This window comes from Arachis ipaensis, chromosome B5 (genome assembly GCF_059453495.1).
Source record: "Arachis ipaensis isolate K30076 ecotype BB chromosome B5, ASM5945349v1, whole genome shotgun sequence".
Taxonomy (NCBI): domain Eukaryota; kingdom Viridiplantae; phylum Streptophyta; class Magnoliopsida; order Fabales; family Fabaceae; genus Arachis; species Arachis ipaensis.
Genome location: NC_142440.1, coordinates 76142720 through 76214808, shown reverse-complemented (window position 1 = coordinate 76214808; position 72089 = coordinate 76142720). Strand labels below are relative to the sequence as shown.

At 36.9% G+C, this 72089-nt stretch overlaps 1 protein-coding gene, 1 non-coding gene and 1 pseudogene across 2 annotated transcripts; 1 reads left to right on the top strand and 2 right to left on the bottom strand.

Moving 5' to 3' along the window:
* Nucleotides 1–2590: 2590 nt before the first annotated feature.
* Nucleotides 2591–2698, bottom strand: LOC148564670 (small nucleolar RNA R71). Its single transcript, XR_015884090.1, has one exon. It is a non-coding gene; the product is annotated as a small nucleolar RNA R71 (small nucleolar RNA).
* Nucleotides 2699–33120: 30422 nt separating this feature from the next.
* LOC107643654 (uncharacterized) lies at nucleotides 33121–37633 on the top strand. Its single transcript, XM_016347361.3, has 3 exons — nucleotides 33121–34176; nucleotides 34328–36568; nucleotides 36902–37633. The coding sequence occupies exons 1-3, from the start codon at nucleotides 33516–33518 to the stop codon at nucleotides 37369–37371; spliced, it is 3372 nt and encodes a 1123-aa protein (XP_016202847.1). The 5' UTR covers nucleotides 33121–33515; the 3' UTR covers nucleotides 37372–37633.
* Nucleotides 37634–38018: 385 nt separating this feature from the next.
* On the bottom strand, nucleotides 38019–38807 carry LOC148564669 (heat shock protein 83-like; annotated as a pseudogene).
* Between the last annotated feature and the right edge of the window lie 33282 nt (nucleotides 38808–72089).

Below are 72089 nucleotides of genomic sequence, written 5' to 3'. Positions count from 1 at the left end.
GAATCTGCCTGACTGAGATTTACAAGATGATCATAGCTTGCTTTAAGCCGACAATCTCAGTGGGATCGACCCTTACTCACGTAAGGTTTATTACTTGGACGACCCAGTGCACTTGCTGGTTAGTTGTGCGGAGTTGTGAAAAGGAGTTGAGATTATAATCGTGCGCACCAAGTTTTTGGCGCCGTTGAGATCACAATTTCGTGCACCAAGTTTTTGACGCCGTTGCCGGGGATTGTTCGAGTTTGGACAACTGACGGTTCATCTTGTTGCTCAGATTAGGTAATTTTATTTTAATTTTAAGCTTTTTGCTTTTATTTTTATTTTCAAAAAAAAAAATTTCAAAAAATAAATTATTCTATGTTCTTCAGAATTTTTAAGAATGAATTCTAGAGTTTCATGAGATATGTTGAATCCTGGCTGGCTGTTATGCCATGTCTAATCTTTTGGACCGAGGTTTCAACTATCCTTAGAAGAGCTTCTTTGTCTTTCTCAGCAATTTAGCTGTTGTATGTAATGATCTGCTAAAGCTTGGCTGGCCATTGGCCATGTCTAGTGTTTTGGACCGAAGCTTTCACTGAGAGCTTGGCTGGCTAGTAAGCCATGTCTAATTCCTGGACCGGAGTTTTAGATTAACATTGCATGATTCCTGGAATTCTTATTAAAAATTTTGAAATCCTTATTTTTCTTTTTCCAAATAATTTTCGAAAAATCCAAAAAAAAATTATAAAATCATAAAACTAAAAATAATTTTGTGTTTCTTGTTTGAGTCTAGTGTCAATTTGTAAGTTTGGTGTCAATTGTATTTTTTTAATTTTTCATTAAAATTTTCGAAAACTCATGCATGGTCTTCTTCATGATCTTCGAGTTGTTCTTGATGATCTCCTTTGTTTGAGTTTTAGATTTTTCTTATTTTGTGTCTTTTCTTGTTTTTCATATGCATTTTTGAATCCTTAGTGGCTAAAGTTTGAAAATTTTTAAGTTTGATGTCTTGCATATGTGTCTTTTCTTAAACATTTTCAAAAATAAGTTCTTGATGTTCATCTTGATCTTCAAAGTGTTCTTGATGTTCATCTAGACATTCAAGATGTTCTTGCATGCATTGTGTGTTTTGATTCATAATTTTCATGTTTTGAGTCTTTTTATTATTTTTCTCTTTCCCCATTAAACATTCAAAAATCAAAAAAATATCTTTCCTTTATTCTTCTCATAAATTTCGAAAGTTTGAATTGATTTAGTTATAAAGTTTTAAAATTTAATTGTTTTTTATGAATCAAGTCAAAATTTCAATTAAAAAATTCTATCTTTTTCAAATTTTTTTCAAAAATCAAATCTTTTTCATTTTTCTTTCATAGTTTCAAAAATTTCAAATTGATTTTCAAAAATATTTTTCTTATTTTGTTTCATATTTTTTAATTCTTTGCTAGCATTTAATATTTTGATTTAAAAATTTCAAGTTGTTACTTGCCTATTAAGAAAGGATCAATCTTTAAATTTTAGAATCATATCTGTTAGTTTCTTGTTAGTCAAGTAATCAACTTTAATTTTCAAAATCAAATCCTTTCAATTTCCAATTCAAATATTTTTCAAAATTGATTTTCAAATCTTTTTCAATTAATTACTTGACTTTTTGTTTGTTTTACTATTTCTTATCTTTTTCAAAACCACCTAACTACTTTTCTCTCTCTTATTTTCGAAAATCACTAACCTCTTTTTCAAAAAATTTCTTTTCATTAACTAATTGTTTTAAATTTCAATTTAATTTTATTTTCCTCCTTAATTTTTGAATTCTAATTAACATTTAAAATAAAAATAAAAATATTTTTAGTTTATTTTATTTAATTTTCGAATTCTTCCCCCTCTCATCTCTTTCTATTTATTTATTTATCTACTAACACTTCTCTTCTACTCATAATTTGAACCCCCTCTTCTTCTCTGTGTTCAAATTTTTATCTTCTCCTTCTTCTATTCTTCTCTTCTTCTACTCACTTAAAGGAATCTCTATACTGTGACATAGAGGATTCCTCTTCTTTTCTGTTCTCTTCTTTTTCGTATGAGCAGGAATAGCGATAAAGACATTCTTATTGAAGCTGATCCTGAACCTAAAAGGACTCTTAAGAGGAAACTAAGAGAAGCTAAAGCACAACCCTCTGGAGAGGACCTAACAGAAATTTTCGAAAAAGAAGGAGACATGGCCGAACCCAACAACAATGGTGGAGATGCAAGGAAGATGCTTGGTAAATTTATTGCACCCTCTTCTAACTTCTATGGAAGAAGCATCTCACTTCCTGTAATTGGAGCAAACAACTTTGAGCTTAAGCCTCAATTAGTTTCTCTAATGCAGCAGAACTGCAAGTTTCATGGACTTCCAGTGGAAGATCCTCATCAGTTTTTAGCTAAATTCTTGCAAATCTGTGACATTGTCAAGACCAATGGAGTTGATCCCGAGGTCTACAGGCTTAGGCTTTTCCCTTTTGCTGTAAGAGACAGAGCTAGAACATGGTTGGATTCACAACCTAAGGATAGCCTTAACTCTTGGGATAAGCTGGTCAGTGCTTTCTTGGCCAAATTTTTTCCACCTCAAAAGATGAGCAAGCTTAGAGTGGAAATCTAAACCTTCAGACAGAAGGAAGGAGAATCCCTCTATGAAGCTTGGGAAAGATACAAGCAACTGATGAAAAGGTGTCCTACTGACATGCTTCCAGAATGGAGCATCATAAGTATATTCTATGATGGTCTGTCTGAGTTGTCAAAAATGTCATTGGACCATTCTGCAGGAGGATCTCTTCATCTGAAAACCCCTACAGAAGCTCAGGAACTCATTGAAATTGGTTGCAAATAACCAGTTCATGTACACCTCTGAGAGGAATCCTATGAACAATGGGACGCCTCAGAAGAAGGGAGTTCTTAAAATTGATACTCTGAATGCCATATTGGCTCAGAACAAAATATTGACTCAGTAAGTCAATATGATTTCTCAGAGTCTGAATGGATTGCAAGCTGCATCCAACAGTACTAAAGAGGCATCTTCTGAGGAAGACGCTTATGATCCTGAAAACCATGCAATAGCAGAGGTGAATTACATGGGAGAACCCTATGGAAACATCTATAATCCTTCATGGAGAAATCATCCAAATTTCTCATGGAAGGATCAACAGAAGCCTAATCAAGGCTTCAATAATAATAAAGGTGGAAGAAATAGGTTTAGCAATAGCAAGCCTTTTCCATCATCTTCTCATCAACAGATAGAGAATTTTGAACAGAGCCATTCTGGCCTGGCAACCATAGTCTCTGATCTATCCAAGACCACACTAAGTTTCATGAATGAAACAAGGTCCTCCATTAGAAATTTGGAGGCACAGGTAGGTCAGCTGAGTAAGAAGATTACTGAAACTCCTCCCAGTACTCTCCCAAGCAATACAGAAGAAAATCCCAAGAGAGAGTGCAAGGCCATAACCATGATCAACATGGCCGAACCTGGAGAGAGTAAGGAGGACGTGAGTCTCAGTAAGAAAAGCCTCATGGGACGCCCTCTGGACAGAAAGGAGTTTCCCTTTGAGGAACCAAAGGAATCTGAGGCTCATACTGAGACCATAGAGATTTCACTGAACTTTCTTCTGCCATTCATGAGCTCTGATGAATATTCTTCCTCTGAAGAGGATGAAGACATCACTGAAGAGCAAGTTGCTAAATATCTAGGAGAAATCATGAAGTTGAATGCCAAGTTATTTGGTACTGAGACTTGGGAGGATGAACCCCCTTGTTCACCAATGAACTGAGTGCATTACTGAGGCAGACATTACCTCAGAAGAAACCGGATCCCAGAAAATTCTTCATACCTTGTACCATAGGCACCATGACCTTTGAGAAGGCTCTCTGTGACCTGGGGTCAGGGATAAACCTCATGTCCCTCTCTGTAATGGAGAAATTGGGAATCTTTGAGGTACAAGCTACAAGAATCTCACTAGAAATGGCAGACAAATCAATGAAACAGGCTTATGGACTAGTAGAGGACGTGCTAGTAAAGGTGGAAGGCCTTTACATCCCTGCTGATTTCATAATCCTAAACACTGGGAAGGATGAGGATGAATCCATCATCCTTGGCAGACCCTTCCTAGCCACAGCAAAAGCTATGATTGATGTTGACAGAGGAGAGTTGATCCTTCAGTTGAAAGAGGACTACCTTGTATTCAAGACTCAAGGTTCTCCTTCTGTAACCATGGAGAGGAAGCATGAAAAGCTTCTCTCAATACAGAGTCAAACAAAACCCCCACATTCAAACGTTAAGTTTGGTGTTGGGAGGCCACAACCAAACTCTAAGTTTGGTGTTGAGAGGCCCCAACCCTGCTCTGATTATCTGTGAGGCTCCATGAGAGCTCACTGTCAAGCTATTGACATTAAAGAAGCGCTTATTGGGAGGCAACTCAATGTTATTTAATTATATCTATCTATTTTCCATTGTTATTTTATGTTCTCTTTAGGTTGATGATCATGTGAAGTCACAAAAATAATTGAAAAATCAAAAATAGAATGAAAAACAGCATTAAAAATAGCACACCCTGGAGGAAGAGCTTACTGGCGTCTAAACGCTAGTAAGAGTAGCAGAATGGGCGTTAAACGCCCAGTCTGGCACCATTCTGGGTGTTTAACGCCAGAAACAGGCACCAGACTGGCGTTTAACACCAGAACAGAGCATCTACTTGGCATTTAACGCCAAGAATGGGAGAAAAGCTGGCGTTAAACGCCAGAAACAAGCAGCAACCTGGCGTTTAACGCCAGAAGTGCACTCTAAGGTTGTTTTGCACGCCTAAATGGAGCAGGGATGCTAAGTCCTTGACCCCTCAAGATCTGTGGACCCTACAAGATCCCCACCTACCCCACCACTTCTTCTCTCCTCTTCACACCCTTTCATAACACTTTTCCCCAAATACCCTTCACCAATCACCTCCATATCTCTTCCCCAAATACTCTTCACCACTCACATCCATCCACTCTTCCCCAAAAACCCCACCTACCTCCAAATTCAAAGATTCCTTTCCCTCCTAAACCCAACCCCAATACACGAAACCTAACCCTCCCCCCACCCCTATATAAACCCCTCACCACTACTTTATTTTCACACATTACAAACACTTCTTCTCCCTTGGCCGAATGCACTCTTCCCCTCTATCTCCTCTATTTTCTTCTTCTTCTACTATTTTCCTTCTTCTTTTGCTCGAGGACGAGCAAACCCTTTAAGTTTGGTGTGGTAAAAGCATTGCTTTTTGTTTTTCCATAACCATTAATGGCACCTAAGGCCAGAGAAACCTCAAGAAAGAGGAAAGGGAAGGCAATTTCTTCCACCTCTGAGTCATGGAAGATGGAGAGATTCATCTCAAAGGTCCATCAAGACCACTTCTATGAAGTTGTGGCCAAGAAAAAGGTGATCCCTGAGGTCCCTTTTAAGCTCAAAAAGGGCGAATATCCGGAGATCCGACAAGAGATTAGAAAAGAGGATGGGAAGTACTCTCCAATCCTATTCAACAAGTCAAAATCTTAATGGTTCAAGAGTTCTATGCAAACGCATGGATCACTAGGAACCATGATCAAAGTATGAACCCAAATCCATAGAATTGGCTTACAATGGTTCGGGGAAATACTTAGATTTCAGTCCGGAAAATGTAAGGTTGGCGTTCAACTTGCCAATGATGCAAGAAAATGCACACCCCTACACTAGAAGGGTCAACTTTGATCAAAGGTTGGACCAAGTCCTCAAGGACATATGTGTGGAAGGAGCTCAATGGAAAGTTGACTCAAGAGGCAAGCCGGTTCAATTGAGAAGACCGGACCTTAAGCCTGTGGCTAGAGGATGGTTGGAGTTCATCTAACGCTCTATCATTCCTACTAGCAACCAATCTGAAGTAACTGTGGATCGGGCCATCATGATCCATAGTATCATGATTGGGGAGGAAGTGGAAGTTCATGAGATTATACCTCAAGAACTCTACAAGGTGGCTGACAAATCCTCCACTTTGGCAAGGTTAGTCTTTCCTCACCTCATTTGTCACCTCTGTAATTCAGCTGGAATTGACATATAGGAAGACATCTTCATTGTTGAGGATAAGCCCATCACTAAGAAAAGGATGGAGCAAACAAGAGAGCCCACTCATGGACCTCAACAAGAGCATGAGGAAATTCCCCATCATGAAATCCCTGAGATGCCTCAAGGATGCACTTTCCTCCATAAAACTATTGGGAGCAAATCAACACCTCCTTAGGAGAATTAAGTTCTAACATGGGACAACTAAGGATGGAGCATCAAGAGCACTCCATCATTCTCCATGAAATTAGAGAAGATCAAAGAGCTATGAGGGAGGAGCAACAAAGGCAAGGAAGAGACATAGAGGAGCTCAAGAGCACCATTGATTCTTCAAGAGGAAGAAGACGCCACCCTCACCAAGGTGGACCCATTCCTTAATCTCCTTGTCTATTTATTTTTTTTATGTTTCATTCTTTAAGCTTTATGTTTATTTATGTTTGTGTCTTTATTACATGATCATTAGTGTCTAGTGTCTATGTCTTAAAGCTATGAATGTCCTATGAATCCATCACCTTTCTTAAATGAAAAATGTTCTAAAAGAAAAAGAACAAGAAGTGCATGAATTTCGAATTCATCCTTGAGATTAGTCTAATTATTTTGATGTGGTGGCAATACTTTTTGTTTTTGGAATGAATGCTTGAACAGTGCATATTTTTGATATTGTTGTTCATGAATGTTAAAATTGTTGGCTCTTGAAAGAATAATGAAAAAAGAGAAATGTTATTAATAATCTGAAAAATCATAAAATTGATTCTTGAAGCAAGAAAAAGCAGTGAAGAACAAGGCTTGCGAAAAAAAAAGAGAAAATGGCAAAAATAAAAAAAAGAAAGAAAAAGAAAAAGCAAGCAGAAAAAGCCAAGAGCTCTTTAAACCAAAAGGCAAGAGCAGAAAGCCAGTAACCCTTTAAACCAAAAGGCAAGGGTAAAAAAAAAAGGGATCCAAGTTTTTGAGCATCAGTGGATAGGAGGGCCCAAAGGAATAAAATCCTGGCCTAAGCGGCTAAACCAAGCTGTCCCTAACCATGTGCTTGTGGCGTGAAGGTGTCAAGTGAAAAGCTTGAGATTGAGCGGTTAAAGTCGTGATCCAAAGCAAAAAGAGTGTGCTTAAGAACCCTGGACACCTCTAATTGGGGACTCTAGCAAAGCTGAGTCACAATTTGAAAAGGTTCACCCAATTATGTGTCTGTGGCATTTATGTATCCGGTGGTAATACTGGAAAACAAAGTGCTTAGGGCCACGGCCAAGACTCATAAAGTAGCTGTGTTCAAGAATCAACATACTGAACTAGGAGAATCAATAACACTATCTAAATTCTGAGTTCTTATAGATGCCAATCATTCTGAACTTCAAAGGATAAAGTGAGATGCCAAAACTGTTCAGAGGCAAAAAGCTACTAGTCCCGCTCATCTAATTGGAGGTAAGTTTCATTGATATTTTGGAATTTATAGTATATTCTCTTATTTTTATCCTATTTGATTTTTAGTTGCTTGGGGACAAGCAACAATTTAAGTTTGGTGTTGGGATGAGCGGATAATTTATACGCTTTTTGGCATTATTTTTTAGTAGTTTTTAGTATGATTTAGTTAGTTTATAGTATATTTTTATTAGTTTTTAAATAAAAATCACATTTCAGGACTTTACTATGAGTTTGTGTGTTTTTCTGTGATTTCAGGTATTTTCCGGCTGAAATTGAGGGACTTGAGCAAAAACCTGATTCAGAGGCTGAAGAAGGACTGCAGATGCTGTTGGATTCTGACCTCCCTGCACTCAAAGTAGATTTTCTGGAGCTACAGAAACCTAATTGGTGCGCTCTCAATTGCGTTGGAAAGTAGATATCCAGGGCTTTCCAGAAATATATAATAGTCCATACTTTGCTTGAGTTTTGACGATCCAAACTGGCATTCAAACGCCAACTTCCTGCCCTATTCTGAAGTTAAACGCCAAAAACAGGTTGCAAATCAGAGTTAAACGCCAGAAATAGGCTACAACCTGGAGTTTAACTCCAAGAAGAGTCTCTACACATAAAAGCTCAATGCTCAGCCCAAGCACACACCAAGTGGGCCCGGAAGTGGATTTCTGCATCATTTACTTATCTTATGTGACCCTAGCTACTAGTTTAGTATAAAAACTACTTTTAGTGATTTATTTCACATCTTTTGGATAATTTTATGTTCAGAGATCACATTTAGGGGGCCCATTCGGCCATGCCTTGACCACTTTCACTTATGTATTTTTCAACGGTAGAGTTTCTACACCCCATAGATTAAGGTGTGGAGCTCTGCTGTTCCTCATGAATTAATGCAAAGTACTATTATTTTTCTATTCAATTCAAGCTTATTCTTATTCCAAGATATTCACTCGTACTTCAACCTGATGAATGTGATGATCCGTGACACTCATCATCATTCTCGCATATGAACGCGTGCCTGACAACCACTTCCGTTCTATCCGCAATAGCTTGAGTGTTTATCTCTTGGGCTTTTAGTTCAGATCAGAGTCTTCGTGGTATAAGCTAGAATCAATTGGCAGTATTCTTGAGATTCGAAACGTCTAAACCTTGTCTGTGGTATTCTGAGTAGGATTTGGGATGGGATGACTGTGACGAGCTTCAAACTCACGAGTGCTGGGCGTAGTGACAGACACAAAAGGATCAACGGATCCTATTCCAGCATGAGTGAGAACCGACAGGTGATTAGCCGTGAGGTGACAGCATATTTGGACCATTTTCACTGAGAGGACAGATGGTAGCCATTGACAACGGTGATCCCCCAACATACAGCTTGCCATGGAAAGGAGTATGAAGGATTGAATGGAGGCAGTGGGAAAGCAGAGATTCAAAGGGAACAAAGCATCTCCATACGCTTATCTAAAATTCTTACCAATGAATTACATAAGTATCTCTATCTTATTTTAATTTTATTTATATTTTAATTATCAAAATCCCATAACCATTTGAATCTGTCTGACTGAGATTTACAAGATGACCATAGCTTGCTTTAAGCCGACAATCTCCGTGGGATCGACCCTTACTCACGTAAGGTTTATTACTTGGACGACCCAATGCACTTGCTGGTTAGTTGTGCGGAGTTGTGAAAAGGAGTTGAGATTATAATCGTGCGCACCAAGTTTTTGGCGCCGTTGAGATCACATCGTGCACCACCAACCCTAAGTTGGATCAAGTCCTAGAGGACATCTGCCTGCCTAGAACTCAATGGATTGAGGATGCAAAAGGCAAACCAAACCAGCTGAAAAGAATGAACCTCAAGCCAATTGCTAGAGCATGGCTAGACTTCATTGGGCGTTCTATACTCCCTACTAGTAACCGCGCTGAAGTCACCATTCAGAGAGCTGTGATGATTCCCTGCATCATGATGGGGAATGAGGTAGAAGTTCACCAAATAATCCCCATGAGATGTACAAGTTGGCAAACAGGATGTCTACTCATGCCACGCTGGCCTATCCAAACCTTATCTTTCACCAAGGCCAAGAGGCTAAGGTCTTGATCCACGTGAATACATTTATTCCAGTAGAAAGCCCAATCACCAAGCAAGTGATGGAAAGCTCCAAAGGACCAGATCATCATCCAAAAAGAAAGGCACTTGAGCCTCCCCAAGAGATCCCTCCAATTGAATATTGGGATCAATTGAAAGCATCTGTGATGTAGGATCAACTAAGAGAGGAGCAGAAAGATCAAACTAGCATGATTTGCAAAACTGGTCAAAGAGCAAGAGGAGCAGGGGTGTGAGATAGAGGAGTTGAAGCGCCAGAAGCTCTCCCCTGAAGAGCCCAGCGCCCCTCAAGCTTGAGGTTGTTGAGTTTCAGCCCTATGACCATTCCAATTCCTGTTTTTTTCATATTTCTGTTATTCTAATTCCTATGTCTCATATTTAGGTTTACATGATCACTAGTAGTATTTAAGTCTATATTTTATTTTTCTGTCTTTTAATTTAAGAACTGCATAAGAATTAGAAATTAAGTTTTATTTTCCAATTAGCTATAAAATATTCCTCTTATCATCATTAAACATGAATAAAATAGTGATTTTTTTAGAAGAATTAGAGATACATAAATTTTCGAGTTCTATAATAAGAATAATCAATTATTTTGATGTGGTGGCATTACTTTTGTTTTTCCAAATGTATGAATGAACAGTGCATATTTGAAATTGGAATTAAGAATGCTGGCTTTTGAAAGAATGAGGATGAAAGTGAAATATTATTGGTAATCTGAAAAATCCAAAAATTGATTCTTGAAGCAAGAAAAAGCAGCAAAAAAAACAGCAAAGCAAAAAAAGCCAATAACCCTTTAAACCAAAAGGCAAGGGTAAAAGGATCCAAGGATTTGAGCATCAATGGTTAGGAGGGCCTAAAAAAAACAAAATGTTCTTGGCCTAAGTGGCTCAACCAAGTTGTCCCTAACTATATGCTTGTGGTGTGAAGGTGTCAAGTGAAAAGCTTGAGACTGAGCAGTTAAAGTCGTGATCCAAAGCAAGAAGAGTGTGCTTAAGAACTCTAGACACCTCTATCTGGGGACTCTAGCAAAGTTGAATCACAATCCGAAAGGGTTCACCTAGTTAAATGTCTATGGCATTTATGTATCCGGTGGTAATACTGGAAAACAAAGTGCTTAGGGCCACGACCAAGACTCTAAAAGCTGTGTTCAAGAATCAAAAAGAACTAAACTAGGAGAGTCAATAATATCATTTGGATTCTAAGTTTCTAAAGAGACCAACATTTCTGAATTTCAATGGATAGTGAGATGCCAAAACTATTCAGAAGTAAAAAAGCTACTAAGTCCCGCTCATCTAATTGAAACTGAGCTTCATTGGAGACTCTAAGATTTATTGTATCTTACTCTTCTTTTTATCCCACTTTGTTTTTAGTTGCTCGAGGACAAGCAACAGTTTAAGTTTGGTGTTGTGATGAGCGGATATTTTATACACTTTTTGGCATCATTTTCATATAGTTTTTAGTATGTTTTATTTAAATTTTACTAAGTTTTCATAGGTTTTAGTACAAAATTCACATTTTTAGATTCTACTTTGAGTTTTTGTGTTTTTATGCAATCTCAAATATTTTCTGACTGAAATTGAGGAGCTGGAGCAAAAGTCTGATTCAGAGGCAGAGAAAGCACTGCAGATGCTGTCCATATCTGACCTCCTTGCACTCGAAAGAGCTTTTCTGGAGCTACAGACATCCAAATGGAGCGTTCGTAATGGCTATGGAAAGCTAAAATCCAGGACTTTCCAGAAATATATAATAGTCTAAGCTTTGCTTCAGCATTGAAGGCCCAAAACGGGCATTCAACACCAGCCATCTACCCCAGTCTAGGCATCCAACGCCCAAAGGAGAAGAGACCAGCATCCAACGCCCAAGAAGGACCCCCTAGCCAGTGTTCAACACTCTAGAGGCCTCCTAGCATGTGGATCTTAATCAAGCTTATCTGAAACACTCATCAAGTGGGCCCCAGAAGTAGATTTTAGCACTAAAAGACTGTTTTACCCTTTTTATGTAATCCTTAGTCATTAGTTTAGTATTTAAAGTAGAAGATCACTCTTTGTTAAGGATCTTCCACCACTTTACACATTTATCATTGTATTTTCTGTCAGTATGGGTTTCTAAACCTCCTAGGTTGAGGGGAGGAGCTCTGCTGAGTTTTATGGATTTATAAAGTACTACTGTTCTTTCTCAATACGTGTTTGATTCTCTATTCTAAGATGTATCTTCATTCTTCATCGTTATGAATGCGTTGAACCGGCACAAGGTTATCTTATTCTACATAGGTTCGGAGTGAGTCTTTCATCGGACAACAATGAACCACTAGCTTGATTATAGATCTCTTAGACAGCTAATCCACAACTTCGTTGGGGACTTCTCGATACACCAGTTCAGCCGAGGTATGAGGATATTAGAGTCTTTGTGGTAGAGGCTAGAACCAAAGGCACAGCATTCTCTGATCCGAAAGATTTGACCTTGTCTTTGGCGTTTTGAGTAGGATCACTAAGGAGAATGAATTGCAGGAGCTTCATCCTCAATTAGACTGGATCCACACTAACCCTGGGGTTCAGATCTGGAGGAGCATTGGCGACCTTTCAACCAGCGTTGATCACATACAGCCTGCCATAGAATAAATCACTCACAGTTGAAGAAGATAGTAAGACCGAAATTAATCCAGAAGAATAAAGCATTTCCAAGCCTTAACCATCTTCTTATCACTGGTTATAATCAAACATAGTAATTTCGTCTTATTTTCTTTTTATGCATTTAAACAAATCCAACAACTTTTCTATCCACCTGACTAAGATGTACAAGATAACCATAACTTGCTTCAAACCACAATCCTCGTGGGATCGACCCTGACTCACCTCAGGTATTACTTGGATGATCCAGTGCAGTTGCTGGTTCAGTTGTACGAAGTGTGGGAATTCGTGCACCAGACTCCTCCTGAGATTATTGAGATTTCTAATAATGAGAACGAGGATCCTGAGGAGTGTTCGGATGTGATTGAGATTTTCTCTAACGACGACAGTTGATGCTTGGGAGTTGAGGATGTGACTTTTAGGAGTTTTTTTCTGTTAGCCTAGCTTTTGTGTTTAGTCTCTCTCTTTTGATTAGACTCACTAAGAGAGTAGGATGTATAGAGTTGACTAGGTTAGTTTTGGGTGCCAGCTTAGGGGCTTCCTATAAAGACCAGGGCTCGGAGTGTTGATTATGTATATAGTAACAAGATGTGAAGGGTTGTATGCTAACTTGTGACCTGTATGATATATATTTCTGTCTTTGATGTTTGTGTTATTTTGTCGTACTCATTTAATTATTTCTTTAAAAAAAAGAAAAAGTTTTTTTTTCGAAAATTCAATCGTGTAGTAATACGATTACAGGCTTAGTAATAAATATTTAGTTAATTTTTAGGAAAGCAAGTTAGTGATACTTGATTTTCAGTATGATCATGACATACTGAAAATTGGATCATTACATTATGAAGGTTTTGGTAGAATGTTTGTGTTTTGTTGTGATTGTTTGACAATTGATACTTATGCAAATTTAATGAATTTGTTCACTAAGTTATGATTGAATTGTGATTAATTAGTTTGAGTTTATATATTCAATTGTCAATTCTTAATAATTTGCATTCTTGGTTGGCTGGTTCTGAATTTTGAGAATAGATTCTCGAAGAATTAGTTAATTTTAACTTGTAGGGTTGTAAGTTAATTTTTACTTTGATGAAGATAGTATTATGTGTTATTTTTTATTGTGCCTTTTATTGTCATATTTTCAGGAGTACAAAATTAATGGCAACATCCTAGACTTTATATTGACTAAAATATACTAGAAGAGTCAAATATTACAAATCCTACATGATACAAATTTTATGTTAGAAAAAGTTGTATTTAGCTGAATGTGTAGAACTTATTTTATTGTAAAATGAATCTTAGTTATATGTAAGATATTTTAATTATCTATAAGATTATATATTATATAAATATTGAGTTAGTGTGTTTATAAAATTAATTGATATATCAATTATTTAAATAAATGTCACAAAATGAACCTTCTATTTTGTAACTAAGAATAAGAAATGTTACAAAAGCAAGTAGTAATTTATAACAAACTATTATGACACAAGAATCTAAATTGTTACAAAAAAGAGTTTATTTATTAAATTTGTTACTGATTTTGTAACAAATTATATTTTTTTATTAAAAAAATTTATTATAAAACATTACTTTGTATTGTAACAGTTTCATTTTTTGTTAGAAAAACTTTTTGTAATGGGACATATTACTTTGACCTTGTAACAATTTTTTTGTTACAAATTTCTTTCATTTTCAGATTTTCTGTAACAACTTTTTTTTGTTACAAATACTGCTTTTTTTTTTAAAGTGTACTAATACTGTCAAACAAAGCAAAACATAACCCTAATCACTGTGGATCCTAATAGTCATCGTGATCGTCATCCCGCTGGTCCTGCTGAGGCGACGGTCTAGGTAGTGGTGTTGATGCCTGTCTTGGCTCCTGTGCAGAGGACGAGGAGCCCCCTCCAATAGCACCCTGCCACTAGTGCGCATATGCCCATAGTACACCACTACTTTGGTAATGCAACAGGATGACTTCCTAGAGGCAGGGGTAGTGCAACAGGACCCACGTAATTGGGGTTAGAGACCATGATGAAGGGTTGATACTCTACACCCAGTGCATTTGGCACTCTAGGAGTCGACGAGGTAGAGAGCGATGATTGAGAAGTTTGAAGGGTGCCAATAGTCACCCTCGTCTACCTTGACCATGAAGCCGGCTTGCAACACTTTTGTCTATCGCCACATTTGCAAAGAGAGAGAGAGAGAGAGAGAGAGAGAGAGAGAGAGAGAGAGATTTTAGGTAATTAATAAAATATGATTTTAGAGATTTTAAGAATTTATAAATAAAACACATTAGAAATTAATTTTTTTAGATATATTATTTATTTCATGATTATTATTTATTCAATGTACTAAATCTTGTTATTTTTAATTTCATCTTTCAATTATATTTAGAGTTGTGTTTCTTGCAGTATGCATGAACCAATTATACTGGCAATAATAAGTAAAGATAAGAAGACCAAAGGGTCTTAATTGAGAAAGAAGAAGTGTTTTGGTCGATAGGGAATTGTATTAGTGCCAATACCTAGAATTTAACTAACAACACAACTTATTAAATCTTTTAGAAATTTTGGCAGAGTTTCGTTTATAATTAGAAACCTTCACCAAATGTAATTTTTTTTTTTGAAACCAAACATGTCTTTAAATAATTTTAACAAAAATTTCGAGAGTTTTCTCTTAATTCAAAGACCTCCACCAAAAATATTTATCAATTTTTACATAGAAAACAGTTGCAAGCTTTAATTAAAACAAACACACATTCAAGCAAACATCAAGTTCTAACTGTTCTAGTGCGCATACCCTTATTACTCTGCAATTCTCTAGCAAACAAAGATTTCAAGAAGGTGCTATTAGGCAACCTTCTTCTACTTCCATCCTAAAACCTTATCCTAGAAAAAGTAAATCCTGCATTAAACTTAAACAATTCATTATATCAAAGATAGAGAACCAACCTGAGTGCTACACGAACAACTCACGAAATATAATTGTAGAAACTATGAAAGAAGCGAGCTCTAATGGATTTCAAAGAAAATAACACCATCCTAATAAAAAAGACAACTTAATAAATTTATTAGGTGAAACTAATTCAAAAAGCCATTTAACTTAACTATCCTAACGAACGTAATTGATAAAAATATATTATTTAAACTACAAAATCTAATTCACCTAAAATAATCTAATTGCAAAACAAAATTAACCCTAACAATCAAAATTGATTGAATTAACCTTAATAAATCCAAATAAGAACACAAATTTTCAAAAATTATAAATTTCAAATTTTATACTTCGATTTTAAAATCAAAATACCCTAACCAGTAAATTTTAAAATAAAATAGAATATAAACACAATTGGAAACAAAAATTTTCCAAAAAAATTTCAAAAACACTTAAATTTTGAAATAAAAAAAAAAACCAAATACATAATTACATATAAAAATTCATAGAAAATTTTAAAAAAATAAAAGATAAAAAAACTAAACCTAGTTGTTGAGACTCATCAGCCATAGGGCTAGCATACATCATATGCATTTGTCTATTTTGATTGATTGTGCATTACTTGGCTTTGCCTATTTGATTAACTATGCTTACTTTCTATATGTTCTACCTGCTATAAATGTATTCTATCTGTGTTTTTCTTTTCTGTATTATTTGTCTATGCAACTGAGAGATCTCTCGTCTGGCGAAGGAGTGACAAGGGTTGTTCCACCGGAGTTTTGAAGGGTTGGAGGGAAGAGAGATTAAGGTGTTAAGCTATATTTGGACTAGAACCTAAGTACGATAGATAGTTCACCCGGTTTTTAATTTAATTTATAACTCTAAGTTTTTAATTTGAGTGTCGGAGTTCTAGGATCGCCTCTGGATTTTTCAGGACCTTATATATTATTTATGCGGGCACCATTACCATGTTGAGAACCTCCAATTCTCATTCCATACATATGTTGTTGTTTTCAGATGCAGGTCGAGAGGCTCCTCGCTAGGCGTCTGGAGGTTCCTATGGCAAGCAGAGTAGGGCTAATAATTTTGGGTTGTCGGTTATGTATTTATGTTTATAGACTCTCCTATGTGTATATATACTTATGTTTAATCCTTTTAGAGGCTTTTTTCTTGGAGAACTAGGCGATTATTTTATGTATGTCGGGATATTTGGTGATATACTTATATACATGTATGTATGTACATTTTCTCTGGCCGGCCTTAGCTTTGCAGGTCGAGCATGGAGCTTGATATTCTGTACCTTTTGACTCTTCGCTCTTATTATTTATATATTTCTTTACTTTTTTTCGTACTCAAGTTTCCGTACACGCAAGAGATGCACTTTTCTATTTTGTGATTTGTTGTTTAAGCTTTCCTTCAAGGCTCTTCGTTATAATTTCCTTTCAACTACTAAATATATATATATATTTTTTCTTTTAGAGGTCATAGCCCCTCACCACATTTGATTTACGTCCTAGGCATAACGCTCTGTGTGGTACGGCGTTACAATGATGATCCTAATTTATTTATAATGTATTATTGTGAGTAAGACCTAATCTAATCATACACAAGGTGCCATAACTCGAAATTCAAATTTCCTGAAAAATAAGCATAGAGGATCAATCCCTATGTTAAATGGGAGGGTCAATCATCACGTGATGAAGTGGTATATTTCTTGCTATTTATATTTCTAAAGTGGTGTGAAAAGTTGGCTCCTTGTAAGTATTTGGAAACTTGTTCAAGCCATTGAAAAAACTCTAGTACGAAATCAGTCACATTTAAGCTTTCATTTATTTTATACAAACAGTATGAAAAATATTAAGTACGTGGTTAAATGCTTAAAGTTCACTTATAATCAAGTTTACATTCCACAATTTTAAGTTACATCTCAATTCACCCTCTCTTGAGTATATTTATCTTGTGCTTATTGACTAACACCCACTTGTGAAAAGGCCAACTAATTTCTTTAACAGTTCGATAAGACTATGGGAGAAACAAAAAAAGCAATGGCATTTTGTCAAGTGTTTTAACTTTAAGATCACAGTTGCTTGCTTTATCAGCCAATAAAATCCTATCCTCAAAAGTCTAAAAAACAAGACTATGGCCCTCTAATTTTAGTACCACAGGTACTTTCATGGACTTTTTCCATAGTAAGAACCATATCATCCACACCAATGCAATGAATTAAAGGATGAGAAAATGGGTTAACAATGCTGTTGTTTAAGTCATGGGCCTTAAAGAAAACTTTTTCTAATTCTCTTTGGTAACAAGGAGGAGTACCTTCTTCTCCACTGTAACACCCTCACGAATAGAATCCCATGCTTGAGTCATGGTATAACTATTGTTGAGAATAGTATGTGGATTCACCTATATATATATATATATGTGTGTGTGTGTGAGTGTGTGTGCACGCATGCGTGTGCATGCGTGTGTATGCATGTGTTTATATGTTACAGGAGTCTTTACTTTAATTACTTGATTGACCCTTCATTCAAAGCGTAGTATTTTTTTTAGTTATGTAAACTTTGGAATTAGATTAAGCACAATTAGAACCAGCCTCAGCCATACGAATATAATTAGGTATATATTGGTGAGTCCATGTAATGTCTTTGCCAACAGTGATGCCATGACTCAAGCGTGGTATTCTATTAGTGAGGGTGTTAAATGATGGTATTAATCTATTAGAGCAATCCTTTTTTATTAGAGCCTTAGGAGGAGAATGACTAAGCTTCATTTCATACTTTGAATACTTGTCATGTATTAGGTTTTATCCTAGAGAAAAGAATTAGAATTTTAGGTGTATGACTGTCTTTTGATCAATTATGTTGGCTTACCTTTACATAATTTGTGGTATTAACTTTGGCCAACTTAATATCATTGAATTACGAACACACAAACGCTAATAGATTGTCAAAGACAACTTAAAAGTGTTAGAAAGATTGTGATGCTAGGTTGAGAACACTAGAAGTCTACGAGTCAGATAAGATTGGAGTTAGAAAAATTGTACTTGAATGTAATCATTGGATTGCTTAATTCTATGTGTGGTTTTGACACTTAGAGGAGTGGTTGTGCCTAGTTTTGTGTAACTAGAGAGCTAATTTGCTTGATGCATGTAATACCTTTTCTATTAGGGATACTGTAACAATCCAACTTCTAGCACGTCATGATCATACTAGAAGCTAAGTGTTACTAACTTGCTTTCCTTAACTTTAACTATTATTTAATATATGAGCCTAATTCATTTTTTATAGCATAGTTAATTTGCAGGGTAATTGTTTTTTGAAAACATTTGGGTTGACAAGCATAATCATTTATAAACAAAATCACAAATATAAGAAGCAAAATAGTTATAAGCAACTACACCTATATATATCTCAAGCAGTTAACGGTATTCTGTTATCTAGCCTTTAGCAACGCATAAATCTCAGTTAGAACACCTCTAGAAATAGCTAGATAATCACTATATATATATATATATACACACACACAAACACACACATACACACACACACACACACACATACACACACACACACACACACACACACACACACACACACATACATACATACATACAACATCCCATGCTCTGACCTATTCAAAAAGTCTCTAAACTGACACCCAGACTAGCCTAGACTTTATACTCATCTAATCCCTCTAGCCTATAAAAGCGAGGAAACTACATTCTAGGTCTTCAAAACTCAGGTCAAGCTGGACGTTATCAAAAGATAGAATATTATCCATTACTCCTCTGCACAAGCACCGGTCGTCATTGGGCAACCCACTGGTACTCCATCATGCAACCACGTTTGAGAAAACTCGTACGGATGATTCAGATTAAATTCCAAGATAAACAGGGTGTAGATGGTGACTGGTCATATAATATGTACAAACGAAAATGAAGATCACCCTAGATTCAGAAGATTACCCAAAGCGTGATCCTCGTGCAGGACCATCGTTGGCAGTTCATGTACGAAAGCTCATGTCCCTATCTGGAAGGAAGGAAAGGAGTAAGAACTGGAAATTTCTTCGTAAGGTTAGGGTGGCTAGTTAAGTTCATTTTTTCCTTTGTTATTACTAGACATAGAGCATGAGATAGAATACAAACAAACAACAAATAGAGAATACAAAAAAGCAGAATACAAATACAGAAGTACAGCAAATAAAATACAAAGAGCGAATACATGACAAAGAAAGATGTTCACACAAGTATGATGCATGTCTAGCCCTACGCAGGTCATGAACTCACGTGTTGGTTAGCTACCCGTAACCCGACCACATCTCCGAAATAGGCGTACATTTCGCCGACCATATGTTCCAAAATCATTTTCTCTATGAGCGTTCAGTATTTGCTGTCCTCATAGGGAAACCTAAACATTCCCTCCATGACGTCTCGTATTTGTCGTCCTCATGGGGAGACCACACTTCCGATCTCAAGTGAGCGCTACGTGTCACCATCCTCACTAGACTGTACGTAATTTCTCAAGTGAGTGCTATGTGTCGCCGTCCTTACGAGACATACTCATAATCAATTTATGAGCGGAACAAGGCCACCATCTTTGCCTTGGACGGGACGAAACCACCATCCCCTTATAGCAACAAGGTTCTGAGCCAGCAGGACAAAACCATTGTCCTTACTAGGCGAATATTTAATCTTTTAATTGTCTTTCCTCAGCCAACAAGGTTCTGTTTTCAATTCTCCGTTTTTGTTTTCTTATACTTCATTTACTTTTCTTTTATCCTCTTTCCATATCTTAGTCATTCTTTTATCACTTCGCTTATCTCACTGTAGGTATTTTATGGAGGAAAATCTAAGATTCTGGACTTTAAATTGTCTTTCTACAACTTTTTAAAAAAGTTACCATTTTGTTCCCAATTTTTAGATGAAATTACCATTTTGTCCCTCTATTATTATGTTATAATTATTAAAATTATATTATTAACAAAACAATAATATCTTATTATTTTATTATTAAAACTTATTTAATAATATTTTATTTTTAAACTTGTAGAAATTACAAATTGGCCCAAAACTTTTAACTATTTATATTTTCACTCCAAATGTTATAATAATTATACTTTTATCCCAATATTTTTACATAATTATTAAGATACCCTTACATATTTTATAATGACCAAAATACTTTTATACTTTTATAAAATACCGATTTTACTCTCAAACTTTTTATTTAATTCCCAAAATCCCTCAAAACTTGTAAAATTACTATTGTACCCTAAATTTTTTAATTAATTACTTTTATATCCCCAAAATAATTTCAGTTGCTGCTGGTTTCTTGCTTACTAAGAAAACCGAACGGCCACCAGTTTTACTCGTGATTTTGGCTTTATTTTTAACCCTTTTCCAAGTTTTTTACTAACCGATTTTTTTGAACACTTTCAACATAGTTTTTAGCCACCAAACTAGCATCAAAATACATATAAACAAGCTTAGGATCTAGCCATGAAGTCATGGTTTGCCCAGCAGCCTTGGAGCTTCATGGATCCATTGATTTCTAAGCTTGTTCTTAACATAAAAACTTAATTAAATCAATATATGACCACTAAATTTCAAACACCAAACAATCATTTAACAATCAAACATTCAGAACACAATTAATTCATAATTAATTTACCAAACCTTACTTCTTGATCCAGCCACCAAAAATTTTAAACCATAGAATTCATGAAGGCGAAACCTTAGTCATGAATTTAAGAAGGATTTCCTTACCTTTCTCAAGCTGAGAATCATGTTTTCTTGATGCACAAGGTTCCTAGGCAAGAGATCTTAAGAGAAAATATAAAAAATGACTAGTTAAACATGGTTCTTCATGGCTAAAACTTTCATGCAGAGAGAACAGCCACCATATCTTGATTTACTCCATGAAAATTGGTATGGATGTGAAGAGGAAGAAGATAAGAATACTTTAATCGGTTTAGATTTTTTATTGGAGTTTTAGGGAGGAAGAAACTGATCTTGGAAAACTAGGTGTTCATAGAAGTTTTCCTTTCTTTCTCTTCAAGAAATCACGGTTTGGAGAAGTAGCGAGAAGCTGCTAGAAGTGTTCGCAGGCTGAGCCATGTGTAATAGGTGCTTAGTCACCAAGTTACTAAACCTAGATATCAGTAAAAGGATAATTGCTAAAGCCAGATGTGTTAGAACACCAATAATAAGACATCCAAAGGTAATTATATGAGCTAATAGTGTAAATGACACTAGTAAGATGAGTATCTCAGAGATAAAAGACCTATGATGAAACATTAGCAGAGCTAAGTTCATCTGAGAGTGCCGGTATTAACCCATACCGGTAGATTTTGGACCAAGTTAAAATAATATTATCATAAAAAATATTATAATAAAATATTAATACAATAAAATATTATTATATATTTTTTGTGTATTTAAAATTGGCTTGTTAAACGAAATCTAACCGTGTCACTCAAATTTCGAAATTCCCAGCCGAAACGGCTAAAAAACACAGTTTTCCACTAGTTTAGTAACTTATGATGTGGCAAGGTACTCATGATGTAGTGCCTGTGTGTAGTAGAGGTGCCTGCTTCACTAAACTTTTAGAGAATTTTCTTTTCACCGAAAACTAGGTCGTTACATTCTACCTTCCTTAAAAAAAATTTGACCTCAAAATTTCTGTCAGGTGCAAAAGTTGCGAAGGACCCATCTTTAAACGATCTATTTCCTTCAAGCCATCCAAACGAAGAGAACGGTCCATTTCTAATAGCATCCATATCTCACTAATCATAGTCATGGAGATCATACCAACTATGACGATAGTTGTGCCTCATATAATTCGTCGTCTCAAATCCCTTACTCGATTTCTATGCCTATTTGTAGTCATTGAGGCCTTATCTACACAAACAATGAACATTAAGGTGATCAGTCTTAATATCTCAAGTTAACTACGAACATTTAAAAAATGAGAGTGCTCATAGACAAATGCATCTCAAAGATACCCTAACAGCATGAGACACACAAACAGAGCATGCAGTCCACTCCCTAGGCTCTACTAGGAACAAACTGCTCTAATAGCAACTTATAACGATATAACTTCTAGCATGTCATGATTATACTAGAAGCTAAGTATTATTAACTTGATTTTCTTAACTTTAACTATTATTTAATGTATGATCTTGATTCGTTTATTATAGTGTAGTTAATATGCAGGGTAATCTTTTTTTTTTTGAAAATGTTCGGGTTGATAAGCAAAATCATTCATAAACAAAATCACAAATATAAGAAGCAAAACGGTTATAAACAACCACACCTATGTATATCTCAAGCAATTAACAGTATTTAGTTTTCCAGCCTATAGCAATGTATAAATCTTAGTTAGTACACCCCTTAAAATAGCAAGATAATAATTATATACATACAACATCACAGGTCCTGACCTATTCAAGAAGTCCCTAAGCTAGCGTCGAGGCTATCCTAGACTCTATACTCACCTAATCCCTCTAGGCTATAGTGAAGGAACTACATTCTAGGTCTTCAAAACCCAGGTCAAGCTGGACTTTATCAAAAGACAAAATATCATCCACTACTCCTTTGCACAAGTACCCATCATCATTGGGCAACCCAATGGTACTCCATCATGTAGGCACGTTAGAGGTAACTCGTACGGATAATTCAGATTAAAGTCCCAGGTAAACGGGGTGTAGATGGTGACTGCTCATATAATATGTACAAACGGAAATGAAGATCGCCCTAGACTCAGAAGATTACCCAAATTGGGATCCTTGTGCAGAACAATCGCTAGCAGTTCATGAATGGAAACTCCCATTCCCATATGGAGGAAAGGAAATGGGTAAGAACTGGAAAGTCCTTAGTAAGGTTGGGGTAGTTAGTTAAGTTCATTGTTTCTTTCGTTATTACCAGACATAAAGCATAATAGACAATACAAATAAACAACAAACAGAGAATGCCGAAAATAGAATACACATAGAGAACTAAAACAAACAAAATACAAACAGAGAACGCATGACAAAGAAAGATGTTCACACAAGTATGATACATGTGTAGCCCCACGCAGGTCATAAACTCACATGTTGGTTAGCTTTCCGCAACCTGACCACATCTCCAAAATAGGAGTTACGTTTTGCCAACCCTATTTTCGAAAATCATGCGCACTATGAGCATTCAGTATTCTCCGTCCTCATAGGAAAACCAAAACATTCCCTCCATGAGTGTCTCATATTCGCCGTCCTCACGAGACTATACTCATAATTAATTTATGAGCGGAATAAGGCCATTATCTTTGCCTTGGGCGGCACGAAACTACCATCCTCTTATAACAACAAGGTACTGAGCTAGCAGGACAAAGCCGTCGTCCTTGCTAGGTGAATATTTAATCTTTTAGTTCTCTTTCCTCTGTTGTCCTTTCTATTTTCAATTATCTATTTTTGTTTTCTTATACTTCATTTACTTTTTTTTATCCTCTTTCCATATCTTAGTCATTCTTTCATCACTTCTCTTACCTCACCCAAGGTATTTTATGAATAGATATATAATATTCTAGACTTTAAATTATCTTTCTACAACTTTTTAAAGAAAATTAACATTTTAGGTGAAATGACCATTTTACTCCTCTATTATTATATTGTTATTATTATAATAATATTATTAATAAAATAGTAATATCTTACTATTTTATTATTAAAATTTATTTAATAATATTTTATTCCTAAACTTTTAAGATTAGTAAATTGGCCCAAAATTCTTAACTATTTATATTTTGACCAAAAAAATTTTAATAATTAAACTTTTTATCCTAATATTTTTACATAATTATCAAAATATCCCTACATATTTTTATAATAACCAAAATACCCCTATACTTTTATAAAAAATCTATTTATCCCTAAACTATTTATTTAATACCCAAAATCTCCCATAATTTGTGAAATTATTATTTTACCATCAATCTTTTAATTAATTACATTTATATCCTTAAAATAATTTCAGTTGCTGCTGGTTTCTTGTTCACCAAGAAAACCGAACGGCAACCACTTTTGCTCATGATTTTGGCTTGATTTTTAACTTGTTTTTCAAGTTTTTTAGTAAACAATTTTTCTCAACACTTTTAACATAGTTTTCAGCCACCAAACTAGCATCAAAATACATCTAAACAAGCTTAGGATCTGTCCATAAAGTCACAATTTGCCTAGCAGCCTTGGAGCTTCATGGTTTCATTGATTTCTAAGCTTATTTTTAACATAAAAACTTGATTAAATCAACATATAACTACTCAATTTCAAACACCAAATAATTATTTAACAATCAAACATCACACAATTAATTCGTAATTAATTTACCAAACTTTACCTCTTGATTCAGCCACCAAAAATTGGTTTTTCTAAGTGATTCCTAGCTCGCTTTTTCACCTGATTTTCAATCAAAACAAAATTTTAAACTATAGAACTCATGAAGGTCAAACCTTCATCATGAATTTAGAAAGGATTTTCTCACCTTTCTCAAGCTGAAATTTATTTTTTCTTGATGCACAAGATTCCTTGACAAGAGATCTTAAGAGAAAACATAAAAAATGACTAGTTAAACATGGTTCTTCATGGATGAAACTTTCATGAAGAGAGAACATCCACCAGAGCATGGTTTACTCCATGAAAATTGGTATGAATGTGAAGAGGAAGAAGATAAGAACACTTTAATCGGTTTAGATTTTTTATTGAAGTTTTAGGGAGGAAGAAACTGATATTGGAAGCCTAGGTGTTCATGGAAGTTTTCCTTTCTTTCTCTTCAAGAAATCATAGTTTGGAGAAGAAGAGAGAAGTTGTTGGAAGTGTTCCGAGGCTGAGCCATGTGTAATAGGTGCTTAGTCACCAAGTTACTAAGCTTAAATATTAGTAAAAGGATAATTACTAAAGCTAGATGTATTAGAACACAAGTAATAACACATCAAAAGGTAATTATATGAGCTACTAGTGTAAATGACACTAGTAAGATGAGTATCTCAAAGATAAAAGATCTATGATGAAGCATTAGCAGAGCTAAGTTCATCTAATAGCGTCGGTATTAACCCGTACTGATAGATTTTGGACTCGGTTAAAATAATATTATCATAAAATATTATTATAATAAAATATAAATATCTTAAAATATTATTATTTATTTTTTTGCGTATTCGAAATCGGCTCACTAACCGTGTCACTCGAATTTTGAAATTCTTTGTCGAAACAACTCAAAAACACAGTTTTTCACTGGTTTAGTAACTAATGACATGGTGAGGTGCTTATAATGCAGGGCCTGTGCAATAGACATACTTACTTTACTGAACTTTCGAAAAAATTCTGTTTTGCTAAAAACTAGGTCATTACAAATACCATGACTTATGCATGGCATTATAGTAGCAAGGGTGACATCCAACAATGGAGTCTTTAGTTTATCCATCAAAAGTTGTAGGTTCAAAAATTTAATGTTTGGGTCTATGTTTGTGATTGGTATAATCCACATTGTTAAGTTATAATTTCATATGATTACTTTATTCTAAATCAAGTTTTTCCACTTTTTATGAAATTTCACTGTGTTTTGTATTGTTCTGCAATTGCAACAATTGATAAATTGTATGTTTCTTGCCTTTATTTTGAGTGTAATAGGTTTTGATATCCAACTAGTGCCGGTGACATATTTTGTTTGAGTTTTGTGTTGAAATAATAGGACATTGGTTAAGAAAAGGTGCATTACAAGGAGTTACAATAATTGAATTGGAGCAAATTTGGAGTTATTGAAAAGAACTTAAGCGCTACAACATTCATGTTGATCATCTTGTTCAGTTATCAAGGGTTCTAGGTGAATTTGGTGACAAAAATTGGTGCCAAGAATGTTTTCGATATTATCAAATCCTGACTACATTATACTAATCGAATAATAACTTGAGCTATTGAAGTTCAATCCAAGAATTTCTAGTGGCATTTGAAATCAAGACACTACAGTGTTACAAAACTAACGAAAAATGGCATAAATGAGAATGACTAAAATCAAATTATCAAGGGGTCAAACACTACTTAGGTATGCACGAATTTGAAAAATATTGGGGTGTATAATTTCAACATTTGGGCCAAATTTTGGGGTTATAAAACTTGTCCAAGAAAGGCATAATATGAGATTTTAAGAAGGAGAGAGTGAGCTTTAAGATTTCGCTATCTTCTTCTCTTTTTGTCATGGGATCTAATTTTTTGCACTTTACTTTTGATTTCTTTTCTATACTTTGTATAAATACATAAAATATTTTGTAATAATTTTTATGTATTTGATTATGTTTGCCATATCTGAGTGGCTTTCTGCTCTGGCTTGAGAAGTCATTAGTCTTGAATAACAACTTAAATACTAGTTCTTCATGAATGATTAATTGAGAGATCTAATTTGAATTATTTAGATTAGTATTAATTCTAGATAAGTTTTCGTAACTTTTAGGTTAATTTGTTAAGACTATGTTAATTTCGATAAGAAATTTCAATAGACTTTTCATGTGTTGCTAATTAACATGTCAAGACAGATTTGATTCTTGATTTATTAATTAAATTAGAAGATGATGACAGTTGTTCTTAAGTGAATTCTACTAGATATGTTTTTTCAAGTTAATTCATTCAAGTTCATTTAATCATTCAATATCAATCACCAAATCCAATAACGTTTATAAATTTTTGAAATTTCTTTCTCAAGGTACAACTTGGGCACACCACTAAAGTTATGCTCAAAATTCGTGACTGGCATATTTTCTAAAACCAGTTTTCAAACTAATTTAGTAGAATAACAATTTCGGCTCTCACTCTTTTCTTCATCAAATTTTGAAGCCATTATTGTTGGGAGTGTTACTCAAAAATCTTTATAAGTATTTATTCCCATGTTTAGACATTCTCTTTGTAATGACCTAACTCTCAATACATTTTGACCAATGCTAATCATCTAGCGTAATGATAAAGTCGGCCTATAGAACTCCAAACTCTGTATTATGTATATAGATATGAGCATGTTGTGCTTGTCGGGATTGCGTAAGTTAGTCAAGTTTTATAATTCCGTAGTTTGGATTTAAAATAGATATAAATAGAAACACAATCCATATAGCATAATATAAAGTGAAAACATATATCATACACAGATGCCACGAAGGCTCAATTTTGTACATCAACACAGTAAATACCAGTCATAGTGAATATTCAGACCCCAGATACATACTGCCCAGATGCTAGTACATAGTACAGTTATATACATATATTACAATCGACACCTCCAATCCTGGCCCACGTAGGATCCCCTAATATAGAACCCGGGCTAGCATATAGACAGTAAAATCCTTATCCCTTAAAAAGTACTATCAAAAGAGAGGAAAAGATAACTAGCATCCAGATGTCATTATCATCTCTGGGTGTCTTCAAAAAGAAAACCCTACCTGCATGCCTATCACAAATGGCCGTTGGACAACTACGACGGCTTTCCATCTCCTCCAGCTACACTCTCGCCATATGAGCTGGAGGCTAAATTAGCTACCATATGATCCTCTAACGCCGGTATATTCTCAAATAGTTCCTCCTCTTCTGATGAACTCGTCAGAAAGCCGTTAGCCACAGCTGGAGCAAGGGCCTCTCTGAGTGGTCCGAAATGCTCTACTAAGAGGTCTATAGGAAGAGGTCTATAGGATGAAGATCTAGCTAGGGCTCTTGTGGTATACCTGGTTGAGGCTCAAGATCAGACTACTAAAGGGAATCAGGATGGAATAGTGGTGGAAACTCAGGCTCAGGATCCACCTAAAATAGAGGTTGAGGTGAAAGCGAAAAATGTGCACCTCCAAAATGTAACTCCATAAGCAGGAAGTCGTAGGGCATATTAGGTCAAACTCAAGACTAAATAACGAGTGGAAAAATGGACAATCATGCGCATGTACATACACGTGCGAGGCTCTCCTTATATGATAGTACTCCCCTATACAGGATCCTCCTAGCTAAACATATTTGGAATCGCAAAGAAGATGACTCCCAATCCCATCTGTAAGTACAGTGAATAAAAAGGGATAAGAACCTAAGGCTCCCAACATGGTGTAACAAAGAAAAGGTCAGAAAGTCGAGTACTTAAATCTAAATTTGTTTATCATCACGATCTTAACTTTAAATAATCATATAGATTACATAAGAATAAGACAACAGTAGTAAAGAAAATAGTAGTCACAAGTACACAAAATCACAAGTCACAGAGAAATACAACAGACAATCATGATGCAAGGTTATTCCTTCTACAGGCCATGAACTCACACATCGGTTTATTACCCATAACCCAACGTTACTCAGGACTAAGCCCGAAATGGCTTCTCAGTTGCGTATACTCAGCATACGTGCCTCATAGACAGAACCATGTTCATTCAGCGCATTTGACAATCGTTGTAGAGTATGATGCCACGATATGCTCCCGGTTGAAAAACAATTGTCAAACATAGTGGTAGACATCCCACATCATTCAAACACTGGTCATGCGGGATGAAACTTCGGCTTTGTTAGGCGGTTATAAGTTTATAAGCATATTAGGGCTTTATTATAGTTTTTTAGGATATCTCAACTTAATTTTCTTCTTTATTCATTAAGGGATCCTTTTATCCTTATTCTCTATACGTAAGAATCTTTATGTCCCTTAATCTTTTCTTAGAGGACTTTTAAGCTCTCTTTCTATATATTTACCTTTTAATCTTTAACATTTTATAATATGACCATTTTTTCCTTTAACCTTTAATTTTACCATATTAATCTCATGCTTTTCAATAATAACTATTTTTTTCTTAGTGTTCTCACTTTTACAGTTTTACTATTTTAACCTAATATTTTTTTCAAAATGACTATTTTACTCCTATGATCCATAATTATTCATTTTAACTTTATCTTTTTTCAAAATGATCATTCTTATACCTCCCAAGTTACTAATTTATCTTTATTCTTTTTCTAAATGACCATTTTACGTTTCCTTAGCCATAATTACTAGTTTAACCTTATTGTTTCATTCTTATCTTAGTATTTTATTATATTTATACTTTTACCCCAAAATTTTATTAAAATTATTATTTATACCCCGAACTTTATCTCAATTATATTTTTTATTCGAATCTTTTATATAATTATATTTTTACCTTTAAGTCTCTATGTTCATATTTTTATATATAATATTTTCTTATTTCCACTTTTAGCCTATTTTTTACTCTAAATTATATTTTAATCATATTTGGTGCATCATACATTATTCAGGCCATCATACATTATTCAGACCTAAAACTTGAGTTTATGACACTTTTAGGCTCTTTTATAAAATTATAATTTAACCCCAAGAGTTTAATCATATTCGGCCATCATCTGCATCATATATATCCATCCAAAAATTTATATTAAACACTTGTAACACATATCAAGGGCTCATTCATCATTCAATCATCAACATAAACATTCATAATCATCAATCATCATCAAAACATCAATAGAGGTATATTAATAATATGTGGTATTCTAACTATCCTAACTTTTACCTTTCTTGTTAATCCTTCTAAGTTACTTTCCTAGTCTTTATGATCACCAAAAATATCCTAAATAAAAATCAGCACAACTTTTAATCATATGAAGGCCTTATAACAAAATGGTATCATAGAAAAAAAGGAAAGATTTTTCACTCTTTTTGAGTTTAAAATTTGATATTCTTCTTACTCCTTCAGAAGTTTAGAGAGATGTCTTTTTTTTATACACGAAAAGAAACAAACATGATTCTTTCATGGAGTGATATATATAACCGAATTCATGAAGAGAAGAAAGGAGAAATTTCTCTTAACTACTTGAGAATTTTGGTATGGAGATGAAGAAGATGAGAGGAGTTGTATGATCAAGTTGGTTTCTTGAAAAAGGGGTCTTAGTCTTATGAACATTGGAGATGAAATTGTATGAACATAAAGCTCACTAACTTCTGTTTTCCTCTTTTGTAAATTCGGCCAACTCTCTTTTTTTTTCTTTTTCTTTCTTTTCTTTTTTCTATCTTAGCTAACTTAGTGTTATTTTGTGACAATGACTTAAAAATATGATGGTAAAAAGAAGCTAGAGCAACGTTGGGTAAAAGAAGAGATAAGGATGATTATTTTAATTTTTTTTCTTTTTTTTTTTATTTAACATTAACTTAACTTTCTTGATGAACAAGCATATGGATTTCAACATGTGATGGATAAAAAGGTAGAGGAGGTGGCTAAAGTTTAGAGAAGAAATTTGTTGAAATTTGAGTTTCATTTGGTGTTAATTTCATAAGTAATTTTATTTTTAAGTTAGTTCATCACATGGTGAATTTATTTGTGGTGGATAAGAACTGATAAAAGAAATGAATATATAAGTGGAGAATTGAATGGCTAAGATTAAGTCTTGGAGGATAATTATCAAAAATAGTAATTATTTAATAACTTATTTTTATTGTATTTAATTAAATAAATAATTATATTTTCTTTTATATGGCCCGCCTCGTTAACACGAAGTGAATTGTGATTCTCAGATTTTGTGAATTGTAATCACATATGGCCCAAAAAATCATTCTTTTGGAAAATTGAATTCTTAAAATTTGTTAATTAATTTAGAAACTAAACTAAAATATTTTTAAAATTTGAAAATAAACTAAAAGTCTTAAAACTTGATAAATTTCAAACATTTTTTATTCTAGAATAAATTTCTAGCTATAATTCAACTGCTGATTTCTCGTACACATATAACCATGAATTTACGTGTTTTGTCTCGCCCTTCCAAAATCGTTAATAATAATTTGCACCCAAACGAAATTGTTGATGATTTATCTTATTATTTATATTCTAATCATGTTACAAAATCAATAAGGGTATCAGCTAACAATAACTAATTATTATATCTAAAATTTTAAAAAAGAAACATCTAAAACTAAATGCAAGAAACATCTAAAATTATTGTAAAAAAATCTAAAACTTAATAAAAAAATATTTAAAACATAACAAAAAGAAACATTTAAATTCATTATAAAAAAATTTCCAAAATCTACCCAAAAAACTATCCAAAATTTGAATATAATAAAAACGCTTTTAATTATGGTTAAAATAATGCATTACTTTCGAATATTTCTTATATCTAGATTTCGAATTTTAAATTTTAGAGATTTCGGATATTTTCTAGAAATGTAAAACTAAAAGTAAATGAAAGTAAACTATTAAAAAAATATATATATTGGATATTTCTTATTTCTAGATTTCAAATGTTTAAATTTTATAGGTTTCGGGTATTTTTCTAGGAATGTACAATTAAAAGTAAATAAAAGCAAACTATTACAAATGAAGACATTATTTCAGATATTTTTTATACCCAGGTTTTGGATGTCTAAATTCTAAAGGATTCAGAAGTTTTTCCTGTGAATGTATATTAAAAATTAAATAAAAATAAACAATACCATTAGATTTCGAATGTTTAAATTTTAGAGATTTTTAGATGTTTTTATTCTATGATTTTAGATGTTTTATTTTGTTAGATTTTGAATGTTCTTTTTAATGATTTTGAATTTTTTTTATTAGGTTTTGGATTTTAGATATTTTTTAGTTAAGTTTTGGATTTTTTTTTTTTGAAAAATAAGATAAAGAAACATCCAAAAATTAACCAAAAAAAATATTTAAAATTATTAAAAAAATATTTCAAATCCTAAAAAAGAAACATCCAAAATAAGAAAAAGAACATCGAAAACCTATAAAAAAATACATTGAAAATCTAAGAAAAAAATATTTAAAACTATTAAAAAAATCATCCAAAACCTAAAAAAAAGAAACATCCAACATTACTAAAGATAATCATCCAAAATTAAATAAGAAATATCTAAAATTATTAAAAAAACGCTACAACAAAAGGGAGGGATGGAACTTTCCAACGTCTATATCAGCTTCCTCTCGCTTGGCTTCTTGACTCTGGAGAGGTGGAAGCGATAGTAATCCGGAGAAGGAACGCGGAGGAAGAAGTGAATAGGAGTGAAAGGGCACGTACTTTTTTAGCGTAAAACTAGTTTTAAGAATTTTAAAATCAGAATGTTTTGAAAAATTGGCTGCTTGGCTATAGGGTTGTCAAACAGGCCAGCTCGACTCATTTAGCATCAATCAATTTAAGTCTGCTTTATTCACGGACCATAGTTTTTCAATTGGGACCGTTTATGACCAACCGATGGATTAAACAAACTAATCCATTCACCTTTTTATTTTAGTTTTCAAAAAATTTTTTAGCAAAAAATATCAAAAGTAAAAAGTTTTAAATAAATATTTTTTTGTCAATTGGTTGGATTTTCGGGTCGAATTGGACAGAATGTTAGCTGAAAGTGCTATTATTTTTTGAAAAATATAAAAAAATAAATGTGTCGCCTATTTAATTCGTTTAACCCAAAATTTAAATAAATTTAATTTTAAAAACAAAATCATTTGTTTAAATAAATAAATGAATTGACCCAACAAATTTAACTTATTTTAACGATTCTAAAAATTAATTTTAAAAAATCTAAAAAATTAATTCCGATACCTATAATGTTAATTCCATAAACTTTCTCATTGTATTCAAACAAATAACCTCACCGGGCGATTCTAACGAATTAACACATTTCCCCCAATTTCAATTTTTTTACCCGAACTCTAATACCCGCTAAAAATATTCATACTGTTAATTACATGTATAAATGGTGGTTTTACAAAAAAATAATTCTATGAAAGAGTATCAAGTTATGAATTAGTGCCACACTAGACATAATTGAAGCTTGTGACACGTACTAAAATTAAAGACAATTTCTGCCCCCTCAAATTTATTTTATTTTAACCATACAAATAAAATAGCATAAAACACTGACAAAGAGTACCAGGAGCACAACAATAAACAAAGACCACATATATAATGCAATGCAATGTAGTCAATTGAGCTCTATAGTTATAATAAGCACCACCTGCCATAGCCTCCATTATTTTAATAACACACTTGCTTAGACACAAAGAAGCATCTTAGGTGTGGTGGTGCTGGTACTCTTTTCTTTTCTTTCTGCTGCTACTGCTTCAGATTTTTCTAATCTCTAGGCATTAAATTGGACTTTAATCTATTTTTTATGTTCTCTAATGTGAACTTAAAAACTTCATAGCCTTTGTTACTCTCTCTGGGTTTAGTTTAGTTCCATTGAGTTCGAAGCAAGAAAACCACATAGTAATAGTAATAGCAAACATTACTCACAAAAAAGAGTTGCAAAACCCAATGAAATAAGGTGCACAAAGAAAAGAAGAAGAAGAAGAAAGGTTTGGAATTTGAGGCAAATGTTCCATAGTTTTCAATGCAAAACTCGAGGCAACAACAACCCTCTTCCTTCTTCATTTCTTCTTATTCATTCTTTTGTTTCATTCTTCTCTTTCACACTACTTTTCTCTATGGTGTTGCATTCTGTTCTACGAACAGTAACAACAACGAAGCTTCTGCTCTATTTTCGTGGCTCCATAGTTCTTCTTCACCACCACCGTTGTTATTGTCCAACTGGAACATCCATGACTCAAACCCATGCAACTGGACCTGCATAACATGTTCCACACTCGGTTTTGTAACTGAGATCACCATAGAATCCACCCCTCTTGAGCTTCCACTACCTCCAAACCTTTCTTCATTCAAGTTCCTTCAGAAGCTTGTCATCTCTGATTCAAATCTCACCGGACAAATCCCTCAAGACATTGGTGACTGCACTTCACTCACTGTTGTTGACTTAAGCTCTAACAACCTTGTTGGTTCAATACCTTCCACCATTAGAAAGCTTCACAATCTTGTCAACTTGTCCTTGAACTCTAATCAGCTTTCGGGGAAGATCCCAGTCGAGTTAAGCAACTGCATTGGACTTAAGAGTCTTCTCCTTTTTGATAACCAGCTTAGTGGGGTTATCCCAAAGGAGCTTGGAAAGTTGTCGAATCTTGAGGTTCTTAGAGCCGGAGGGAACAAAGACATAGTTGGTAAGATCCTATAAGAATCTTTATAAACACTTCACGTATGCATATCTGCATCAAATACTGCTACTTCAAACTTCTTAAGTCAATGTTGTGTTTGCATATTTCATTGTAGTGTATCATATCTAATACTCGTGTTCGTGTTTGTCGAACATAGGTAAGATACCTGAAGAGTTTGGAGAATGCAGCAATTTAACAGTGTTGGGGCTAGCTGATACAAGAATCTCAGGCTCATTGCCAGTTTCATTGGGAAAACTAAGCAAGCTTCAAACTCTGTCAGTTTACACCACAATGCTCTCAGGTGAGATTCCAAGAGAGTTAGGTAACTGTTCTGAGCTTGTTGATTTGTTCCTCTATGAGAATAGCCTCTCAGGTTCCATTCCACCTGAGCTTGGAAAGCTTCAGAATCTGCAACAGTTGTTTCTATGGCAGAATAGTCTTGTTGGTGCTATACCCGAAGACATTGGAAACTGCACAAGTTTGAGAAAAATTGACTTCTCATTGAATTCTATATCTGGAACCATTCCTCTGTCTTTAGGGAATCTTTTGAATCTTGAAGAGTTTATGATTAGTGACAACAACGTGTCTGGCTCGATACCTTCGTTGCTCTCCAATGCAAAGAACCTTCAGCAGTTGCAAGTTGATACAAACCAGCTTTCAGGTTTGATTCCACCCGAGCTAGGCCGGTTGTCAAACCTAATGGTGTTTTTCGCTTGGCAGAACCAGCTTGAAGGTAGCATTCCATCAAGTTTAGGAAACTGCAGCACCCTGCAGGCACTGGACTTGTCTCGAAACACGCTAACTGGAAGCATTCCGGCAAGCCTATTTCGCCTCCAGAACTTAACAAAGCTGCTTCTTATCTCAAACGACTTATCAGGATCTATACCTCCAGAGATAGGTAGCTGCAGCTCTCTTGTAAGGTTGAGGCTTGGAAACAACAGAATCACTGGTAGTATTCCCAAGACCATAGGCAGCCTCAAGAGCTTAAACTTTCTTGATCTCTCCGGGAACCAGCTTTCAGGGCCGGTTCCTGAAGAGATAGGAGGCTGCTCAGAGCTGCAAATGATAGACTTGAGTGGCAACAACTTAGAAGGACCGTTGCAAAATTCTCTGTCAACACTTTCTTCCCTTCAAGTATTGGATGCATCTTCCAACAAGTTTTCAGGTCCAGTGCCTGCGAGTTTGGGCCACCTTGTATCTCTAAGCAAGCTTATCTTAGGAAAGAACTTGCTTTCCGGACTGATTCCAGGGTCGCTGAGCCTATGTTCAAATCTGCAATTGCTTGATCTTAGCAGTAATCAGCTCACCGGTAGCATACCGGCCGAGCTAGTCCGGATGGAGTCTCTAGAAATCGCTCTCAATCTGAGCTGCAATTTTCTCAGTGGGAAAATCCCGGCTCAGATATCTGCACTTAGCAAGCTTTCCATGTTAGACCTTTCACATAACCAGTTGGAAGGGAATTTGCAGCCTTTGGAAGAGTTAGACAATCTTGTCTCCCTTAATGTTTCGTACAACAAGTTCTCCGGTTATCTTCCGGATAACAAGCTTTTCAGGCAGTTATCGCCGAAAGACCTCGCTGGAAACCAAGGCCTGTGCACATCAGGTCAGGACTACTGCTTTGTGAAAGACTCTGGCACGGCCTTGAATGCGAACGAGGCAAAGAAGTCTCGAAGGATTAAAGTGGCTATTTGTTTACTCATTGCTCTAACTGTGATAATGATTGTTATGGGAATAACTGCTGTAATAAAAGCCAGAAGAACAATTAGAGATGATGATTCAGAGTTAGGAGAATCATGGTCATGGCAATTCATACCATTCCAGAAGCTGAATTTCACGGTTGAGCAAGTACTAAGGCGTTTGGTTGACAGGAATATAATCGGAAAAGGATGCTCCGGCGTAGTGTATCGTGCCGAGATGGACAGCGGAGAAGTGATTGCAGTGAAGAAGCTGTGGCCTACAACAGATGCAGGGGAGGTGTTAGATGAAAAGACAGGAGTTCGTGATTCTTTCTCGGCCGAGGTGAGGACTCTCGGGTCGATCCGCCACAAGAACATTGTGAGGTTCTTGGGATGCTGCTGGAACAGAAAAGCCAGATTGCTTATTTTCGATTACATGCCGAATGGGAGCTTAAGCAGTTTGCTCCATGAGAGGACTGGGACTTGTTTGGAATGGGAATTGAGGTATAGAATCTTGTTGGGTGCTGCTCAAGGAATTGCATATCTTCATCATGATTGTGTTCCTCCTATAGTTCATAGAGATATCAAAGCCAATAACATCCTCATTGGCATTCAATTTGAGCCTTATATTGCTGATTTTGGCTTGGCTAAGCTAGTTGACGACGGCGATTTCGGCAGATCTTCCAATACCGTTGCCGGTTCTTATGGATACATTGCTCCAGGTTAGTGTGTGTTTTACTTGTTCCTTTCTTGCAAATATGCTTCTGATCTTCAGAATAAGTCACAACTTTTATGCTCTATAGAAAGTGTTCAATTAGATGAAATTTCACAGGAAAATAAATATTAAGGAGTTATATATTATCTAATAAATTACAAGAACATGTCAAATCAGCGTAGAAAACTACTCACTACAAAAAGTTAATAACTAGCCACAATGAATTTTTCACTTCCATGATTGGTTGATAGTTTTTTACAATATCACTGTCAATGCATATAAATTTATTTTTATTTTTATTCTTAATATGCACTAGATGATTCATTTGGATTTGTTTCAGAATATGGCTACATGATGAAGATCACAGAGAAAAGTGATGTGTATAGCTACGGAATAGTTTTGTTAGAAGTCTTGACAGGAAAGCAACCGATCGATCCAACAATCACGGATGGTCTACATGTTGTTGATTGGGTGAGACAGAAAAAAGGGCTTGATGTTCTTGATCCTAGGTTACTCTCTAGGCCAGAATCAGAAATAGAGGAAATGATGCAAGCTTTGGGAATAGCCATGTTATGTGTAAATCCGTCCCCAGAAGAAAGGCCGACGATGAGAGATATCGCCGCGATGCTCAAGGAGATAAGGCAAGAAAGGGAGGAGTCTGCGAAATTCGACGCACTTCTAAAGGATTCGCCTGCGAATGAGGGCAATAAATGTTCTTCTGGTGGAGTTATGGCAGCATCTTCGACGGTGCCAGTGATGCAACGTTTGAATTCAAAGATTAATAATAACACGAGCTTCTCTGTGTCTTAATTCATTTTATAGTGATAAGATGGGATTCCAATGATAAATTTGGAGGGCATAAGCTTCTTGTTCTTGTGATCACTTTCCTTCTCTTTTTTGTTTATTGGTCTTTATAAGTTTGTAAATTTATTATACTTTAATTAAAATGAAGAAAATAGACCAAGAAACTAAATATGTGACTTTGAGAATGTCATTGGTAATGGTGTGTATCCAAAAATGGAATGTAAGATTAAATTTATCAAATTCAGATTATGTCAGCATAGAAATAAAATCCAGTCATTGTTAGAGTTTAATTTCTGCTTCTTTCGGTTCTTATTTTGTTTCACAAAACTAAATATTCTAATTCTGTATTTTGTTGAATAATTCATTTACCTATTATTGTATGATATATATGAACTATTTCTTTATGAGTAAATATTTAATTTGGTTCCTTAAATTCAAATTGCGCATCAATTAAATTCCTGACTTTTGTAAATGACCAATTAAGTGAATCCATGTTCGTTCCTGAGTGAACTGTTGTCTTAACGAAACTAATGTGTTCTGTTAAGTTCCAGTTTAGCATTCTAGCTGTACGCTAATGTGTTCAAATTGGTCTCCAAATTTATTTTTTAAAACCCAAATTAGTTCATCTTGAATTACAAAATCCTAATCCTCTTTCACCCCCAATTTTCATCATCTCTTCTCTTCTGTTTTTTGTCTTTTCTTCTCCCGTTCATCTTTTGTTTATGTGTTGCATGAGAAACCTCCTTGATCTTCTTCATCTTGAAGTCCTTTTCCTTCTCTTCATTAACTTCCTCAACATCATCTTCCTCTTCCTCTTATGATTCGTCGTTTTCATCGTCACTGATATCTTTTTTAATAGTCTTCTCAATCCAAAGATAAATAGAATACCGAATTAATTCTTAGTGCTTCTTTACAAGATCCTTAATCCTCTTCTCCTTTAAGTACTCCAGCTATTAAAATAAAAAATAATGCCAATTACTCAGTCATTATCTCCTGTTACAAGCTCAAATTAAATTAACTTTCAATTAAAAAATTTGTGAAACATTATAAATCTTTTTCCTAAAGTCTAAAAACTAAGCATGCCCAATAATTCAAATTGATGTATATATCTCACTATGTTTCTAAATAAATTCATTCACAAATAAATATGTTGTTCTTTACCTGATCCTCCTTGAGAAAGAGGGAAATTTGGTTTCTCTTCTGAGTTGCTACCCACTGGTATCACTGGTCATAGTGAATGATCTACCAACCTAAAATTACCAAATGTACTACTCATCATCGTTATGCTTGGTTGCCACAATCATCTTATCAACAACCAAGTACGCAGAGTAGAACCCAACACTGAACTACTCAATCATGAAGATGTCAACACCGCCCTATAACGTCTCCATGAATTTCTTCGCGCCAGACCTCGTAATTGTTCCCAGAAACAGATCATTCATGAAGAGAAGGTTTTTTTGAGTTCTTTTTGTGAAGAAAGTTGTTGATGGTGAGGGACATTCAAAAGATGACCTGGAGAAGAGAAGACTAAGAACAAAAGAGAAGAAATGATGGAAATTGGGGGCGAAAGATGGTTAGGGTTTTATAATTCAAGATGGACTAATTTGAGTATTAGAAAATAAATCTGGAAACCAATTTGAGCAAGATTCAATCTTTGTCCACATTAACGTACAACTGGAATGCCAAGCTGGTATGTAACAGTACACATAAGCACCATTAAGATGGCCGTTTACTCAGATACGAACGTGAATTCATGCCAACAACTTTGAGCTAAAATCTCAACTCATCACCCTGGTTCAAAACAGTTGTTCATTTGAAGGAAGTGCCCAAGAAGATCCCAAGCAACATTGAACTACATTCCTGAGAATTCGTGACACTGTGAAAGCTAATGGTGTTCAACCTGACACCTATAGATTGCTCTTGTTCCCCTTTTATCTTAGGGACAAAGCTTCTAAGTGGCTTTAATCTTTTCCTAAGGAGAGTCTTACCACTTGGGAAGATGTTGTCAACAAGTTTCTAACAAAGTTTTACCCTCCACAGAGAATAATCAAGTTGAGAACGGCGGTGTGTAACAGCCCAGACCACCCGCTAGCACGATATTGTCCGCTTTGGCGCACAAGGCCTCACGGTTTTGCCTTTGACGATAGGGATGCTAGCCGAAGCCCCACACACTCACTCGTCAAAACGCGTCATGCTAGGGAGAGGTATCCACACCCTTATAAGGCATGCTTCGTTCCCCTCTCCAACCGATGTGGGCCTTACAATCCACCCCCCTAAGGGAGTCCAGCGCCCTCGCTGGCACATCGATCCGGGTTCTGGCTCTGATACCATCTGTAACAGCCCAGACCACCCGCTAGCACGATATTGTCCGCTTTGGCGCACAAGGCCTCACGGTTTTGCCTTTGACGATAGGGATGCTAGCCGAAGCCCCCCACACTCACTCGTCAAAACGCATCATGCTAGGGAGAGGTATACACACCCTTATAAGGCATGCTTCGTTCCCCTCTCCAACCGATGTGGGCCTTACACAGTGCAAACCTTCAGACAGCTGGATGGAGAAACCTTATATGAAGCCTGGGAAAGGTGTAATAAGCTAACAAGAAGATGTCCACCGGATATGTTCAACGAATGGGTGCAGCTACATATTTTCTATGAAGGTCTTTCTAGAGAAGCAAAGAAGGCCCTGGAACACTCTTCAGAAAGCTCTTTCAATACCAAAAAGACCATAGAAGAGGCCATAGATATCATTGAAACTGTGGCTAACAATGAGTACTTCTATGCCTCAGACCGGAGCACCAACAGAGGAGTGATGGAGCTGAGTCATATGGATGCATTGCTAGCTCAGAAAAAGTTGATTACCAACCAATTGGCAGAACTCACCAAGCAGATGGAGAGGAAGGATATTTTAGAGTAGCATGGTCAGTGTACACAATCACTTTTGATCCCACTAAATAAGATCTGAACTTGTCAATGGCATAAACCACTGCAAGCAACTCCTTTTCTGTGGTTGTGTAACTCTTCTGTGCGTCATTCAAAACACGGCTAGCAGAGTAAATGATGTGCAGAAGCTTATTATGCCTCTGTCCCAATACTGCACCAATGGCATGGTCACTAGCATCACACATTACTTCGAATGGTAATGTCCAGTCTGGTGCAGAAATGAATGGTGCTGTGACCAGCTAGCAGATTGCTCAAAGGTTTTCAATTTTTGAAAAATCCTTTATAAACCTCCTATAGAATTCTGCATGCCCCAGAAAGCTTCTGATTGCCTTAACATTGGCAGGTGGTGGTAATTTTTCAATTACCTCTACCTTAGCTTGATCCACCTCTATTCCCTTGTTTGAAATTTTGTGCCCAAGGACAATTTCTTCAGTCACCATAAAGTGACATTTCTCCTAGTTTAAAACCAGGTTAGTCTTTTGGCACCTTTTCAGAACAAGTGCTAGATGGTCAAGACAGGAGTTGAATGAGTCTCCAAATACTGAGAAGTCATCCATGAAGACTTCCAGAAATTTCTCTACCATATCAGAGAAGATAGAGAGCATGCACCTCTAAAAGGTTGCAGGTGCATTGCACAGACCAAATGACATTCTTTTGTAAGCAAATACTCCAGATGGACATGTGAATGCTGTTTTCTCTTGGTCCTGAGGATCTACTGCGATTTGGTTGTAACCTGAATAGCCATCCAAAAAGTAGTAGTATTTATGGCCTGCTAGTCTCTCTAGCATTTGGTCTCTGAATGGTAAAGGAAAATGATCCTTTCTGGTGGCTGTATTGAGCCTTCTGTAGTCAATACACATACGCCACCCTGTAACTGTTCTTGTAGGAACCAGTTCATTCTTTTCATTATGAACCACTGTCATTTCTCCCTTCTTAGGGACAACTTGGACAGGGCTCACCCAGGGACTATCAGAAATAGGATAAATAATCCCAGCCTCTAGTAACTTAGTGACCTCTTTCTGCACCACCTCCTTCATGGCTGGATTCAGCCGCCTCTGTGGTTGAACCATTGACTTAGCATCGTCCTCTAATAGGATCTTGTGCATGCATCAGGCTGGGCTAATGCCCTTAAGATCACTTATGGAGCACCCAAGAGCTGTCTTGTGTGTCCTTAGCACCTGAATTAGTGCTTCCTCTTACTGTGGCTCTAAAACAGAGCTTATGATCACGGGAAAAGTGTCATTTGCTCCCAGAAATGCATATTTCAGGAATGGTGGTAGTGGTTTGTGTAAGGTCCCACATCGGTTGGGGAGGGGAACGAAGCATGCCTTATAAGGGTGTGGATACCTCTCCCTAGCATGACGCGTTTTGACGAGTGAGTGTGAGGGGGCTTTGGCTATCATCCCTATCATCAAAGGCAAAATCGTGAGGCCTTGTGTGCCAAAGCGGGCAATATCATGCTAGCGGGTGGTCTGGACTGTTACAGATGGTATCAGAGCCAAAACCCGGATTGATGTGCCAGCGAGGGCGCTGGACTCCCTTAGGGGGTGGATTGTAAGGTCCCACATTGGTTGGGGAGGGGAACGAAGCATGCCTTATAAGGGTGTGGATACCTCTCCCTAGCATGACGCGTTTTGACGAGTGAGTGTGAGGGGGCTTTGGCTATCATCCCTATCATCAAAGGCAAAACCGTGAGGCCTTGTGTGCCAAAGCGGGCAATATCATGCTAGCGGGTGGTCTGGACTGTTACAGATGGTATCAGAGCCAGAACCCGGATTGATGTGCCAGCGAGGGCGCTGGACTCCCTTAGGGGGTGGATTGTAAGGTCCCACATCGGTTGGGGAGGGGAACGAAGCATGCCTTATAAGGGTGTGGATACCTCTCCCTAGCATGACGCGTTTTGACGAGTGAGTGTGAGGGGGCTTTGGCTATCATCCCTATCGTCAAAGGCAAAACTGTGAGGCCTTGTGTGCCAAAACGGACAATATCATGCTAGCGGGTGGTCTGGACTGTTACAGTTTGAGCTCGGGTTTAGGAGGCTTCTCCTCTTCCTGAGGAGTTTTCAGAGGTTCCTTTGTTTCCTCTGGTTCCTCCAGATCAGGCTGAACATCTTTAAAAATATCCTCTAGCTCTGATTCTAGACTCTCAGTTATATTGACCTCTTCCACTAGGGAGTCAATAATATCAGTGCTCATGCAGTCTTTTGAGGTGTCTAGATGCTGCATAGCTTTGACAGCATTCAACTTAAACTCATCCTCATTGACTCTCAGGGTTATCTCCCCTTTTTGGACGTCAATGAGGGTTCGTCCAGTTGCTAAGAATGGTCTTCCTAGAATGAGAGTTGCACTCTTGTGCTCCTCCATTTTCAGCACTACAAAGTCAGTAGGAAAGGCGAATGGCCCAACCTTGACAATCATGTCCTCAATTACGCCTGATGGGATTTTAATGGAGCCATTAGCAAGTTGGAGGAATATCCGGGTTGGTTTAACTTCATCAGCCAAACCAAGCTTTTTGATAGTGGATGCAGGTATTAGGTTGATACTTGCCCCAAGATCACATAGAGCAGTCTTGGTACAAACACCCTCTAATGTGCATGGTATCATAAAGCTTCCGGGATCTTTAAGCTTCTTTGGTAAGCTTTTTAGAATGACTGCACTGCATTCTTCAGTGAGGAAAACTTTTTCAGTTTCTCTCCAATCCTTTTTATGACTTAAGATCTCTTTCATGAACTTAGCATAAGAGGGTATTTGCTCAAGTGCCTCTGAAAATGGAATCTTTATTTCAAGAGTCCTGAGATAGTCTGCAAAACGGGCAAATTGTTTATCCTATTCCGCTTGGCGGAGTTTCTGAGGATAAGGCATTTTGGCTTTATATTCTTCAACCTTAGTTGCTGCAGATTTACTTCCTACAGAAGTGGTTGGAGAAGCCTACTTAAGGGGATTGTAATAAGCACTTGCATGTGTCTGATCCCTTATTGGCATTTGAACGCTAGAATTGGGTGCTTTTTGGGCTTTTAGCGCCAGACTGCCACCCTTTTCTGGCATTTGAACACCAGAGTTGGCCATCCATTGGGCGTTTAACGCCACTTTTTCACCCTTTTCTGGCGTTTGAACGCTAGAATCATTCCTCTCTGGGCTCTTACTGTCCTCAGAGGGATTTTGGGTAGTGGGTTGGTCATCCTCTGTCAGTTGTTCCTTTCTTGGCTTTCTGTTGCCTTGAGTTGAAACATTCAATGTCTTCCCACTCCTTAAGTGAATAGCTTGGCATTCTTCTGTTATCTATTTAGATAACTGCTGTCTTGTCTGATTTAATTGTTTTTTCATATTCTGGTTAGTATCTTTGGTTTCTTGCAGCATCTCTTTAAATTCTGTGAACTGTTTTGTTATAATAAGCAATTGCTGATTGAGTTCAAAAACTTATTCTTAAGGACTAAGTTCAGTGGATATTGCTTTAGCTTCTTCTTTCATGGAGGACCCACTACTTAAGTATAGATATTGATTTCTAGCAACTGTATCAATGAGCTCTTGAGCCTCTTCAATTGTCTTTCTCAAGTGTATAGATATACCGGCTGAGTGGTCTAGAGACATCTGGGCCTTTTCTGCAAGCCCGTAGTAGAAGATGTCTAACTGCACCCATTCTGAAAATATTTCAGAGGGGCATTTTCTTAGCATCCCTCTGCACCTCTCCCAGGCATTATATAGAGATTCATTATCCTCTTTTTTAAAGCCTTGGATGTCTAGCTTTAGCTGTGTCATCCTTTTTGGAGGAAAATACTGATTCAGAAATTTGTCTGATAATTGTTTCCATGTTCTTATGCTTGCTGAAGGTTGGTTATTTAACCACCTCTTAGCTTGATCTTTTTTAGCAAATGGAAACAGTAATAATCTGTAGACATCCTGATCTACTTCTTTATCATGTATTGTGTCAGCAATTTGTAAGAACTGTGCCAGAAACTCAGTAGGTTCTTCCTGTGGAAGACCGGAATATTGGCAGTTTTGCTGCACCATGATAATGAGCTGAGGATTTAGCTCAAAACTGCTAGCTCTGATGGGGGGTATACAGATACTACTCACATAGGAAGCATTGGTGGGGTTAGCATATGACCCTAGAGTCCTTCTGGACTGTTCATTTCCACTTAGGTCCATGATGGGGAAAGAGAAATGATGTGGATTGCAAATAAAGTATATTTTTGTTTTTATTTAATTTAATTAAGGATAAACTGAATAAAAAAGAAATAAGATAAAATAAAATAATTGTAAAATATACTATAAGTTTCGAAAACTAAAAGAAAAAAACAAAATAAAAAAATTCGAATACTAAAATGGCTAATTAATTAAAAAGATTTGAAAAATTCTGGATATGGTTTTCGAAAATTAAAGAGAGAGAAAGTGGTTAGGGAGTTTTGAAAAAGATATGTCTTAAAGTTAAAGATACTTGTAAAAAAATAAATAAATAAAAGAAAAGATTTGAAAAAGATATGATTTTAAAATTTGAAAATTTAAACTTTCTTAACAAGGAAACACCAAACTTAAAATTTTTCAATCAAAATAATAAAATAGTACAAGTAATTCAAAAATTATGAATAAGAGAAGAAAAAGATTTTGAAAAAATTTATACAGGATTTTCAAAAAATAATAAAAAAAATTGAAAAAGATTTAAAAAGATAAATTTTAAAATTGAAATTCTAACTTGACTAACAAGAAACTACCAAATTTTAAAAATTTTGACTAAGTCAACCTAGGTAATTCGAAAATGATAAGTAATTAAAGGAAAAGATTTTTTTGAATTTAATGAGGGTAGAGAAAAATAATAAAATGACACCAAACTTAGAATTTTTAGATCAAAACAAAGAAAACAAACAAGAAAACTTTGAATGTCAAGATGAACACCAAGAACACTTTGAAGATCAAGATGAACACCAAGAACGAATTTTGGAAATTTTTAAGAAAATAAAAACACAAAGGACACCAAACTTAAAAATTTTTATACTTTGAACACTAATAATTCAAAAAAGCACAAGAAAAACAAGAAAAAACACAAAATAAGAAAAACTAAAGATCAAACAAGGAAAATAAACAAGAACAGCTTGAAGATCAATGAAGAACACAATGCATATATTTTTGAAAATTAAAGAGAAATTAAAACATGCAATTGACACCAAACTTAAAGCATGAAACTAAACTCAAACAGAAAACTCAATTATCAGTTTATAAAAAAATTTTCGAAAAAATTTAGAAAAAGAAAACAAGGATTTTAAAATTTTAACAAAAACAATAATAGAAGACTTAATTTTAGTGACTCTAAACCAAAAAGATAAAGTTTTCCTAATCTAAGAAACAAAATAAACCGTCAATTGTCTAAACTCGAACAATCCCCGGCAACGACACCAAAAGCTTGGTGCACAAAATTGTGATTACACATTTCACAACTCCGCACAACTAACCGGCAAGTGTACTGGGTCGTCCAAGTAATACCTTACGTGAGTAAGGGTCGATCCCACGGAGATTGTCGGCTTGAAGCAAGCTATGGTTATCTTGTAAATCTTAGTCAGGAGATTAATGATAAAAATGATTTTGTTTGTGACAAGTAAATAACATGAAATAAATGGTACTTGTGATTCAGTAATGAGGAACAGGTTGAGGTTCCAGAGATGCTCTGTCATCTGAATCTCTGCTTTCCTACTGTCTTCTTCTCCAAACACGCATGGCTTCCTTCAATGGCAAGCTGTATGATCCTCTCGGATGAAAAATACCAGGTACAATCTCTGCATGGCTAATCAACTGTCGGATTTCTCGTCTCGGATGAAAAATACCAAGTACAGCTACCGCACGGCTAATCATCTGTCGGTTCTCACTAGCGTTGGAATAGGATCTCTTTATCCTTTTACATACTGTCACTGCGCCCATCATTCATGAGTTTGAAGCTCGTCACAGTCATCCCTTCCCAGATCCTACTCGGAATACCACAGATAAGGTTTAGACTTTTCGGATCCCAGAAATGCTGCCAATTGGTTCTAGCCTATACCACGAAGGTTCTGATCTTACGGACTCGGTCCGTGGATCAAAGACCCAAGAGATATGCACTCAAGCTATCGCCCAACAACTACGTTGAGCTCAGATAGAACGGGAGTGGTTGTCAGGCACGCGTTCATAGAATTGAGAATAATGATGAGTGTCACGGATCATCAGATTCTCTAGATTGAAGCACGAGTGAGTATCTTAGAATAGAATCAAGCGTGATTGAATAGAAAACAATAGTAATTGCATTAATCCATTGAAAAACAGCAGAGATACTCACTCCCACCTATGGGGTTTAGAGACTCATGTCGTAGAAGATACAATATCCAATGTAAAATGTCATAAGTTGCTTAATGAATTTCTAAAACTAGTTTTTATACTAAACTAGTAACTTATGTTTACAAAAAAATGAGTAACTAAGTGCAGATAGTGCAGAAATCCACTTTCGGGACCCACTTGGTGCGTGTTTGGGCTGAGCTTTCAAGATTTCATGTGCATATGCCACAAGTTGGAGTTAAACGCCACCCTGGGTGCCAAAATGGGCGTTTAACGCCAAGAAAGGTGCCAGTTCTGGCGTTTTATGCCAGAAAGTTCTTGGCTGGCTTTTAATGCCAGTTTAGGCCATCAAATCTCGAGGAAAGTATGGACTATTATATATTTTTGGAAAGCCCAAGATGCCTACTTTTCAACGCAATTAAGAGAGCGCCAATTGGGCTTTTGTAGCTCTAGAAAATCCACTTCGAGTGCAGGAGGGTCAGAATCCAAAAGCATCTGCAGTCCTTTTTCAGCCTCTGAATAAGATTTTTGCTCAAATCCCTCAATTTCAGCCAGAAAATACCTGAAATTACAGAAAAATGCACAAACTCATAGTAAAGTCCAGAAATGTGATTTTTGAATAAAAACTAATAAAAATATAATAAAAATTAACTAAAACATGCTAAAAACTATGTAAAAACAATGCCAAAAAGGGTATAAATTATCCGCTCATCATGCGTACGCACTGAAGTTATGACTGGGCAAACTTGCTGATTTCCATCCTGTGCGTGGGCACATGTACTGATTTTGACCCTTGTGCGTGGGCACAGAAGGTGTGCATGGGCACACTCTGAAATGCTTATCATGAGGACTTTTCAAGGTTGTAATGGGGCTAAGGTAAGGATGAGGGTATATATATAAATGGCCAAGTGAGCTGTAAATTGAATCTTTGACTAACCTAAGTTCTCACCTAACGCACACACACACACTCTATATAATTCTAAAATCATGCCTAGCTACCCATAATTTCACTTTTGTATATTTCACATACTCATGTATCAAATTTTCTTTAATTTAACCACATATGCACTGATCTTTTATTAAACTTAACATTGGGGTAATTTTGTCCCCTATATATATATATATATATATATATATATATATATATATATATATATATATATATATATATATATATATATATATATATATATATATATATATATATATATTTGAACATGAAAGCAAACATATCATATCAATGCATATGATTTTTCTGGTCTCTCATGAGTATGCACCCAAATTTCCAATACTCAAATAAAGTAGAAACATAACACATTCCCATTAACCCAGGTTCCAACAATTTCCCACACTTAATTGACACACAATCTCTATCGAAAGCTAACCAAAGATTCAAATCAGGTAATTAATTATTTTTCCGCTTAAGGCTAGTGATGTGGTAATATAAAGAACAATACGAGGATTAAAAGGCTCAAAGTGAAAAACAAAGGTAATTGAAATGGTAGGCTGTTCGGGATAAGTGAGCTAATAACAAATGATGGCCTCAATCACATATAAGCATGAACATACACTAAATAATGGACATATAGAATGGAACAAAGCAAAGATTGCAATCATAGAGGAGAAACACACAAGAATAAAAATCATGGTTAAATAATACAACCATGCAATTAAGCTCAAAATCTCATGGGTTGTGTGTTCTTAGCTCAAGAACCATATTCCAATTATATATATATATGTCTAAGAAAAAGATACATTCCTTAAAAATTTCATCAATTGACCAACATTTATTATATATATATATATATATATATGCTAAATGAGATGTTGTCATTATGAAAAGCTAAAAGTTCTTAGTTTATCCCTATTTTCAATAAAATCAATTTCTCATATGCCAAAGGTAAACTAAGCTCAATAATCCATGTTTTACATCACAACTAATAGACTAAAGGTGCAATTCAAGCTAAATATCTAAGATATATACAGGCCCAAAGTGCAAAATGCAACAAAGTAAAAATAAACAAGAGTACAATAAAATAGAAATGTGCAAGTACTTAAAGAAAAATAAAATAAAATAAAGCAAAATACAAAATAAAGCAAAATAGGATAAAAGTCTGAAATGGTTCCCAAAAATATAATCTGCCGGAGACGGCGACCTCCCCACACTTAAAGCATAGCATCGTCCTCGATGCTCTCAGTCAAGCTGGGTTTGAAGGATCATCGCCTACTGAAGGGTGTGCCGCTCGCTCTGTCGGCCGTGGCTGTGCTGGTGCCTGAGGCTCTGCAGGCTACTCAGGCTGAGTCTCCTCGTGCTGTGCCTGCTGCTGGTCCTCCTCTTGGGCCTCCTCCTACTCATCCTCATCCTCAGAGTGCTCCGAGGGTGTGTCAGGCTCGGAGGGGTTGTCAGTGCGTCCAGTAGTCACAATCAGTTTCAGGTGGGCATAGCGTCACTTGTTGCGACGCTCAGACTACTTATAACGCCGCTGATTGCAGCGCTCCATCTGATTAAGGCACTCAAAAAGGCGGTGCACAAGATGGTAGACTGGCTGAGAAGTGGATGATTATGCTGTGGAAGTAGGTGGTGCTGCAGGCGCTGAAGGTGCTGCTGAGGATGTGGCTGCATCAGTAGAGGTGGTAGTAGTAGGTAGTCTGTGGCCTAGTAGTCCGAACCGCTTGCCGTGCAGAATAACCTTCTTGCAGTCGGCAATCGGTGGTCTCTCATCCTCTGGTTCCCAAGGCACTTCAGCTCGACGAGCCATCTGGGTGATCAAATAAGGAAAAGGCAGGGTGCCTCTGACATGAACTCTAGACATGTACTTTCTGATGAACCTTGGAAGGTATAGGTCCTTTCCTTTCATGACGCACCAAATAAGGATGATCATGGCAGCTGGCACTTCTGACTCGTGGGTACTAGGCATAACATAATTACTCAGTATCTGTTGCCATAGCCTAGTATTATCATTGAGATAGATAATCTTGATACCCCGTGGAGTGACCTTTGACTTTTCCATAGCCCACGGAACATCAGGATCAATGGCTATGGTACGCCGTACAGCATCCCAATCAAAACTCATGAATCTAATAGACTCCTCGGCTTTCTAATAACCATATGTATCATCTGTTTTAGGCTGGAAGTGGAGGATATCCTCTATCGCCTCCTCAGTGACTAAAAGCTGCTTTCCCCTAAGCTGTACTGCATCAAGGGTCATCCTAAAGTAGTTAGAATAGAACTCACGGACCCATGATGCGTTTACCTTTGCCAGATCTCTTTCCAGAAATACCCAACCTCTTTATTTGATCTGCTCTTCAGTGTACTTCCTTAATTTGGTTGGTATTTTGAGCGTCCTTTCCAAGTAGAGGTGTTATGTATCTCGAAAGATCGGAAACTTGAGTTCACAGTAAAGATTAGCAAATTTGACTGGGTCATTAGCAGGCACAAGTTGATAAGCTTTTTCTTTATTAGTAAAGTTCTTCTCACGTCAAGATTCATCCGATAGGATATCCGATAGAACAACGGATGACCGTCCTCTCTTCTTCTTATCGAAGCTGGCCGTAGCTTTGCCTTTTCCTTTCCTGTCATACATCCTGAAAAATAGCATTTCCATGGTACAAATTATCAAATAAAGCAGAAAAAAGAAAAACAGGTAAGAAACAGCAGACAGGAAGCCAGAAATAAAAGAAAATTGAGACACACTCATGAGTTGACTTAAAGAAATGAACTCTTGGAATGCAAGGAAACAGAAACGAGACAACAATCAGAACAAAAACTAAGAATTTCTGCAATAATAGTGAGAAGCTTGTTTGTTAAGCAACAACAATTATCATGTTGTAAAAGGAACCTAAAAGAGTTAGTTTAAAACTAAAAGAAAAGTTAGAAAGTCAATGAAGTCAAGGGTTAGAAAAGTGTGAAGAAGTTAGTAGCATGGAAATGTTGTTCTTAACCAAAATGAGTGCACAAAGTTAAAGAACAAGCAATCTCACTCTCATGAGAGCAAAGCAAATCGTTGATGAGAGATGTAATGTAAGAAGCACAAAGAATAACATAAGGTATCATCAATGTATTTCATCACTCAAGTAAAAAGGCACCATCAATAGCAACTTCGAAGAATCTCAGCAGAAAGAAACAAGATGTAAATCCGTCAACTAGTTCAAAATTCATTGGTCAGCAAGGCTCTAATTGACACAGAAATCCATAAACTAGTTCCTTGTTGTCTGCAATGATGTAAATTGAACAAATAGCAAAATCAGTCCATAAGAATTCAAAATAATTCAGACAAATTCAACAGTCATATTTCACATGAACCAAGGTGCATTTTCGAATAGGGGCTGCAATTTCAATTGAACAAATTAACTAACCTATGAATGCATGAACACTTAAATTCACAAAAACCATATGCATAATTTCATAGGAAATCAAAAGGTGAGCCAAAAATTCAGCAAGAGCAGAAATATAGCATCACAATGGCAGAAAGAGATGAAAATAGTTGACTCAATTAGTATTTGCTTCATGGAATTCAACTTGCAATGAAATCAAATCCATGCGTACGCGTGGGTCACGCTTGAGCGTGGACGAGAACAAAATGCGTCGACGCGTACGTGTCAGAGACGCGAACGCGTGAAAGGAGATAAATGAAGATGACGCGTACGCGTGAAGTACGTGTACGCGTCGGCCGAAATTGTGCTAAACGCACAATTCCAGTGTCGTTTTTGTGCAACTCTCTGTTTAGATTGAAGGGCGGCAAGGTTTTCATGCAAGGCGTGCACGTCACGTACGCCCACGCATGGTGTGCCAAAAATGAAATTGACGCATACGCGTCAGGGACGCGTACGCGTGGCTCGAATTGTGCCTCTAGCACACCAGCTGCACGATTCCATCACAACTTTCTGTTTGTTGGATGGGAGAACCAAATTTATAGCGACGCCCACACGTGGGTTGCCCTTTTTTTTATGCAGAATGCAGGTGATAATGCAAAAATTATGACTGAACACTAATAAAAATAAAATAAAATAAAACAAAGAATAAAATTGAAAGATCATACCATGGTGGGTTGTCTCCCACCTAGCACTTTTAGTTAAAGTCCTTAAGTTGGACATTTGGTGAGCTCCTTGTCATGGTGGCTTGTGCTTGAACTCATCTGGGAATCCCCACCAATGTTTGCAATTCCAATAGCTTCCGAGGTCCCAAACCTTGCTTTTGTACCCGTCTTCTTGTTGATCATCATTTTTCCACTTGGGTGGTGAGCAATTAGAATTCTCACTGAGACATCCAAACAACTTCCGAGGCTCTACACCAATCCTGGTACTTCAATTGGGAGCATGCAACCATATTGAACCGTGCATGACAACTCCAACCACTACCCATCTCCCTCTTACTCTTAAAGCCACAAAGAGCTCTAAGTTGACCATCCGTCTCAAGTAGACCATATTCACGTGGGAAAGTAAAGGTTAAGGATAAGAATTTTACCCACTTGAATGTTGTATTGGATGGTAATGGCTTTGGGAGAGGTGTTTCCAATAGGCTTACAAGCTCCACTCCTTTGTGCTCTTCTTTGAATTTTGCCACCTCTTTGCAAACTTTTTCAATTTCAACCGCGCCCTGATCAAAATCTTCTAATTCTTCCCCGTTACTCAAGTCATAAGTTGGAGGTTGAGAAAAGTCTACCTCTACATCATCTTCAGCACTTGGAAAAGGTTCTTCAAACTCAAGGGGTTCAATTGCGGATGCAAGTTCATCACTAGGAGGGCTTGATTCATGATCAACATCACCAAGGGAACTTTCCTCTTGATCTATTCCGTCCAATTCTTCATAAGGAACATGCCTTGGAGGTTGTGCACTATTCTCCTCAACATCAATTTCAAGCTTCTTGGCAGAATTCTCTACAACTCTCGATTTCTATGGAGGTTCAGCATCTCCTAGGTCTTTAACCACTTCTTCTTCTTCGATAACTACGGCTTCCTCTAATTGTTCTAGTACAAAATCACAATCCTCATTTTCCACTGGAGTTTCCAATCTCTCTTGCATACTACGCTCCTCACTTGATTCTCTACGAGTTGCCATGGTTGTATCTAGAATATTCAAGCATTGGGAGGCTAATCGATTTACTACCTCGGCCAAGGTAGCCGTAGATTCTAGTACCTCCATTTTCATCTCTTCTTGTCCTTGAAGAAGAGCACCAAGGGTATCGTTCATTGGAGATTGGAGTGGATATGAGGGTTCATCGTTTGGAAGGAAGGGTTCATGATAGAAAGGTGGTTCATCTTGATAGGGATATGGAGGTGGTGTATATTGAGGTGGTGGTTCTTGGGAGTAATTGTGTTGGAATGAGTGTGATTCTATATATGGCTCATAGGGTGGTTGGTACAGTGGATATGGATTGGGGTCATACGAAAGTGAATGGTAAAAAGGGGCTTGTGAGTAGGGTAGTTCAAAGCTATGTTGAGGAGGTGGTCCATGGGTATGTGGTGGTGGTTGGTGACACGTACAAGAAGGACTACCACATCCATTCGATTGGTATGCATTAGGATTGGAGTTATACCTGTATGAGACCAGAGGAGGTTGTTGCCAAGAAGGTTGTCCGTAAGGTTGAGGCTCTGAAGAGAGAACTTTTGCGAGGTCTAGAAATTCGCAGATAAATCCTCGTTGCAGGTATAGCTTCTAAACCAACAAAAGTCCTTTCTTACAAATGTTTTAGTTGTCACAAATAACAAACCCCTTTAAAATTGATAACCGAAGTATTTAAACCTCGGGTCGTCTTCTTAAGGAACTGCAGGGAGGTGTTCTTATTATTGGTTATGAGTTTTGTAAATTGGGGATTTTGAAAGTAAGGAACAAATAATTTAAATGGCGAGTAGAATAAATAAATAACTATAAAATAAACTCTTGGCAAGGTATGAGAATTTGGAAGTCCTATCCTAGTTATCCTTATCAATGGTGATAAGAATTGAGTTTTAATCCCACTTAGTTAGCCTTTACTAAAGCAAAGGAAGGTCAAGTGGACCAATTAGTTTGATCCTCAGGTCCTAGTCAATTCCTAAGAAAGAACTGGAGTTATTGAAGTTCAATTCAATTAGCAAAGACAACAATTATCAATAACGTTGAGTTTGATAACTCATGAGTTACCAATTACTTTACCAAATCCAAAAGGGGAAAAACTAAATTATTAATATAAATAAAGGAAAGCAATCATAATTCTGAAATACCTCATAGCATTAATTGAGAGAATCATATGTAACATGGAAGAGTTCATAAATTAAATTGAAAAAATAATTAAAAAGGAACATTGAACCTGATAAAAAGAGACAATCATGAAGGCGAGAAAAAATCCTAATTTCTAATCCTAAGAGAGAGAGGAGAGAACCTCTCTCTAAAAACTACATCTAAATCATGAAAAGTGTATAATTGGAGAGCTCCCTCTGAATGGATGCATTCCCCCACTTTATAACCTCTAATCTGTGCCTTCTGGACTTAGATCTGGGCCAAAAAGGGATTCAGAAATCGCTGGGAGCGTTTTCTGTAATTTCTGGTGCGTGGCGTCTGTCACGCGTCTGCGTGGGTCACGCGGTCGCGTCATCTGGAGTTTTCCTTATCACGCGTTTGCTTCGGTCATGCGTCCGCGTCATCTGTGTTCTGCTTAAGGCGCGCGCCTGCGTCAGTCACGCGTTCACGTCGCTGCCTTTTGACGCTAGGCATGCGACCGCGTCGTCCATGCGTTCGTGTCGCTACAAGTTTCTTCAAAAACTCCATTTTGTGCTTTCCTTCCATTTTTGTATGTTTCCTTTCCATCCTTTAAGTCATTCGTGCCTTAGAAGATCTGAAACTACTCAACACACAAATCACGGCATCGAATGGTAATAAAGGGTAATTAAAATAGTTATTTTTAAAGCATAGGAAACATGTTTTTCACATATATCACATAATAAGGAAGGGAAAGTAAAACCATGAAATTTACATGAATAAGTGGGTGAAGGGTTGAATAAATCACTTAAATTGAGCACAATATATATCATAAAATATGGATTTATCAACCTCCCCACACTTAAACAATAGCATGTCCTCATGCTAAATCCAAGATAAAGAGTAAGGTAAGGTTAAAGTGGTGGAATCTCATGCAATGCAATCTGTTCTAAATGCAACTACCTAAATGAATCATGCAATTCTAATTGTTATTCACTTGTATATAAAACTTACATGTAGTTAAATTAATTCACATTCTCAAGGAATCATATATGCATAGCCAAACCCTAGATAATGTTAAAGTACTTTTACAATTGAGATGGGTAAAAATATTTTTCAAACTTGCAAGACAATTAACAATTCAAGCAGAGATATATGGTGATGAGCTATTGAACCCTCACTGGATTTTGTGTTTACTCTCTAGTCACTCAGTGTTTATTGGGTTAATCACTCTATTCTTCTTTTTATCCTTACTTTCTATAACTTTGTTCTTCATCTAACCAATCAACAATTATAGAATACAGACATACAAAAATCATGAGGTCTTTTTTAAGGTTGAAATGGGGCCAAGGTAAAGGTAAGGGTATATGTATAAGGCTAAGTGAGCTAATAAGTGAATCCTTGATTAGTCTAAGATCTCACCTAACATACATATTTTGTAATTCAAAGCTTCTTAACCTATTTGTCCAGATTTTCTCACTTTGTATTGCAAGCTCATGCATTAACTTTAATTTTATCCCATGTGTATTGATTCTTTTCATTTTGCAATTGGAGAATTTTTGTATCCCCTTAATTAAATACCAAAAATAATATATATATATTTTATTTTTTTTTTTGCACATGGTAATTCAGTTGTTCTGGTTTTACATGAGCATGCTTCCCAAATTTTTATTTTGAAACATCGTTATTCTTTTTAACTTTCTACCTTTGTTTCTCTCATCCATGTTTTCATAAAGTTCCCCATACTTAAACAATACACAATTTCTATCTTAAGCTAACCAAGGATTCAATTTGGGGTTTTTATTTTATTTTTTTGCTTAAGGCTAGTAATGTGGTTTATAGAACAATAGGGGTTTAAAAGCTCAAGGGGGCTAACAAGGGTGATGTAAAAGGTAGGCTAGTTTGGGATAAGTGAGCAAATATATTGAGTAATGGCCTCAATCATCTCTTAGTATGTATCTATATTCTATATTGGACATATAGATTAAAGCAAAGCAAAGAACATCAGAATAAAAAGAAGGGCGAAACACACAGGAAAAAATTATGGTTTGAATGTAACCATACAATTAAGCTAAAAAATCACAGGCTGTGTGTTCTCTAGCTCAAAAATCATATATCAGTTATATATGTCTTGCAAGTAAAAATTAAGAGTTCCCATTATTCTCAATGTAAACCTTAGGGTGGCTTTTTAAACTTTTAGTGTTCTTCCTTGATGAAATGTTGTTAACTAACTAACATGTTATGCTATATATACAAGGTGTGTGGATTGTTTTAAATTACTAAAGTCTCTAGTTTACTTCTTTTATTTTCAATTTAAACCAAACTATCATATACTAAAAGGGTAAACTATACTAATTAATCCACATATTCTATAACTAATAAGTTTAGAATTGCAAACTAAACTAAATGGCTAAGATATGAACTAAAGTGAAAAATGAAGAAATAGAGTAAAAACACATGAAAAGAACAATGTATAAGTACTGAAAGATAAAAATAAAAATAAAGATAAAAATACAAAAAAATAACCAAAATAAAATAAAAGAGTCTGTAGTGGTTCACCAAAAGATATGCCAGAGATGGCGACCTCCCCACACTTAAAATAAAGCATCGTCCTCGATGCTCACTCAAGCTGGGTATGAAGAAGAGTCATCACTGGAAGGATGGGCTGCTGGAGTCTCGGTGGTGGCCTGAGAATCTGCAGACTAGATGAGGGTAGGAGGATCTGTCTGCTGCAGTGGAGGCTCTGACTGGATAGGAATCTCTGCATCTGTGGCCTGTATCTGGTGTGGCTCCTCCTGCTGTGGCGCAGCCTGCTCTGGTCCTGCCTGTGCAGCCTGGGTAGGTGTCTCCTCCTCATGATCGTCCTCCTCGACCTCAGATGTATCAGAAGGGGTGTCAGGCTCAGAGGGGATGTCGCCGCCGGATCGGATCATCAATTTGACGTGCTCATAGCGTCGCTTGTTTCAACGCTCTATACGATCCAAGCGGGCGAAGAGTTGATGCACCAAATGGTAAATAGGCTCAGGAGTGGCTGGAGGTGCAGTGGGTGGGGCTGGTGCAGCAGTGGAAGAGGAAGGGGCAGCTGAAGGCATGGCTGTCTCATCAGAAGTAGTAAGGAATGGAGGTGTATAGCCTAAAGCCCGAAACTTCCTACTGTGAGGGATAATCTTCCTGCAGTCCGCAGCAGGTGGCTTCTCATCAGCATCCTCCCAAGGCACGTCAGCTCGACGGCCTAGCTGGGTGACCAGGTAAGGGAAAGGAAGGGTGCCTCTGACATGGGCCCTGGCCATATAGTGCCGGATGAATCGTGGCAATACAGGTCCTTACCCTCCAGCACATACCAGAGGAGGGTAATCATAGTGGCACACAGCTCCGTCTCATGAGTGCTCGGCATAACAAAGTTGCTCAGGATCTGGTGCCAGAGCCGAGCCTCATCATTTAGATACATAAGCTTGACTCCTTTAGGCATTGTGGTGTTCTTACCCATGACCCATGGGACAGTCGGGTCAAGGGCTATCCTCTCCTTGACAGCATCCTAGTCGAATCGCATAAACCTCATATCCTCTTCAACCTTTTGGTAACCGTCAGGCTGATCTGACTTAGACTGAAGGCGCAGAATATCCTCAATGACCTCTTCAATGACCAGTATCTGTTTCCCTCTGAGGTTCACTGCATCCAGGGAAGTCTTGAAATAATTGCAGTAAAACTCTCTTACCCAAGAAGCATTGACCTCAGTCAGGTTTCTCTTCAAGAAGAACCAGCCTCTCTGTTTGATCTGATCGGAGGTGTACTGCTGTAATTCTTCTGAAATTTTCAGAGTCCTCTCCAGGTACAGGTTCCTGGAGGTGGCAAACACGGGATACTTCAGATCATAGTATCGGTTTGCAAACTTAATGGGATCATTGGCAGGGAGGACCTGGTCAGCCTTCTCCTGCGGGGTAAAGTGCTTTTCCCGCCAGGAGTCATCATGCATGATGTCTAGGATGGACATAGAGGATTCACCTCTTTTCTGTTTGCCAGTTGTTGCCTTTTCTTTTTCCTTTCTTTGAGGGTCAGACATCCTGAAAAACAGAAATCTAAGATATAATAAAAGCAGGAAAACAGGTAGGCAGATAACAAGATAAGCACAAAGTGGCAAAGGAGCAGTAGAATTATGAAATGAGTTAAAGAATTGTATATTTTGGATTTTTTCGGAGGTAAAAATCTGAGATGAGAAATCGCAATCCAAAATATTTATTGAGTGGAATACTTGTTAATTAGGAGCAACAATAAGCATGCCATGAGTGAAAAAGGTGAAAAAGTTAGTCAGAAAGCAAAGGGGAAGTAAGAAAGTTAAAAGTGGGTAAAATTGAAAAAGAGGTTAGAAAGCGAAAATCAGGGAGTTAGTAAAAAGAAAGTCAGAGTAAGTGGCATGATGATTGGTTTCTAAGTAACAAAAATTTCACAATTTTAAGCAACAGACAACTCATATTCAAGCAAGGAAATCAAGTTGTTGATGATTCATATAGATATAGAAATAGCGAAAAGTGAAATCTAATCATCAATAATGTGATTTATTAACCGGGAAAATAGAGGAATAAGAATGTTGGCCCGTGCATTCATGATATGGTTTGGTAAAAGCTGAGGAGTGCCAAATTCAAATTGCCAAAACCAAAACATGAATGAATATCAAAACAATTTACAGAAAATTGGGCAGCATTTTGGCTAAAATTGGATGTTCCCGGGTAAGAAACAACAAGCAGAATAGTTCATATAAATTACAACAAATCTGCAAATAGACATAAATAATATAAACATGAAGGAGCAGTCGCAATAGCAGCATGAACAGTAAGAACATCATATGAACAATACTAACATCACAGCAACAGCAGAATTGCGAAAATTATAAAACAAGTAGCAAGAACAGCGCAATGAATCAGGCCTAAATCCACTAACCACATCCTAGCTACCTAACCACCTAGAATCCACTACAAACATGCATCTCTAACTAGCCTAATTTGAACCTAATTGGAAAAATATGAAACTAACTACGAATGAAAGGAAAATGGCATTCGGTAGAACCTGGTAGGCGTATGAACGAAGCTAGAGAACAGAGAGATGGAGGGGGTGTGGTGGTGGTGCTGGGAGGGGGCACGGCGGCGCGGTAGCGGAACAGGGTGGTGGTCGGTGGCTATTCGTGGTGGCAGGGGGTAGGGTTAACGGTGGAGGGGTGGTTTAAGAAAATGGGGGTGAGGGTGGTGGTGGTGGGAGGTGCGGCGGTGATGGCGTGGTGGTGGTGGTGGTTGGCCGCTGTGGTGGAGGGAAGAAGAGAAGAGAAAGAGAGAAAGGGAGGGAAGGAAGAAGGAGGGGTGGGCGTCGCGGTCGTGGCTTAGTGGTCGGCGCTGGTGCGGTGGTCAGGGGTGGTTGGCGGCGGCGATGGGTGCAGAGGAAGGGGGGAGAGAACAGAGGGGGTTGGGGAAGGAGAGTGGAGTGCGATAGGGGTAGGGTTTCGCGTCACTGGGGTTAGTGAAATTGAATCCACGCGAACGCGTGGGGCACGCGGTCGCGTGGCTAGGATGGAATGGGGTTGACGCGATCGCGTGAGTGACACGATCGCATAGAATAGGAAGAAGGATGAATGATGCGGTCGCATGAGGCATGCGACCGCGTCGCTGGAAATTGTGCGAAACGCACAATTCCAGTGTCGTTTTAGTGCAACTCTCTGTCTCCATTGGGGTGCCATAATATCCACGCGACGCAAACGCGTCGCTCACGCTTACGCGTGGGATGTGTTTTTGTGCAAGTGACGCGTTCGCGTGATGGACGCGAACGCGTGAGCCGTTTGTGCTAAACGCACAATAGCCGCACGATTCCAGCCCAGATTTCTGGGCGTTGGATTTTTACGCCGATTTCCAGATCACGCGGCCGCGTGAATGACGCGGGCGCGTGGGAGGTGGTTTTCGCAACTGACGCGATCGCTTTAGCAATGCGGTCGCGTCGCACACCTCCTTTTTTTTTTCGATATGCAATTTTGCAGTTATGCAGTATGTAATGCCAATGCAAATGCTTACGAATAATAGCCAGGTTTAATGAAAATAAAACAATATAAAAATAAACAAAACGAAATAAAATGGAAACAGAAACGATCATACCATGGTGGGTTGTCTCCCACCTAGCACTTTTAGTTAAAGTCCTTAAGTTGGACATTAGATGAGCTTCCTGTTATGGTGGCTTGTGCTTAAATTCATCCAGAAATCTCCACCAATGTTTGGAATGCCAACAGCCTCCGGGGTCCCAAACCAAGCATGTGAAGCTTTTGAGCAGCTTCAAACAGGTTCTCAGGCTCCCGGGGTGATGAATGTCAGAATAGATTCCAGGATCCCAAACTTTGCTTTTAAATCTGCCTTTGTCTTGATCTATATGCTTCCATCCATGCGGTTTAGAAATTGTATTCTCACCAGGGTGACCAAACGTCTTCTGAGACCCATTCAATTGAACTTGGTACCAATCCTTGCACTTCGAATTGAAGCATGGAATCTTATTGAACCTTATACACCAGCTCTGAGTACGAGTCATTTCCCTCTTACTCTTAAAGCTGCAGAGAGCTCTAAGCTGGCCATCTATTTCAAGTAAACCATATTCAAGTGGAAAAGTAAAGATAAAGGTTAAGGATTGTACCCACTTGAAGCTTGTATTGGGTGGTAATGGCCTTGGGATGGGTGTTTCCAGTAGTTCTGTAAGTTCTACTCCCTTGTAATCCTCTGTGAATTCTTCCACTTCTTTGCAAAATTCTTCAGCTACAACTGTGTCCTGATCAAAGTCTTCTATATCTTCCTCATCACTTAAGTCATACGTTGGAGGTTGAGAGAAATCTACCGCGACGTCATCTTCGTATTCACTTGGGTAAGGTTCTGCAGGCTCAAGGAATTTAGTTGCGGATGTGAATTCGTGACTAGGAGAGCTTGATTCAAGATCGTCACTGCCCATGGAATCAACTTCTTGGTCTGTTCCGTCCGACTTTTCACAAGGCATATGCTGTGGAGGTTGTGCACTGTCCTCCTTGGCATCAATTTCGGACTTCTCAGCGGAATCCTCTATGGTTCTTGATTCCATGGAGGTTTAGCATATCCTAAATCTTCAACTACTTCCTCTTCAACAACTATCATGGCTTCCTCTACTCGTTCCAGTACAAAGCCATGCTCCTCATTGTCCACCGAGGTCTCTAGTGTCTCCTTCATGCTACGCTCTTCTTTTGAATTTCCACATGCACCCATGGGAGTACCTTGAGTTCTCAGATGTTGGGAAGCTATTAAATTTACTACCTTAGTTATGGTAGTAGTGAGTTCCAGTACGCCCTTTTCTATCTTTGCTTGCCCTTGAAGAAGAACACGAAGTTTGTCATTTACTGGAGGCTGGGGTGGGTGCGAGGTTTCATTGGTTGGGGGAGAGGGTTCAAAATAAGAATGTGGTGGTTCTTGGGAGTAATTAGATTGGGATTGTGGTGGATAAGGGTCATATGGTGCTGAATGGTGAAAAGGAGCTCGTGAGTATGGTGGTTCGAAGCTATGTTGAGAGGATGGTCTATAAGCACAGGGTGGGGCTTGTTGGTAGTTACAAGGTTGTCCACCATATCTACTAGCTTGGTATGCATTGTAAAGTGGTCCTCGTCTGTGATACTGTGGAGGGTGTTGTTGCCTAAAGGGTTGATCAGATCCTCGTGGCTCCACCCATCTTTGATTGCTTAGACCTTGATGCATATTCCTGTTATAGCTTTCACTCCTTTCAACAATATTAGAACCAAACTCAAAGCGAGAGGGGTGAGAATTCATAGTAGCTAATAAAAATAAAAAGGGAAAAACAAAAACAAATAAACAAGTAAAAGAAAAATATTTACAATAACCAATAATAAGGCACACGTTTGCAATTCCCCGGCAACGGCGTCATTTTGAAGAGAGAACTTTTGTGAGGTCTAGAAATTCGCAGATAAATCCTCGTTGCAGGTATAGCTTCTAAACCAACAAAAGTCCTTTCGTACAAACGTTTTGGTTGTCACAAGTAACAAACCCCTTTAAAATTGATAACCAAAGTATTTAAACCTCGGGTCGTCTTCTCAAGGAACTGCAGGGAGGTGTTCTTATTATTGGTTATGAGTTTTGTAAATTGGGGGTTTTGAAAGTAAGGAACAAATAATTTAAATGGTGAGTAGAATAAATAAATAACTATAAAATAAACTCTTGGCAAGGTATGAGAATTTGGAAGTCCTATCCTAGTTATCCTTATCAATGGTAATGAGAATTGAGTTTTAATCCCACTTAGTTAGCCTTTACTAAAGCAAAGGAAGGTCAAGTAGACCAATTAGTTTGATCCTCAGGTCCTAGTCAATTCCTAAGAAAGAACTGGAGTTATTGAAGTTCAATTCAATTAGCAAAGACAACAATTATCAATCACGTTGAGTTTGATAACTCATGAGTTACCAATTACTTTACCAAAGCCAAAAGGGGAAAATCTAAATTATTAATATAAATAAAGGAAAGCAATCATAATTCTGAAATACCTCAAATAGCATTAATTGAGAGAATCATATGTAACATGGAAGAGTTCATAAATTAAATTGAGAAAATAATTTAAAAGGAACATTGAACTTGATAAAAAGAGACAATCATGAAGGCGAGAAAAAATCCTAATTTCTAATCCTAAGAGAGAGAGAGGAGAGAACCTCTCTCTAAAAACTACATCTAAATCATGAAAAGTGCATAATTGGAGAGCTCCCTCTGAATGGATGCATTTCCCCATTTTATAACCTCTAATCTGTGCCTTCTGGACTTGGATCTGGGCCAAAAAGGGATTCAGAAATCACTGGGAGCGTTTTCTGTAATTTCTGGTGCGTGGCGTCTGTCACGCGTCCGCGTGGGTCACGCGGTCGCGTTATCTGGAGTTTTCCTTATCATGCGCTTGCTTCGGTCATGCATCCGCGTCATCTGTGTTCTGCTTAAGGCGCGCGTCCGCATCAGTCACGCGTTCGCGTCGCTGCCTTTTCACGCTAGGCAGGCGGCCGTGTCGTCCATGTGTTCGCGTCGCTACCAGTTTCTTCAAAAACTCCATTTTGTGCTTTCCTTCCATTTTGTATGTTTCCTTTCCATCCTTTAAGTCATTCGTGCCTTAGAAGATCTAAAACTACTCAACACACAAATCACGGCATCGAATGGTAATAAAGGGTAATTAAAATAGTTATTTTCAAAGCATAGGAAACATGTTTTTCACATATATCACATAATAAGGAAGGGAAAGCAAAACCATGAAATTTACATGAATAAGTGGGTGAAGGGTTGAATAAATCACTTAAATTGAGCACAATATATATCGTAAAATATGGGTTTATCAGGCTCCTCCCACCTTTGTTTGTCCCATCCTTGATGCATGTTCTCATTATAGCTTCCATTTCCTGCAACATAGTTTGAACTAAACTCATAGCCACAGGGGTGAGAATTCATAGTAGCAAATAAAAGCAAAAACTAATAAAAATAAGCAACTAAGTCCTAAAACTAACAAAGATTAACAAACAAGCAAAAAGCAAATATTTACAATAACCAATAATAAGGCACACGTTTGCAATTCCCCGGCAACGGCACCATTTTGAAGAACGGATTTTTGCTAGTAAAGAATTCATAATAAATTCTCATTGCAAGTATAGTTTCTAAACCAACAAGAATCCTTTCATAAAAAAATTTGGTTGTCACTAAAGCAAACCCAATAAAAATAACCGAAGTATTAAACCTCGGGTCGTCTCTCAAGGAATTGCAGGGATGTGGAGTTATTATTGGTTGTGGAGAAGTATCTTTTTGGGTTTTTGAAAGGTTGAACAAGGAATGTAAATGACAAGAAAATAAACTAATAACAAGAAAAACTCTTGGCAAGGTATGAGAATTAGAAGTCCTATCCTAGCTATCCTTATCAATTGTGATGAGAATTGTCCATTGCTACCACTTAGTTGGCCTCTAACTATGAAGGAAAGTCAAGTGTATGAATCAATTTGATTCCTCAAGTTCTAGTCAACTCCGAGGAAAGACTAGCTTTAGAGGGATCCAAATCAACTAGCAACTTTTAATTATCAATCAACAAAGGAGTTTGATAACTCAAGAGACTCCAATTACTCAACCAAAGCCAAGAATATAAAAATCTAACTTAAAACCCTCCTAAGCATTTTATAAAACACTTGGAAGGCACAACATAAAAGAATAAAAAAGTAACAAGAGATAATAAAATCCAAACAACCAATTGAAAGCATCAGTAACACAAATTAAAGAAAGCAATCATAAATATGAAATACCTCAAATTGCATTAAATAAAGTAATCAAATTTAACAAGAGAATTCATGAACCAAATAGCAACATAAAGTAATCAACAAGGAAAATAAATAAACTAAAGTGCTAAAATAAATAAGAGTAGAAGAGAAACTAATCAAACTAAGATAGAAATATGAAATTGAAGAAGAAATAAAACTAAGAAACCTAAGAGAGAGGAGAGAGCCTCTCTCTAGAAAACTACATCTAAACCTAAAACTATCTGCATGTCACGCGTACGCGTAGGTCACACGTACGTGTCGTTTGGAAAAATTCCTTGTCACGCGTACGCGTTGTCCACGCGTACGCGTCGCTGCCAGATTCTCGAAACTTCATTTTCTCGCGTTCCTTCCACTTTTGCATGTTTCCTTTCCATCCTCTAAGTCATTCTTGCCTCATAAAGCCTGAAAATACTTAACACACAGATCACGGCATCGAATGGTAGTAAAGGATAATTAAAATTGACAGTTTAAAGGCCTAGGAAACATGTTTTCAACTATATCACAGAATTAGGAAGGATTTGTAAAACCATGCAAATTATATGAATAAGTCAGCAAAGAATTGATAAAACCACTCAAATTAGCACAAGATAAACCATAAAATAGTGGTTTATCAGATAACAAGATCCAAAACCAAAATTGAACTATAAAATGCTACAAACCCTAATTAACCTAAGGAAATTTGAGAGAAAACCTAACCTAAAACTACCCTAAACTACTCCTAAAATGTATTCTATCAAGTATGGTATGTAATGTAATAATTTGGTGTTGCTTCCCCTCCAAATATGCCTCCAAGCCCTCAGAAATGGGCCAAAAAGCCTCTCCAAATGCGAGCCACGTGACCTTTTAATGAAGTCACGCGCAGGGACTTGTGCGTACGCACACATGTTGATTTTTCTCCTGTGCGTACGCACAGAAGTTGTGCCTGGGCACACTTGCTGATTTCCATCCTATGCGTGGGCACAGACCTATGTGTGGGCACATGTACTGATTTTGACCGCGTGGGCACAGAAGGTGTGCATGGGCACACTCTGAAATGCTTCTCTCCTTTGATTTCTTCATGTTTTCTCCGAATTTCATGCTTTTCTTCCACTCTTATCAAGCTATTCCAACCTATTGCACCTGAAATCACTCAACAAAAGCATCAAAGTATCGAATGGAATGAAAATGGAATAAAATTGATCAAATTAAGCACAAAATAGCATGTTTTCACAATTAAGCTCAGTTTAGGGAGAGAACACAAAAGTATGCTATTTAAATGAATAAATGTGGGTTTATGTGATGAAATCCACTCAAATAAAACCAAAAATATATCGTCAAATATGGAATCATCAATTTCCCCACACTTAAACAATAGCATGTCCTCATGCTAATCATAATCAAAGGTGAAGGATAAAAGGATAAGCAACTTTTTTAATTTATCTACCTACATGCATGCAACTATGTAAAATGCTATCTATCTATATCTATACTAAGGTTCCTATTGAGTTTGGCAAAAACAAACAATAAAATTCCAATCAATCTAAAATGAATACTTCGGGCTAAGGCAAGAAAATATAGCAATATGATCAATGTCCAAAGAATTGAATTTAGATTTTTAAAACTAACAAGCAAACAACTTGCAAGAAGATACAATATAAGAGATAAGAACATAGAATTGAGCAATCGAACCCCTCACTGGATGTGTATTCACTCTATTCACTCAGTGTTTAGGGCTTAATCGCTCAATTCTCCTTTAATCATATTTTTCAAAGAGTTTCAAGTCATCTAACAATCAACTAATATTTGATGCATGAAAACAAATATCATGAGGTCTTTGGAGGGTTGTAATGCGGCTAGGGTAAGGGTAGGACTAATATGGTTAAGTGGACTTAGTGAATTAGATCTTTGATTAGCTCAAGTGTCCACCTAATCCTATACCATCCTATATACATATAACAAAACATCCTAACTACCCATTTATCTCCTATCTCACATTTACTCATGCATTTTCTTTCTAATTCAGCCACATATGCATTCTTTATTTACATTTGTATTGTCATTTCATTTTTTTTTGAATTGCTAAATCAAAATTTTTTTCTTGTTTTGTCAACAACAAGAGGTGCATATGTCTTCAATAATGAATGCATGAGTATTACCCTATTTTCCAAATTTTCTCGATCAATACCCCATGTAACTTCGTCACCAATGTTTTCCATTAATTTTCCCCCACACTTGAGTAACACACACTACTCTACCCAAGCTAATCAAAGAGTAATCCAAGGACATCAATGGTTTTTCGCTTTAGGGAGAATAATGTGCTCAAAATCAGAACAAGAAGGGATTTAAAGGCTCAAAAGGGGTTACAAAGGTGAATACAAGGGTTGGCCATATAGGTTAGTGAGTTCAACATCAAAAATGGCCTCAATCATTCTAAATGCATTCAAACACCAAATACAGGACATAAAGATTCATGCAAATCTAAGATCACAATAAAAAAGGAGTATGATCACACAAGAACAAACTTTATGGTTGAGAATATGCAACCATCTATTAGAGCTCAAATCTCACAAGGTATGTTGTTCTAGTTCTTTTTCTATGTTCTATGAAAAAGGATGCTTCAAGCAAGTTGAAAAATAGTTTTTCAATTCAATTAATGGCACACCCTAAAAAAGGATTCCTTGAAAATTCTTTGTTGTTTTACCAAACTTATTCACTCTATCATGCAATATGCAAGTATTTACTATCATATCACTATAAGCATTGAAGAAATATATACAAACAACCCAAATAAAATAGAGTGCAATAAGAACAAAATTGCAAAAATTGAAGAAAAAGAACTAAAAGGTATTGCAAAGAATCTAAGAAAAGAATTTTACCCCCTCGAAATTGTCGATCATCCCCCACACTTAATTAATGCACGGTCCTCCGTGCATGCACATGATACGGGGGATGAAGAGATGTAAGGCTCCACCTTAGCTGGTGGGCACGGGGGCTCCGAGTTGCTGTATAAACAAATAAACAACAATTGAGAAAAAGTTAGATGTGTGTGGTATGATAAAAGACAATGTGTATATTCTAAGTGTGCACGGTTTAGGACATACACATTAACCGGGTAAAACGGTGATCACACAATCAAAAGAAATGGCATGTGTTCCTCAATTAAGTAGCCTAGGGTGCAAATAGGGAATAAGCAAAACTTAAGGTACAAGCAACTCTAGGTAACCACAAAAGTAAATTGAGTATATGAGGTATTGGATGTTGAAATTGTGCGAGTGAAAGCGCAAATTGATATAGAAGCACAATAAACAATAGCCAATCTAATAATGAACAGAAAATTCCTTGTTCATCATGAAACATAAAGAAAAAGTCACATGGTAAAGATACTTGTTACAAAAAGTGAGAAGCTTGATAAGAATCAAGTTGAGTCATTCAAACAAATGCAAGGCATTAACAAGGAACAAGTACCGGTCATGTGATGAATTTAATATGAAAATCATGATGAACAAGTAATTTTAACTCAATTCACTTAATTCAATGTGCACTTATAAAAATTTCACCTAATATGTAACAAAATGTAAATTTGCAAATCCAATTAGGTGCTAGTAATTTAAGGCAAAGTATAAGTGCATTGATGAAATTCAATCAACAAGCAACCCAATCAACATTAAGCAAACACTTGCAACTTATTCAATTAACAAACAACCAAACCAAATCTAATATAATTACTAAAATAAAAATGAGATGCAATAAAAATGAAGTAAAACAAGTAGAAAACAAGATAAAGGGAGGGAAGAGAAGGGTGGAGGGGGCGAAAAGTGCGTTAGGGATTAATTCAAAGTGCAATAAAAATGTTGTCCAAAACATCACTTGTGCGTAGGTACAGGTATGTGTGCGTATGCACACTACATGAAACAAGGTAAGTGTGCACTCACACAAAATGTGCGAATGCCATGAATAGAGAGGGAATCAAGACGTGTGCGTACGCACAAGAGGGTGCGTGCGCATAGAACACTTTTTTTTAGGTTGAGGATCATGTGTGCGCACGCACAAGGGGGTGTGCACACGCACAGTAGCAAAAAGGGGTGGGGTCCATGCGCACAAACTGTGCCAGCGCTCCCACCAGAGGGAGTGTAAGGAAGTGTGCGTACGCACAAGCAGGTGCGCACGCACATGGTGCGTGAAAAAGGGTTTTTGTGCAGACGCACAAGAGGGTGCGTACGCACAGGGCGTAAAACACAGGGGGTGCACACACAAGGCGTGCGAGCGCTCCCAATAGAGGGCATTCAGGCTGGTGTGCAGACGCACAGGTAGGTGCGTACGCACAAGACGCGAAACATAAAGGATTTGTGCGCACGCACACACTTGTGCGTACGCACACACTTGTGCGTACGCACAAAACGCGAAACATAAAGGATTTGTGCGCACGCACAGGTGTGTGCGCACGCACGGATGCCCTGTTTTTCAAAAATTCTCTCTCAAAATCTAAGGTATGAAGCCCTAGCTCAATCAAAACTCAACCCCAAAACATCCAAAAATCCATAAATTCATGACCCATACACAAATTAACTTATCTAAGCTCAAAATTAAACTAATCTAAGCTAGCTAAGATAAGCTAAAATGTAAGAAAACAAGACTATAAACAAAGAAAAGGTTGGAATAATGTTACCATGGTGGGGTGTCTCCCACCTAGCACTTTGGTTTATAGTCCTGAGTTGGACTTTTTGAGGAGACTCTTGCTAGGGTGGCTTGTGTTTCCACTCCTCCTTGAAACTCTATCCAAGCTTGCACCTTGAGGCTCCTCCGGGATCCCATATTCTCGGCATCCGCTCACTCTCTTGTTGATCTTCATGCTTCAAACCGGATGGATAAACTATCAACTTACCCTTATAGCACCCCAACATTCTCCAGAATCTACTCAATTGTGCTTCACACCATGCTTGAATCCGAAGGCTTGCATTGGCTCTCTTGAAGGGCTTTGGACTCCTTTGGCAACCCACACTCCTTTCTCCACCATGTACCAACCCAAGAAGAACCTTGAGTTGGTAGTCCGTCTCCAAGATAACATATTGGTGGGGGCCAATAAAGCTCAATGGTGAAATTGCCACCCACTCAATGTGCTCTTGGAATAGAGTTACTTCCTCACCAACTTCCTCTTCCCCATCACTCAAATCATAACAAGGAGGTTGTGAGAAGTCTACCTATATGTCTTTCTTAAACTCAAAGGGAAGAGGCTCATTAGGATCATTAAGGGGATTGACCAAGGAGGACAAAAAATCATCAATGATAGAATCTTCATCTTGATCAATCTCCCTCAATTCTTCCTTTCTCTCCTCCTGTTCAAATACTCCCTTTTCTTCCTCTTGTTTCTTGTCATGCTCTAAGCCTTCCTCTTTCCCTTGTGGCTCCTGGCTCTCCTCTTCACTACAAGCCTTAGTTGATCCTTTACATTCCTCAAGAGGAATGCCTTGATCGAATGAGTGAAGTAGAACCAAGCGGTTCACCGCTTCGGCTATGGTAGCCATGACTTGTCCTTGAGTCCTTCGGAATCCTTCTTGCTCTTGGAGAAAGGCTTGAAGGTCTTGATGGTCTTGGGTCAAGGGTGGAAAAACTTCACATTGGGGTGAAAAATGAGGTTCATTGGTTGGGAAGAAGGTTGGATATGTGGGAGGTGATTCATGTTGGTGAGTATCTTGAGGTGGTATGTGAGAAGGTGGATGGTAGTAGTGGTGTGGTGTTTGAAAATGTGATGATTGAGGATTATGTTGGGAGTATAGGTTATAGGCATATGGTGGTGGATGTGCATGATCAAAGTGAAATCCACCATATCCATGGGTTGGGTATGTGTATTGGGAAGGGTATGGCTCATTGTAGTATAGAAGAGGTTGCTCCTTCCAAAATTGATGCTTTTATCCCATGATGCAATCTGAAATTGAAGTTATCAAGTCCTACAAAATGATCACAACTAAACTCCAAACCAAGAGGGTGATAACTCATAGAAAAAATTAAAAATAAAAGCTAAAGACATCAAGTAATAAAATAAACAAAATAGTAATTAGTAAGAAAAGCAAACAAACAACCAAAAAGTACCTATTCACACTATTCACATATTCACAACAACCAAAACTATAACATTCATGGTGCTAGTTCCCCAGCAACGGCGCCAAAAACTTGATGGGTGAGATTTTGCACCAGTTCGGAATTTTACTCTAGAAAAGAGAATGTCTTCATCGGTAGTATAGTCCGAACCGGCAATATAAATCCCATCGATCAAAGTTTAATACTTCTAAACCAAGAGTAATCAAATCTCGAGTCGTCTTCCCTAGGAACTAGTGCCAACAAGCACACAATTTTGGTTGTGAGAAACAAAGGGGATTTTCAATGATTGAAATAAACAAATAAAGAGATAAAAGAATGATTTAAGATTGCAATTAATAAACTAATAAAGGAATAAACAAACTATGTATATAATATAGACAAGTAAGACTCAAAATTGGTGGAAAAATGGTTCAAAACATAAATAGAGCCTTGACTTGGGATGAGTTATGGAATCCCTTCCTTGCCATAACCACAACTATGATAATTATGATGGATTAATCTCACTATGTCAACCCTTAACATCGAAGGATAGGTCAAGTGAGCATAATTGTCATTAATCCACAAATCCTAGCTAACTTACTAATTACCTTCGTAAGAAGCTAGCGTTAGTGGAAACAATAACAACTAACAACCCAAGAATTATCACTAAATGTCAGACTTTATAGCTCTAGTAATCCATATACTCATTTCCCCCAAGCCAAGGGGTGGAAATTTAGCCCATAATCAAAATTAGCATTTCATCAAACACATGAAAGGCATAATCATAAAATATGGAAAATTGGGAAATTAATGAAAACTATGAACCACAAAAGAACAAAATCAATAAAAGCAACTCAATAAACATGTAATAAGCATCAAACATCAAATTCATCAACTAGAAATCCAAAATTGCAAAACTATGTATATATTGACAAAGGAAATTAAAGTAAAAGAAAGTGTAGAACAAGAAGTGTAATAAAAGAGAAATTAAAGACATACTTACAATAAGATAGCAAGATCCAAAACCAAAATTGAACTATAAAATGCTACAAACCCTAATTAACCTAAGCAAAATTTGAGAGAAAACCTAACCTAAAACTATCCTAAACTACTCCTAAAATGTATTCTATCAAGTATGGTATGTAATGTAATGATTTGGTGTTGCTTCTCCCTTCAAATATGCCTCCAAGCCATCAGAAATGGGCCAAAAAGCCTCTCCAAACATGAGCCACGGGACTTTTTAATGAAGTCACGTGCAGGGACTTGTGCGTATGCACAGGTGTGTGCGTACGCACACATGCTGATTTTCCTCCTGTGCGTGGACACAGAAGTTGTGCATGGACACACTTGCTGATTTCCATCCTATGCGTGGGCACAGGTACTGATTTTGACACTTGTGCGTGGACACAGAAGGTGTGTGTGGGCACACTCTGAAATGCTTCTCTCCTTTGATTTCTTCATATTTTCTCCGAATTCCATGCTTTTCTTCCATTCTTATCAAGCCATTCCAACCTATTGCACCTTGAATCACTCAACAAAAGCATCAAGGCATCGAATGGAATGAAAATGGAATAAAATTGATCAAATTAAGCACAAAATAGCATGTTTTCACAATTAAGCTCAATTTAGGGAGAGAACACAAAAGTATGCTATTTAACTGAATAAATGTGGGTTTATGTGATGAAATACACTCAAATCAAACTAAAAATATATCGTCAAATATAGACTCATCATGCATGCATAAGATCCTGCTGAAAAATGATGCCAAGCCCTCCATTCAGCCCCAAAGAAGGTTGAACCCAGTCATGAAAGAGGTAGTACAGAAGAAGGTAATGAAGCTGTGGCAGGCAGGGGTGATTTACCCAATTTTAGACAGCCCATGGGTGAGCCATGTTCAAGTAGTTCCGAAGAAAGGAGGCATCACTGTGGTGCCTAATCAGAG

Excerpts from the sequence above, each read along its gene's own strand:
- LOC107643654 (XM_016347361.3), top strand. The coding sequence starts at position 33,516 with ATGCAAAACTCGAGGCAACAACAACCCTCTTCCTTCTTCATTTCTTCT. Across the intron at positions 34,177-34,327 it reads AGGGAACAAAGACATAGTTG|GTAAGATACCTGAAGAGTTT; the intron begins GTAAGATCCTAT and ends TGTCGAACATAG. Across the intron at positions 36,569-36,901 it reads TTATGGATACATTGCTCCAG|AATATGGCTACATGATGAAG; the intron begins GTTAGTGTGTGT and ends GATTTGTTTCAG.